This window comes from Rutidosis leptorrhynchoides, chromosome 8 (assembly GCF_046630445.1).
Source record: "Rutidosis leptorrhynchoides isolate AG116_Rl617_1_P2 chromosome 8, CSIRO_AGI_Rlap_v1, whole genome shotgun sequence".
Lineage (NCBI taxonomy): Eukaryota > Viridiplantae > Streptophyta > Magnoliopsida > Asterales > Asteraceae > Rutidosis > Rutidosis leptorrhynchoides.
In genome coordinates this window covers 280,953,090-281,025,178 of record NC_092340.1, presented here as the reverse complement: position 1 = coordinate 281,025,178, position 72,089 = coordinate 280,953,090, and the positions used below count along the sequence as shown (strand labels likewise).

The 72,089-nt window shown below is 36.7% G+C and overlaps 2 protein-coding genes across 2 annotated transcripts; both read right to left on the bottom strand.

The window, feature by feature from the left end:
* Positions 1-33,761: 33,761 nt before the first annotated feature.
* LOC139864250 (uncharacterized) lies at positions 33,762-34,346 on the bottom strand. The gene has a single exon (XM_071852828.1). The coding sequence runs from the start codon at positions 34,344-34,346 to the stop codon at positions 33,762-33,764; it is 585 nt and encodes a 194-aa protein (XP_071708929.1).
* Positions 34,347-34,427: 81 nt separating this feature from the next.
* On the bottom strand, positions 34,428-40,038 carry LOC139864249 (uncharacterized). The gene is made up of 7 exons (XM_071852827.1): positions 39,690-40,038; positions 39,380-39,445; positions 37,841-39,217; positions 35,287-36,912; positions 35,221-35,235; positions 34,897-35,064; positions 34,428-34,852 (listed from the first exon to the last, which is right to left on the bottom strand). Exons 1-7 carry the CDS (start codon positions 40,036-40,038, stop codon positions 34,428-34,430), a joined length of 4,026 nt encoding a protein of 1,341 aa, XP_071708928.1.
* Between the last annotated feature and the right edge of the window lie 32,051 nt (positions 40,039-72,089).

The following is a 72,089-nucleotide window of genomic DNA, read 5'->3' as shown; positions in this document are numbered from 1 at the left end:
AATTTTTATTTTTACTTTGTTTTTAAAATTAATATATAAATATTAAATTAATATTATAAACTTCTTTTTAAAATCAATATTTTTAAATTTGTAAATATTTGAAAAATTAATATTTTTAATATAAGTTTGTATATATAAAAATAAAGATATAATATAAGTTTGGTGTGAATTGTTAATTTTTAATAAAATGAATTTTTAATTTTATGCATTTTAAATTTAAGTTTGATGTGAATTTAAAAACAAAATTTACTTTATTTCGCTAAGTTAAAAATTTGATTTTTAAAATTCGTCGTGAGTTGAAAACTAGGTCGTTGAACCGAAATTGCTCTACCCAAGGGAGGGACGAGAACTTTTATTATCATTATTTTTAAGCTTATTGAATTAAAGTATGCCAAAAATATTTAAAAAACCCAAAAATCTTTACTTTTAAAACCGCGCTTAAAAATGACAAATTTTAAAATTTTGTCGAGGGACGGACTAGGACAACGATCCGAAACGCCCTCATCCTAAAAAGAAACAAAATTTTAATTTTTAATTAATTATATGTTTTATTAGTATAAGGTTTTTATATTAAAAAAAAAAGGAAAAAAGCACTGTACCCGAACCCTATGCGATCGCATGGGATTTGGCCTTCAGGACCATGCGATCGCATGGAGATTAAAAATTGGCCAGGAACAAATACCAGCGAGCTGTTCTGCTCTCTCCACTCCAACACACACACATATGAACATTCACACACAAACACCCCTAATTTTATCATTTTTTCACCAAATTTCACTAAATTTCTCGCTACAATCCGCTCTAAACATGAATTTGATAAGGAGTTTATCAAAAAGGGTAACAATTTCACCCCTAAATCTCTTTAAATTTAATTTTTAGTGTTCTTGAGCTATATTTTACCTAATTTGATTTTGTTAATTTCTAGTGTAATTAGTGTTAAATTGTTAGTATTTTATGCATGTATAACCTAGATTGATGCTATTTAACATGATTTGAAGCCAAAAACTTCAAAATTTTTAGAAATCTAGGGTTTGTGTTCTTAAGCAATTTAGGGCTTTTTGATATAAACAGGTTATGGCCGATTTTTGTCATAAATTATTGCTAAATTAAGTAGTGTAACATGTTTAGGTAGCTAAATGATCCAAACTTTGATCCTAAACATGATTTTTGAGAATTAAAGTGGACTTTTTAGGTATAAAATTCATGAACTTGATTAAATTGATGTAAATGCCATTTAAAACTTGTTTAATTGCTAGTAATGGTTGTTTTAACATGTTATTTGAGTTGAATGCTTATGAACTTTGTAAACATTTTCATTTATGCTTATTTGAAAAAGTGTATAATTGTTAAAATTGTGAAAATGCGTATAAGTTTAAGTTTGATTTAACATGTTATTGTAATTATGTTAATTTGTTATTTTGCTAACACTAATGCATATTTGGATGCACAAATTTTGTGTTTAATGTGTTTTGCAGAGATTTACTAATACTAAAACTGGAGGTTCATCATCATCATCTAGACGACCTGCTCCAGAACCTGAACCAGAAATGCAATATGAACCTGAACCGGAGCAACAACAGGAACCACAACAACAACCTGATCAACACGTACCTTATTATGATCCGCTACAATTTGTTGATGCCTTCATAGTATTTCCGATACATCCACCAGTAGAATATCCAACAATTCCTGAACACACGTTGCATCCTAATCTGAGATTCGATAGAAGCTGGAGGGATTGCCCGGCATATCAAAGTAACAAATTCAAACTGCTACCGAAAATGTAGAATTGCCAAGGGTAATCGATTGGGATCCTTTGGAAAGGGTCCAACTTGCTAACTCAGTTAGACAGCATTTGATCCAAAGGTATGGCAGCACTTCTTTTCACGATTGGGAACGTTTATTCACCATCCGTAGACCTTTATATAAGGAATGGTGTATAGAGCTTATGAGTACTATAGCATTAAATGCAGATGTAGATAGGTTAGATGATAGAAGTTTTCTTAGGTTTATACTTGGCCGTAGACCTTTATATAAGGAATGGTGTATAGAGCTTATGAGTACTATAGCATTAAATGCAGATGTAGATAGGTTAGATGATAGAAGTTTTCTTAGGTTTTGACGCGAATGCCGTTTGGAGGCGTATGTCAAACTATAATGTTTTTACACTGGGAGGAAAACACTCCTACTTACATATTAACAAAGCCGAGCTTCGTATAATTCATAGATTTCTGGCTAACTTGATTACACAGAGAGGTCACAACAAGGAGAAAATGACCTTACATGATTTATTTTACCTAAAGTGTATTCGAGACCCAAGAAGCTTTGTTAATATCCCTTACTGTGTTGGTTTTTATTTGTCTAAGATGGTGGAAGGAATACAGGAAGGGGGGATAATAGGAGAAGGTATTTTTGTTACTCTCATTGGAGAGTATTTAGGTGTAGATAAAGATCAAGGAGGTCCACTTTTGGAATGTAGGGAACATGTTGAGTATTTAGGATTGAAGGTCTATCAGGGTGCTAAGGTATTAAAGAGCAGACGCAACCAGCCAGTACCCTATGAAGGTAGTCATCCTCAGGTAGAGAGAGTTTCAGATGAGGAAATGGAGGAAGCGGATGACATTAGGGATGTCATTAGGGAGGCTATGACTGACGTCTACCAGCGTGTAGACGAGGTAGATATGACAAACGGGGAGAGATTTAGTCGGATGGAGCAGTGGCAAGCCCGGAATGATTACGAGCATTCCAGGCAACGACAGCATGATAGATGGGACTATCATCAGCGTCAGATTATGAGCCGGCTGTCACCTCAGGATCACTACGTCCCAACCCGACCGCTTACTATCCTCCATACCAGCCTGAGATGAGACTACCATATACTCTCTACGACCCTAATCAGGCCTACCAGTACACCTATCACCAACCATGGAACCCGGACGACAACATGAACTGGAACCCCTATCCAGATTGATATAGTCCCAGTTGGTGATTTCTATGATTTTTATCTTTTTATGATTTTATTTATTTATTTATGTTTAAACATATGATATTGTGATACATTAATGTATTGTTTAATATTTTTATTATTTGGTACTAATATTTCATATTTGATTTGAAAGTGGGATTTTAAGTCCCATTTCAAATTACCATGCATGTTTATATTTGTATGTATGTATATTGTCAATTGTACACAACAGGGTAAAGCAGCGCATTTTCAAAGACTAGCATTAAGTTCAGCAAAAGCTACTAATTTTGATGACAAAACGAAAAACAAATGTGATGTAACAACAAGACGGAATGAACAAATGATATGCACCATTTATCATTCAACAAACAAACGCCAATATGTTTGGAAACTTTGGTAAAATTTAATTATTTTTCTACGCTAATCACCCTCAATAATTTAAATTATTACTGATTTCTTGCAAATGAGGGCATTGCAAGATCTTAAGTGTGGGAAGGGGTTAAATTCTTTCGGATTTTTAAAATTTTAACTTAAACACTTGGTTACCATTAAAAATACTAGTAAAGCAGTAGTTGAATTAGAATCTAGTGCTCTCTGATAATAAAGAACAGCCCTAGTCTTATATACTGACTACCAATTCTAGTAAAAAATTTTAAAATTTTCAATTAAATGAATTCAAAATCATGTTTATACATATTTATGAACGATAAAACTAGGTGTTAACACCGAAATTATTGTTACCTCGGAAAGGACATAAATTGAGAAACAAACTAAAATGTTAGAATTCATTTAAAATAGAATAGAAGACAATAAAAAGGAAAATAAAAGCCAAGTGTGAGAAAAATTTACCAAGTTATTTAAAAACATATATCACATATTTTTGTACAAATAATTGAAGATACTTTTGTTTTGGACCAAATTAACCGTTTTACCCGGTAAATTGTAAGATATTTGAAAGAAAGATGGATCTACATGATGAATCAAGTCTATCATGAAAAGGAAGTAAAGTCTTCCGAAAAAGACACGCGCTTCTTGATTTAGGTCAGGAAGTTGTCGTCCAGACCAGTTGTAGAGTCTACGAAAAACCTTGAAAAGTTTTCTCGAAAATCAGCTGGAAATCCACGGACCTCGGTATCAAACAGGGTTGCCAAGTGGTCAGACTTATCCTAACCATGAGAGGATCTGTCTCGTAAAATAGGGAGGACGTTGTGCAAATTAGCTTGATAAGACTAATGAATCAGACCCCCAGAAAAGGATAATTTCCTTAAAGATTAAAAATCAGCTTTTAAGCCTGATATTACTCAATCCTAGAGATTGACCTTAAAGATTGAGAATTACAAATTCATGGAATTCGATGATATCTAAACTCGAGCTTGAACGAGAAAATATTTTGATCAAAATTACAAACCGATTTGTTTTCTGAAAACCCATTTTTAATGCGTTCATTACCATTGAACGTAAAATCCTAGGAATTCACCTGAAATTCATCAGGTCACCTGAACCAAATCGGGTGTCAACCGTAAGAACGGTGGTTGCATAGCATGGTCGAAGACAGGACCTTGTGCCAGACCGAAAAACTATAGGGTGATCTTTACTATTGCTCCTACAAAGGATAGTAATTGCATCCAACACGTTATAGACCATAATTAAAAGCATGTCAGGGGACATTGCCTTAACAGTTGCTTGTTCAACGCTTTCCTTTACAACCGGACGGTAGTTTATCGAAAGGTAATATACGGAGCAAGTATACTGGACGTGTTGCTTTCCCAATACAAGGTTAGCAAGTGGGTGACACAAAACCGCAAGTTTTGAGCTAAAAATTTTCAAATATGAAACCCACCAAACCCACAAAAACAATTTCGTAAACACCGGTGAAGGGTTATTCCGGAAAACTTATCTAGGGTAAAAGCTAGATTTAATTTTCAAAAAGATCAAATGTTTTCATAAAGATCCAATTTCCTAAAGGATCTAAATTTTTATAGTTATGTGGGACTGTAAACCACATCGTTACTATCATTGTTTATACCACCGTATAGAAATCACTGATGTACAAAGTGTGAAGAATAAAGAATTGATTCTAGTATGTTTTTATTTCAAGACTATATTGCTTGAGGACAAGCAACACTCAAGTGTGGGAATACTTGATAATGCTAAAAACGAACATATATTTCATAGCATTATCCCTCAAGAAAGACAAGCTTTTAGTTGCAATTGTTCTATTTACAAGTGATATTCGTTTAAATAATAAAAGGTGAAGACAAAAGACAGATTCGATGATTTGAAGACGCAAACGACCAAAAAGCTCAAAAGTACAAAATACAATCAAAGTGGTTCCAATTATTGATAAGAAACGTCTCAAAATTACAAGAGTACAAGACGCTAAATGCAAAATACAAGATATTAAATTGTACGCAAGGACGTTCGAAAATCCGGAACCGGGACCAAAGTCAACTCTCAACGCTCGACGCAACGGACTAAAAATTACAAGTCAACTATGCACATAAATATAATATAATATTTAAATAATTCTTAAAATTATTTATATATTATATTTATTTATTAATCCGTCGGCAAAGAAAGAAACAAAGTTTTGTGAGCTGGAAAAAGTGGCCATGCGATCGCATGGCCTGGAAGTACATTTTCCATGCGATCGCATGGTGTACAGTGGAGGGCCACATTCCTATAAAAAGCGCAGTTTTGATCGAATATCATCACCATCCTTTCCATCTATCTCTCTCAAATGTATAATATATATATATATATATATATATATATATATATATATATATATATATATATATATATATATATATATATATATATATATATTATAATTATAATTATAATTATAATTTTAAATTCTAATAATAAGGGTATGTTAGCGAATGTTGTAAGGGTGTAAGTTGAAATTCTGTCCGTGTAACGCTACGTTATTTTTAATCATTGTAAGTTATGTTCAACCTTTTTAATTTAATGTCTCGTAGCTAAGTTATTATTATGCTTATTTAATGCCGAAGTAATCGTGATGTTGGGCTAAATATTAAAATTGGGTAATTGGGCTTTGTACCATAATTGGGGTTTGGATAAAAGAACGACACTTGTAGAAATTAGACTATGGGCTATTAATGGGTTTTATGTTAGCTAAATGATACATCGTTGATTTAATATATAGACTTATAATTTGACGTATTTATATATAACCACATACGCTTGACTGGGTACGGTGGGCGGGATATCTATAAATACCAATAATTGTTCATTTTACCGGACACGGGACTGGATTAATAGTTAATAGACTTGTTGAAATAGGGGTGGATTACATTCAAGGGTAATTGGTGTAATTGTTAACAAAGTAGTAAAACCTTGGACTACACGCAGTCGATAAACTGGTGCATTCATTAAACAAAGTATTAAGACCTTGTTACAATTCGAATCCCCAATTAGTTGGAATATTTGACTTCGGAAAAAAGAATAATTTGACGAAGACTTCCGCATTTTATGATAATGACTGATGGACTATTATGGACAAATCCGTATGGACATAAAATAATCCAGGACAAAGGACAATTAACCCATGGGAATAAACTAAAGTCAACACGTCAAACATCATGATTACGGAAGTTTAAATAAGCATAATTCCTTTATTTCATATTTAATTTCCTTTATTACATATTTAATTGCACTTTTAATTATCGCACTTTTATTTATTGTCAATTTTATTTTATCGCAATTTTATTTATCGCAATTTTATTATCGTTATTTACTTTACGGTTTAAATTAAGTCTTTTATATATTTAATATTTTACATTAGGTTTTAACTGCGACTAAAGTTTTAAAAATCGACAAACCGGTCATTAAACGGTAAAAACCCCTTTTTATAATAATAATATTACTTATATATTTTTGTATTTTTACAATTATAAGTTAAAAATATAGCGTTAAGCTTGGCTAGAGATCCCTGTGGAACGAACCGGACTTACTAAAAACTACACTACTGTACGATTAGGTACACTGCCTATAAGTGTTGTAGCAAGGTTTAGGTATATCCACTCTATAAATAAATAAATAACTTGTGTAAAATTGTATCGTATTTAATAGTATTTCCTTGTAAAAATTAATAGTATTTTATACACCACCTCGCGCACATCATGGCTCATCACGAGTATCAACAACATGGGCAAGAAAAGTCATGCCACCACTAACAAGAAAATGACGTGCCCATGCAAAGGTGCATATCGGCACAAGTCTCCTTCACTTATCACCATGAATAATTAACTCTCCCCCACTTGGGGTCTTCACTCGAATATATTTTTCATGGTATGCAATATCGGCTCTATTATGATCGGGCCAATCCATACCAACCACGATATCAAAATCACCCAAAGTCATCGGGATAAGATCGATTTTAAAGTTTTCGGCACCAAAAACGACATCACAATTTTTACACACATCAACCACTAGCACCATCTTGTCGTCCGCTATTTCGACTTCTACCGGACGACTTAACTTAGCTAACGGTCTATTAAGTCTAGGCACAAATTTTGGAGACACAAACGACAAATTTGCACCGCTATCAAATAGGATAATTGCCGAATTAGAGTTAACCATAAAAGTACCTGAGACAACTTCGTTAGATTGCTTGGCTTCCTCATTGGTCATCAAATAATTGCGACCCCTAGCCATACCCGCCGCCTTCTCCAACCTCTTAACATTATCATTGCGCAAGTCGGGACATTCCGGCCTCTTGTGCCCTTCTTTACCACAAGTAAAACAAGTGATTTTGTTTGCGAAGGATAAACTCGGACATTCATGAGCCATGTGACCCTTTTGTCCACAATTGTAGCACGAATAAGAAAAATCCCCGGAAGCACCCTTCTTCCCACCACTAACATTACCGGAACCCTTCTTGTTCTTTTTGTTTGAAAAGTTCGAATGGCTCGAACCTTCATTCTTTCTCTTGCCAAAAGTAAAGCCACTCTTCCTTAACACGAGCGCCTCGAAGCCTTTGGCCATATCAAACAACTCATCAAAAGTCTTTACCACCATTACACTAATCTTCTCTTAATAGTTGTCATTTAAAATTCGATAGAAGTCTTCCTTCAACATTTTATCATTGCCGACGTACTCCGGGCAAAATTGGGTCTTGGACAAAAACACGGATTTGAGAGTGTTCAAATCCATTGACCCTTACCTCAAGGAACGTAACTCGTCCTTAAGCCTAGTAAGATCAGCCAAAGTTCGGTATTCTTTGAAAAATTCGGACTTGAATTCATCCCAAGTGAATTCCATGCATTGCTCTTCACCATAAACTTGGAGCTTTGAGTCCCACCACAACTTAGCATCGCCCCTCAACATACCACACCCGTATCTTGTCTTCTTCTCGGGAGGACATTCACAAGTATTAAAGGCCCCATCCATGTCGGAGATCCAACGGGCACTCTTTAGAGGTCTCGTTCACCTTCAAAGGTGGGAGGTTGAGAATCCTTGAAGTTCTTATAGAGAAAGTCCCGTCTTCTCACATTATCTTCGTGAAGAACGGCCTTAACTTGCTCCTTTACTACATTGACTAGTTGTTCGTCAATCGTATCTAAAAACATTTTCTTAACATCCTCGAGGAACTCCACCTTTTGACGTTTAAAGATGGCCTCAACTTTGGCCGTGAACTCAACGTCCTCACTCGTACTTTCGTCATTGGTGTCGTTTCCATTTCTCATCTTCATTCTATAAAATGGAAAAGATTAAACAACGAAACGAAAGGACTTAACACATATGTATACACATATACACCACACTACCCCATCTTGCTTAACATTCGTCGTACATCGCTTGTTTGACACGAGTTGAACCCATAACAATGGTAGCTAATCATTGTTACGCGAGCACGTCGCATTAACTTGCTAGTACAACGCCTAACTCGCTTGATGATTGCTAACACAACACAAAACAATTAGCGCAAGGTTAGTTCACATAAACCTAATCACTAATCAACACCCGGTCTGACCCGTCTCCTACAAGTCCCGCATAAAAATGCATACACAATTAAATCTAAGTCTAGGCACCTATCTCAAGTCGCCTAAATCCCTTAGACCATGCTCTGATACCACTTGGAACGACCCAACCCTCGTTATAACAAAACACGACCCAAAAAAAAAAATTCTAGACCTGCACAACTGGACGGCATCCAGATTCCTGGACGGTGTCCAGTACTGAAGGCCTGGAAGGTGTCCAGCCTTTTTGGACGGCATCCAAATGGGCTAAAAATTTCTGATCAGTTTTCCATTAAGCTAGAACGAAAAACCCGCTTCCCGACACTTTCCAACGAAACCAATTTTCACAACATATCAAAATAAGTAAAACTAAAAGATTTCCAACATCGAAACGAGTTTTACAAAACGGGCCCACAATGGCCGTTTTACGAGTTTCGTACAAATCATGAGTTTCGACCACATTAGTTTAATTTCCAAACGACACTATGAGCATGGTGTTTGGGGGTTAAACTACCCAAATCTTGATCAAACTCCAAAAGCTATCAAACCAAAAAGCGTCCCCTAAACCACGAGCGGGACCTCTAGTCCAATCGAATGCCCTTACTCTTATCAACGCTGGAGCCTATAAAAAGATAAACAACGAGAGGGTAAGCAAAACGCTTAGTGAATGCAATAGTTATACACATACATATATAATATACCTACTTGCAACCACTTACACACATACCGCATACATGCTAGCAATACAATTAGCTTACAATTTCAAGTATAAAGCTAGTAACCTCCAATACCGCAAGCTAGCAACAACAAAGGCATATATATATATATATATATATATATATATATATATATATATATATATATACATACATACATATAACACATTAACCATGGTTAACCAATTGAATAAGGGAACGGTGTTTAAAGACCGTCGGAGTTCATAACGACCATTAGTGCACTTAACACGTCGTACACTAACCCCACGGGTGGCATCTTAACACGTCGATACTTCAACCTAGGTGGCGTCTTAACACGTCGACACTTCACCCCGAGTGGTGTCTTAACACTTCGACACTTTACTCTTCATTTTATTTGAGGTGGCATCTTAACACGTCGATACTTCACCTCGAGTGGTGCCTTAACACATCGGCACTTCACCCGTTAATCTCTTGGAGTGGCATCTTAGCACATCGATACTTCACTCCGGGTGGTGTCTTAACACATCGACACTTCACCCCGGATGGCGTCTTAACACATCGACACTTCACCCGTCATATTACTTTGAGTGGTGTCTTAGCACATCGACACTTCACTCGTCATGTGAAATGTGGTGTCTTAGCACATCGACACTTCACATCTCACGCTACAACAAATAAGTACATTATATACCTACGCATATAATTATTCCACTCACCTCAAAGTCTTTTGTGAAGGATAACCGAGCTTGCAAACTTCAATGTAATGTTCCTATTACATTATGCACATAATCAATCACAAGATCAAGTTGGTCAACCAACTCACTCACCATTCTAGTGTCGTTTTAGCCCATGGTGTAATTTCGACCCATTTGCACACTTAACCCTAATATTGGGTCAACTTCGCCAAAAACCCTAACCCTAGCCATTTATGGTCTTAACACACATATAATCACAATGTTAACTCATTTTCACACTCACAAGACAACTTAGGTCATCAAAGACCCGTTTTACCCATTCGAGGTTTCCACACCCCTTTCGGGTCACCACATGCCCAAATAGCACCCATTTACATAACATCTAGGTGTGCTAGTGGTTAACTAACCAATTTAAGACTCATAAACTCATTTATCAATTCAAAACCCTAGGTTAGTCATCCTTTAAGTCTTCATGACTCAAACTTACCCAAAATCCCCAAATCACTAACAAATGAGTTTTATACACATCACTAACCCAAACCCTAACCCTTAAACAATTATTAGTAAGGAAATCAAGGTTAAGACTTACCACTACGATCAAAATGTAGCTAGTGGGGAGATGAACAACTTCAATGCTCGAGCTCTAACCTGAAATAAGCTTCTTCTACTTCGATTTGAGCTTTCTCACACTTGAATCACATTCTCTCTCTAGAATTGAAGTGGATGAAGTTTGGTGGTTGTAAATGGAGTAAATGAGGCTCCACAAACTGATCTAGGACCTTAAAGTCGTCCACAATGTGAAATTACCAAGTTACCCCTTTTAAATATCAAAAACACAAAAGCAGGCTCGTCAGGCAATCTGGACGGCGTCCAGCCCTTGAATCTAGGATGGTATCCCACCCTATTGGACGGTGTCCAACATAACAGGGAAAAACTGGTTTTTACATTTGTACATGAGATGGTATGCTAATTCTATTGCTAGCGTGTATGCGGTATATGTGTAAGTGATTGCGAGTAGGTATATTATATATATATGGGTATAATTATTGCATTCACTAAGCTTTGCTTACCCTCTCGTTGTTTATCTTTTTATAGGCTCCGGCGGAGACAAGGGTATGGGCATTCGTATGGATTAGAGATCCCGCTTTGTTTGTAGGGAACGCTTTTGAATGTTATACCTTTTAGAGTTTGACCGAGATTTGGGTAGTTTAACCCCCAAACACCATGCTCATAGTGTCGTTTGGAATTTAAACTCTTATGGTCGGACTTGTATGTTTTGAACGAAACTCGTAAAACGGACGATGTGGGCCCCGTTTTGTAAAACTATTTTTATGATTGAATCGTATGAGTTTTTCATATTAGAACATGTTGTGAAAAGCGTTTCGTCTAAAAATGTCGGGAAGTGGGAGATCTTTATTTGAAAATGGACAAAACCGGACAGAAGCTGTTGGGGCTTGTGTGCGCTGCGCACCTTAAGGTGTGCGCGCCGCGCACTCTCCTGTTATAAATAAAATAAAATTTTTTGTTTCACGTAATCGGTTGGTTATTGGTTTAGGTTGTTACAAGTGGTATCAGAGCATGGTCTAAGGGATTTAGGCGACTTGAGATAGGTGCCTAGACTTAGATTTATTTGTGTATGCGCTTTATGCGGGACTTGTAGAAGACGGGTCGGACCGGGAGTTGATTAGTGCTTAGGTTTATGTGAACTAACCTTGCGCTAATTGTTTTGTGTTGTGTTAGCAATCATCAAGCGAGATAGACGTTGTACTAGCAAGTTAATGCGACGTGCTCGCGTAACAATGATTAGCTACCATTGTTACGGGTTCAAATTGTGTCAAATAAGCGATGTACGACGATTGTTGAGAAAGATGGGGTAGTGTGGTGTATACACATATATACATATTTGTTAAGTCCTTTCATTTCGTTGCTTAATCTTTTTCGTTTTATAGTATGAAGACGAGAAACGGACCCGAGAACAATGAAGGGGGTACGAGCGAGGATGTCGAGTTTACGGCCAAGGTTGAGGCCATTATGCAAAGGCGTCATGCGGCCTTCTTAGAGGATGTTAAGAAGATGTTCTTGGATTCGATTGATGAACAAGTAGTCAATCTAGTCAAGGAACAAGTTAAGATTGTTCTTAGTGAGGATAACGCGGGAAGGCAAGATTTTCACTATAAAAACTTCAAAGATGCTCAACCTCCCATCTTTGAAGGTGAACGAGACCCACTCAAGAGTGCTCAATGGATCTCCGATATGGAGGAGGCTTTTCGTACTAGTGAGTGCCCCTCTCGATAAAAAGACGAGGTTTGGTAGTAGCATGATGAGGGGTGATGCCAAGTTGTGGTGGGACGCGAAAATCCGACTTTATGGTGAAGAACAAAGTATGAGTTTGACGTGGGACGAGTTTAAAGAAGAATTTTTCAAGGAGTACCGAACTTCTGCCGATCTTTCAAAGCTTAAGGACGAGTTACGTACTTTAAGGCAAGGGTCAATGGATTTGAACACTCTCAAGTCCACTTTCTTATCAAAGACCCAATTTTTCTCGGAGTATGACGGGAATGATCATATGTTGAAAGAAGATTTCTACCGAACCTTGAATGATAACTATCAAGAAAGGATTAGTAGGAATTCGGCGAAGACTTTTGATGAATTGTTTGATATCGCTAAGGGTTTTGAGTCGCTTGCTCCAAGAAAGAGTGACTTCACCTTTGGCAAACGAAAATTTGAAGCTACTAGCCACTCGAACAAGAAGAGCAAGAGTGTGACCGAGAGCGTCGTTAGTGTGAAAAAGGGGGCTTCTAAGAGTTTTGGGCCCACGTGCTACAATTGTAGTCGACAAAGGCACTTGGCCCGTGATTGTACGAACTCATCTTTCAACAAAATCGTTTGTTTTAATTGTAATAAAGAAGGGCACAAGAGGCCGGAGTGTCCCGATATGCGCAACAATAATGTTAAACGGCTAGAGAAGGCAGCGGGTACGGCTAGGGGTCATAATTATTTGATGACCAATGAGGAAGCTAAGCAATCTAACGAAGTTGTCTCAAGTACTTTCATGGTTAATTCTAATCCGGCAAGGATACTCTTTGATAGTGGTGCTAACTTGTCGTTTGTGTCACCAAAATTTGTGCCTAAACTAAATAAACCATTAGCTAAGTTAAGTCGTCCAATAGAAGTTGAAATAGCGGATGACAAGACGGTGCTAGTGGTTGATGTGTGTAAAGATTGTAGTGTTGTGTTTGGTGCCGAAAACTTTAAAATCGATCTCGTTCCGATGACTTTGGGAGATTTTGATATCGTGGTTGGTATAGATTGGCTCGATCATAATAGAGCCGATATTGCATGCCATGAAAAATCTATTCGGGTGAAAACCCCAAGTGGGGGAGAGTTAATTATTCATGGCGATTTGCGAAGAAGACTTGTGCCGATATGCACTTTTGTACGGGCACGTCGTTTCCTTGTTAGTGGTGGCATGGCTTTTCTGGCCCATGTTGTTGATACTCGAGATGAGCCACCATCCATTCGTGAAATTCCGGTGGTAGGTGAATTTGAAGACGTTTTTCCGGATGAGTTACCGGGTGTTCCGGTGGAAAGACAAGTTGAATTTCGCATTTAGTTGGTTCCGGGGGCTACCCCCATTGGTAAAACTCCTTATCGTTTAGCACCAACGGAAATGCAAGAGTTGTTAAATCAAACCCAAGAGTTTCTTGAGAAGGGTTTCATTCGACCGAGTGCTTCACCATGGGGCGCTCCGGTTTTATTTGTGAAGAAGAAGGATGGTAGTATGCGGATGTGAATCGATTATCGGGAGTTGAATAAAGTGACGATCAAGAATTGTTATCCATTGCCTCGGATTGAAGATTTGTTTGACCAACTCCAAGGTGCAACGTATTTCTCTAAAATCGACCTATGGTCCGGCTATCACCAAATGCGGGTCCGCGAGGAAGATATTGAGAAAACGGCTTTTCGAATGCGTTATGGACATTTTGAGTTTGTAGTTATGCCTTTTGGTCTTACGAATGCACCGGCGGCATTCATGGATCTTATGAACCGAGTGTGCCAACCTATGTTGGACAAGTCGGTAATTGTGTTCATTGACGACATACTTGTTTATTCGAAGAGTATGAAGGAACATGAACATCATTTGCGGGGTGTGTTGAAGACGTTGCGGAAGGAGAAGTTGTATGCTAAATTCTCCAAATGTGAATTTTGGCTAAGGGAAGTTCAATTCCTTGGTCATATTGTGAACAAGGACGGTATTCAAGTAGATCCGGGGAAGATAGAGACGGTGAAGAGTTGGGGACGACCGATTACGCCCACAGAAATTCGAAGTTTTCTCGAATTGGTAAGCTATTATCGTCGGTTTATCCAAGACTTTTCTAAGATTGCTTCTCCATTGACAAAATTGACAAGGAAGAACGCTAGATTTAATTGGGAAAACGAGCAAGAAATTGCTTTTCAATTGTTAAAAGAGAAGTCATGTCAAGCTCCGGTGTTAGTGTTGCTGGAAGGTGTAGAAGACATGACAGTTTATTGTGACGCGTCTTTAAATAGGATTGGTTGTGTTCTAATGCAAAGAGGTAAAGTCATCGCTTATGCCTCTCGACAATTAAAGGAACACGAGACGAGATATCCGACTCATGATCTTGAGTTGGCGGCGGTTGTACATGCGTTGAAAATTTGGCGTCACTACTTGTACGGTGTCAAATGTACGATTTATTCGGATCATAAAAGTTTGAAACATCTTTTTAATCAACGAGATTTGAATTATCGTCAACGTAGATGGATAGATGTGGTGAAAGATTACGATTGTGAGATACTTTATCATCCGGGCAAGGCGAATGTGGTCGCGGATGCGTTAAGTCAAAAGAGTCAACATCCGACGTTACGATTGGGATTGTTACGTATGACTATTATAACGATTTCCTTGTAAAGCTTGGTGAGATTCAAATTGAGGCTTTTGTTAACAATAAGCATGAGGAACGAATCGTAAACGGAGTTCATTACTTTAGTCCCGCATGGTTTGTTGTCTTTTCAAGGAAGGGTATGGGTGCCTAGAATGGGAGATTTTCGAAGAGTGCTACTTGATGAGGCACATAAGACAAAGTATTCCATTCATCCGGGCACGACGAAAATGTATCATGACTTGAAGAAGGATTATTGGTGGCCGGACATGAAACGTGATGTTGTAAAGTATGTTGAACAATGTGTTACATGTTTGCAAGTTAAGGCCGAGCACCAAAAGCCGTATGGTAAGTTACAACCATTAGAAATCCCGAAGTGGAAATGGGAGCACATTACCATGGATTTCATTACAAAATTACCAAAGACGGCGAGAACCCAATTTGATTCGATTTGGGTGATAGTTGATCGATTGACGAAAAGTGCCTTATTTCTTCCCATTCAGGAAGCGATATCGTCGGAAACTTTGGCTAAGTTGTTTATCAAGGAGGTGATAGCGAGACACGGGGTTTCTATATCTATTATTTCAGATCGAGATACCCGTTTTACATCTCGATTTTGGGAAAAGTTTCATGAAGATATGGGCACGCAATTGAAATTGAGCACGGCGTATCATCCTCAAACGGATGGTCAAACCGAACGTACGAATCAAACTTTAGAGGATATGTTACGGGCGTGTATTATTGATTTTGGTGGTAGTTGGGATGAGCACTTACCTTTGGTGGAATTCTTGTTCAATAATAGTTACCATATTAGTATCGGGATGCCACCTTACGAGATGCTTTATGGGCGGAGGTGTCGAACTCTGATTTGTTGGGGTGAAGTGGGACAAAAGGAAATCGGGAGTACCGATTTGGTTTTAGAGACGAATAGCAAGATTGATATGATTCGGGCTCATTTGAAAAAGGCTCAAGATAGACAAAAGTCATATGCCGACAAACGTAGGCGAATGATCGAATTCCAAGAAGGTGACATGGTGATGCTTAAGGTTTCTCCATGGAAAGGTATTATTCAGTTTCAAAAAAGGGGAAAGTTAGCTCCTCGGTTTATTGGTCCTTTTAAAGTTTTAGCTCGTGTTGGCGAAGTTGCGTACCGTTTGGAATTACCCGAAGAGCTTGCGGGGATCCATAATACATTTCATGTTTCCCATCTCCGTAAGTGTCTTGCGGATGATTCTTCACGGGTGCCATTAGAAGAGATTGAGCTAAACAATAAGTTAGAATATGTTGAGGAGCCGATTGCCATGCTAGATGAGAAGGTCAAAAGGTTGAGAAATAAAGAAGTAAGAACTTTTAAAGTTCAATGGCGTCGGAGTAAAGGTTCCGAGTTTACTTGGGAGCCCGAAGAATTCGTGTTGGTTTATCTTCCCTCTTGTCATGCGGCTTGGATCGCGAGGACGCACTCCGATTCAAGTGGGGGAGAGTTGTAAGACCCTAATCATTTTTATATAGCAGTGTATATATGATACATAGAGGGTGGGTGTCTTTGTGTAATTAAACTGAAGTCAGAAACTGTCCAGCACTTAGTGCGCACCGCCCACACTAAAGGGAGCGCGCCGCGCACCCTTTACTGTAGCCGGATTATGCTCTTTTAATGAGATATTTTGATGGGCTTTTTGGTAATTTCACTTGGGGACGAGTTAAAAGCTACCAGATCAGTTTGGGGTGAGTCATAACTCCATTATCACCAACCTTATCCTTTTCCACTTCAATTTTAGAGAGAGTGAGATTCTTGTGTGAGAAAGTTCAAGCAAGGGAAGAAGGAGCTAGTTTTGGGTCTTAGCTCGAGTTATAAAGTTGTTCATCTCCTCTCTAGCTACGTTTTGGTTGTAGTGGTATGTTCTAACTTTGATTTCCTTACTTTGATTTTGTGTAAGGGTTAGGGTTTGGGTAAATGAAGAACACAAAACCCATATTTATTGATCTTGGGTGTTCTTGGGTAAGATTGAGTCATGTGGACTCAAGAATGACTAACCTAGGGTTTCAAAGTGTTAATTGGTGTCATGAGCCTTAATTGGTTAGTTAATTACTAGCACACCTAGTTATTTAGCAAATGGGTGTGTTGGTTTTAAAATGGTCAAAATGTTAATGATTGACCTAGTTGGGAAATATGGGTATGAAATACCCTTATTGTGTATTAGTTAGTGTTGTGGGATCTTAATCACTAGCTTTGAGTGATTTATGATGGTTTTGACCTTAATGAGATGGTTTTGGCGATAATGGGGCATTTAAAGCATTTAAGTCATTAAATGCACATAAGTAAATTGTTGGTATTTAATCCGACTAGTTTGTGTGTTGATTGAGTACTTATTGTATTAGGTACTTTGCCTTGAAGCTTACGGAAGTATAAAACATTCACCGAAGCGTTAAGGTGAGTGGAATGATTATATGCATATGTATATAATGTATTTATTTGTATGCTATGGTATGAACCAAAGAGCCGGTAGTGCCATAGTATGTGCTAGCGTCCTATGATGTGAACCAAAGAGCCGGTAGCGTCATAGTACGTGTGTTGTAGTGTGAACCAAAGAGCCGGTAGCATTACGGCACGAGTTGTTAGAGTGTGAACCAAAGAGCCGGTAGCACTTTAGCGCGAGTATGACTCGGGTTGTGATGTGAACCAAAGAGCCGGTAGCGTCATAACCGATGCGTATGGAGTGAACCAAAGAGCCGGTAGCACCATGACGCGAGTATGGTTAACCATGGTTGTGTTTTGTTTTGTAGCATATTGTATTATGTCGATTATATGTTATTGATTACGCTAGTTGCGATTTGTTGGAGATTATTAGCTTTGTACATGAGATGGTATGTGTAACAACCCTGATTTTTCCGTTACTTCCGTTAACCTTCCGTTAGTTTATTTAACGGCAATTATTTAACTTTTATGCGTTTACGTGTATTAAATGCGTACTTGATCTTCGGAGGGTTTTAATAATTGATATGGGTTGATATTAATTCAAATAAATATTTCGGATAATGAAATACGATAAAAACGATACGATTTTGATAAAAGCTTTTTGAGCAACGAAACGATCGGGTTTATTTTAATAATTAATTTTATTAATTATTAACTTTTTAAAAAATTTAATTTATTGGGTTTTTAATAAATTAGACAATTGGTTGCGTTTAACGATCGGGTTAGCGTTCCGGGCCTTCGGTACGACTAAACGGCACTTAAAATGGACCACGATTACACGAGATTGCAAAACGAGAGCCCGGGAACCCCATGTGGGCCCCATTCGGCCGACCCCCCCTCCCCACCCCCTTTATGTTTAATTTTTGATAAATTTAGGGACTTATGTGTTAATTATTTAAACTAGGGTTAATATAAATACAAGTATTAACACAAATTAGGTATAAACCCTCACTAGAAAAAAAAGGCAGTCGACTTCTCCCTGGCTCCCTCCCATCGTCGACCAACACCATCACCACCATACCTTCATCTTTCAAAATTAGCAAAAGTGTTATACAGGAATCGCGTTCATCTCCTCGTTCTCTATCCATTGGTATAAATAATTTTGTAATCTAAGGTATATTTACATGAACCCTAATTCTTAAAAATATGATTTTTATAAAGTTTCGTAGTTATGTTGTCAATTGCTCAAGTCTATACACGTACGTGTTAATTGTAATCGTTATTTTGATTGTTTGATGCGCTAGGGTTTAAAAACGAATTTGTATTTGTTTGATCAGAAAAATTAAGTTTTTCAAATGTTAATTATTATGTTATAATCAGATTCCTTGCAAAAAACTATTGAGTTTAGACTTTGGATTCGCTTGATTTCGTTTCCGTATGATTAAGTTATGTCGATTTGAATTATCGTTGTGTTTTTGTTGCTTGATCAGAAATCTGGTATTGATAGAAAATGAATTGGCATGTGAGACTTATACCACTGGAAATATAATTTAAAAACACTCAAGTTAGACTAGGATATCATGTCATTTGCTTATGTATAGCCCAAGATATGCTAGAATTAGTGTAAATGTAGTTTTATACAGCACTTGCATGAAAATAACCTTGTATGATAAAATGTGTTAACTTCTGTGATTAAAGCTTTGCATATTTGAAAATTAGTCAAAAATTAATTCATATTTCATGTGGATGTCATAGACTAATTGTATCTAGATCTTCGGATAATCGTATACGAATGTGACTAACTAAATGAGAATCGAATCTGTAATTGCACACGGTTTTGTACTCTGTGAATTTTGTGAATTGTTTGAGCATGTATGCTTCTGGAAAATGAAACTTAACATGATATGTGACTTATTGTTAGTTTATGTCAATCTCTGAAACCATATGCATTGGGCACAATAGAGCCATACTTTATGTGAACTCTGATTTGAGCTGAAAACTAAATGATCAATTTGCACGAATAAACTGTACAAATTGGCTAAACAAAAGTTGCTAGATTTTTGATATGTGTTACTTTGATTTGTCCTTGAACTATGGCCACTGGTCTTGTATCATTTGCATGTTCTTAATTCCGGTTATAGCCAAAATGAAATCAGTGCGCGGTCAGAAACTGACTTGGCAAACCCCAAATGTATCCCTTCTAATTCCTGACTTTTAATTGTCATATAAGTCCCTGGCTGGACTTTTTGGAATCGATTTTAAGTATATTTATGATCTGGAGTTTTTCATATTTACATGAATTTTGTACTATGAGATAATGTGCTAAGTATGCTACGTGTTCATAAATTTTGTGCATGACGATAAACTGAAATTGTGAAAATGATCATTCATGACCTAAAACGTATTGTTTGACTTAGGTTTGACATGTTGACCAATATTTGACATGAAACTACTGATGTTGACTTTAGTTGACTACTTTGATCAAGTTTGACTTTCGGTTTGACTTCGGTTGACTTTGTTTGACTTGCATGATATAGTTGACTTTTACTTTGAAACGCGTCGAGTCGAGCAATAAGACAACGTACACTATGAAACCACACTTATATAAGATACATATATTGACCAACCTACATACGTATACTTAGGTTACATTACTCGGGTCTAAACCGTACAAGTCATTTGTCTTTCATTCCGAGCTTATTCAAAGGTGAGTCTACAGTCCCACTTTTTACATATTTTCAGGGATGAGAATACACGCTGTTATATTTACATTTTCAATTACTTTTATATTGACATGAGTACTACACATATGCATAATGAGTTTGTTCAAAAAGCCTCTAGCTTGAATACTTTTAATACCATCGGTGTAAGCACAATTTAGATGGACGGATCCGTTAGGTTGACAACCTCACCAACTATAAAAGCAGTGGTGCATTTATTTTTAATATTAAATACATTTGAACAAGTGTATAACATTTTACGAGGTAAGGTCAGGTGTAGTGGTTTCTATACTCGGGTCATTGCTAGTATTCAGGTGCTCGGTTTATGCAAGCGATAGAATCTCGTGGTCAACGAAATCAAACTATTTTTCTGATAACTATTTTTTAGATACTGTTACATTACTTTAAACCTGTAGATTCACCAATATTATTTTATTGACCTGTTTTTGCGTGTTGTTATTCTCAGGTCCTTAAGAGGTATGCTTCCGCTGTGTTTGCTGCATGACTGGCCGTGGAGTCAGCATTTGATTTTAAAGAACATTATTTACCTTCGCATTTAAAACTTTTATACTGCTTAAATACTGTTGGCTTGTGGTTACGATCACAACAGTGTTTCTATTTTGGGATTATTGGCTTATGTTTTTGAAAGTTAATATTTTAAATAAAATTAAATGCGTGCTTTAAACGTCTCATATAGAGGGCGTAATTGTTAACTGTGGGACCAGAATTAATACGCCGTCAGATGGTAATTTGGCGGGGTGTTATAGTTGGTATCAGAGCTGGTTTAACTGCCTCCAAAGCACGACCGGTTAACGTTCCGAGGATTCGGTTTCGATTAACGGGAACGATTTTGTGCGGGTTAATCGTAGAGGGGGTTCTCACAGAGTTACCTGTGACAAAGCATTGGCTCTTACCCCTTGCGATCCCTTTGGAGAAGGGTTGGCCGGCTTGGCAGAGATACGGGCTGTAAAATCAGTGTCTGAGGTACGCTCAGTGGTCACCCTGTTCGTAGGAAAGGCACTGGGTGGGTTTCTACCCCAACTATAATGTTATTATAGTTGGTATCAGAGCTAATGGTTCGTAGGGAAACTAGGACTTGCATTAGTGTGTCTGATTTGGTCATTATGACGCCTTGATGAGTCTAGACTACGACCGGGACTTAGTCATTACATGAGTACTTTGTGACTAACATTATTTACTTGACTAATCTGTTTTGTTTGTGTTCTTGTACTATGAGTTAGATGTCACAGGATTCAGGAAGCAGTGACAGCGACTCCAGTGTGGCTGAGGTGATTGCTCCAGCCCCAACACCAGCACCTGCTCCGCATCGGATACCTAACCATCCCATGAACCTTTATGCATTGGATTTGGTTCATACTAACCGTAACAGGGATATTGTTGATCGTGTTAACGCCTTGATCGATATTTCTAGGACATATCCGCACCCCGATGATCTTGAGAGAATGGAGGAAAGAGTCACGGGTATAAATACTTATACGTACGAGGCTAAAGCGAGGTTCGTTGAGATGGCGAGATTGATAGCAGCCTTAACTGCCAGGGTTGCTGCGTTAGAGGCGGAACGTAATAGGCCGAGGAATGATGGACCTGCCTTCCGTACCCGATAGAAGAGGAAGTGAAGGGTCGTTGACCATGAGCTTCTTTTCCTTTTCCATCCGCCATACTTTCTTTATATAAGACTTACCGGGTGTTATAAACCGGGGTATTAGCACATTAAGTTTACTGTTTGGTTTACTACTTTGGAATTTGGTTTATCACTCTTGGATTTTATTTATATTAATGGTGGTTTATGCTATTAGTAACTATTATCTTCTATTACATGCGGTAATATTCTATATTTGGTAACTTTGTATGATCATAATACTTGTGTTATGTTATACTACTACTATTGCCATTAATGTTACTACTTAGTGTTACTATTACTACTATCACTACATGACACTAGTACCACTACTACTACCACTAGTGTTACTACTATCACTACTATCACTACTTACACTACTTCTCACTACTAGCGAATCTTTTCGTACTATTATTTACTAGTCTTCAACACTCGTTGCTAGTATATTTTTAATAACTCTGTTTTTCATTGATCTTACCTCGATGTATCATTTGTGTAGAAGGAGGCCATGTTTACTACTGAAATGCTAGAGGCTCAATTGGAAGAACTCGTTAACCAGCGTGTGACGGAAGCTCTTATAGCTGCAGGTTTTGATTGCACGATTGAGAAATACTGTCCCCGACGAGAGCGGATAAGATGGGAAAATGAACTTCTGAACCTAAGGGTCATTGGAAACGACATTGCTAGTTACACTAACCGATTCTGGGAGCTATCTTTGCTTTGCCCACATTTGGTCTCATCAGTGGAAAGAGAAATCGAGAGGTACATGTCGGGATTGCCGATGGAAGTGTTTGGTTTTGTCCTTTCCCATCAACCAAAGACAATACTCGGAGTCATCAACATGGCGATAAACAGGATAAAGCAAGTTAGCCAATCAGAAGGAAAATAGGTGCCTGTTACAGGAAATGAAGTTAATGGAAAAAGAAAATGAAGTGAGAACATTGTTGGGAGTCTCGCACAGAACCGAGGTGAGAAGCAAGAGATGCCCCGTAACTTTGAGAAGGGATCTTTATCCAACACGAATTACAAGGGAAAATTACCATTGTGTGGAAGATGCAGAAAGCACCATCGTGGGGAATGCAAAGTGCTGGTTTGCACCAAGTGTAAGAAGTTTGGTCATTTGTCAAAAGATTACAAGGTTAATCTCAACGGCAACATCAACAACAACAGCACTGCATGCAACGCGAACAATGCTAATGGTGGCAAGAACTGTTATGGTTGTGGACAGCCGGGTCATTTCAAGAAGGACTGTCCTAAGAACAACAATGGGAATGCTCGAGGAAGGGCGTTCAACATCAATTCTGCGGAAGCTCGTGATGATTCAAAGCTAGTCACGGGTACGTTTTCACTTGATGATCAACTTGTTTATGTTTTGTTTGAAACTGGTGCCGATAGAAGTTTTATATCTAAGGATATTTGTCACAATGTTAAGAAACCTGTTTCTCCCCTAGATAACGTGTATTCCATAGAACTAGGGAATGGTAACTTGATGAGAGCTGATAAGATTTATCGTGATTGTACTTTGATGTTAGAAAGTAAGCCCTTTAGCATTAATGTGATACCTATTAAACTGGGAAGTTTTGACCTTGTGGTTGGAATGGACTGGTTAGCTGATAACAAAGCCGAGGTGGTCTGTGACCTAAAGGCTATTCGTATTCCTATTACTGACGGTGAACCTATGATGATTTATGGTGAAAAGAATGGCTCACAATTACATCTCATTAACTGCTTGAAAGTCCAGAAGTATGTGAGAAAGGGATGTATCGCATTCTTGGCTCATGTAAGCCAAATTGTACCAGAAGAAAGGAGACCCGAAGACGTTCCTATAGTTAAGGAATTTCTTGAAGTTTTTTCGAAGGAATTACCTTGTCTCCCACCGCATCGAGAAATTGAGTTTCAGATAGACTTAGTGCCAGGAGCGGCATCGGTGGCTCGCACCCCCAGAGCTTCAAGAGTTGTCTAGTCAATTACAAGAGTTGTTAGACAAGGGATTTATTCGACCGAGTTCTTCGCCTTGGGGAGCTTCGGTCCTGTTTGTTAAGAAGAAGGATGGGTCGATGAGATTGTGTATCGACTACAGAGAATTGAACAAGCTGACAGTCAAGAATCGATATCCGCTACCGAGGATTGATGACTTATTTGATCAGTTGCAGGGATCCAGTTATTATTCGAAGATTGATTTGAGATATGGGTATCATCAATTGAGAGTCAAAGAAGCTGATGTCCCGAAGACAACGTTTAGAACACGTTATGGACATTATGAGTTTACAGTGATGTCGTTTGGTTTGACGAATGCACCAGCAGTGTTCATGGACCTCATGAACCGTGTGTGTAAGCCATACCTAGATAAATTCGTCATTGTGTTCATTGATGATATATTGGTGTACTCCAAGAACAGAGAAGAGCACGAACAACATCTACGCTTGATATTGACTATGCTTAGAGAAGAGCAGTTGTATGCAAAGTTCTCTAAGTGTGACTTTTGGTTACCAGAGGTACAATTTCTTGGCCATGTTGTAGGGGCCAATGGAATACATGTCGATCCAGCAAAGATTGAGTCGGTTAAGAATTGGGAAACTCCAAAGACGCCAACGCAGATTAGGCAAATTATGGGTCTAGCTGGTTACTACCGGAGATTCATTGAAGGATTCTCTAAGATCGCCCGACCATTAACCGTATTGACTCATAAGGGCAAGAAGTTTGAGTGGTCAGAACCGCAAGAGACTGCATTTCAGTTGTTGAAGGAGAAGTTAACAACTGCATCAGTATTGTCTCTACTCGAGGGAAGTGAAGATTTTGTTGTTTATTGTGATGCTTCACATTAAGGAATGGGTTGCGTACTTATGCAACGAAACAAAGTTATTGCTTATGGATCGCGTCAGTTAAAGATTTACGAGCAGAACTACACTATGCACGACCTTGAGTTAGGAGCTGTTGTCTTTACACTTAAAATGTGGAGACACTACCTGTTTGGAACTAAGTTCACTATCTTCACTGACCATAAGAGTTTACAGCACATATTCGATCAGAATCAGCTCAACATGAGACAACGATGTTGGATGGAACTACTTAACGATTATAACTGCGAACTTCAATACCATCCGGGCAAGGCGAATGTTGTGGCAGATGCCTTAAGCAGAAAGGAGCGAGAGAAACCTCTTAGGGTTAAAGCGCTTAACATAGTTGTCCGTACGAATCTCACATCACAAATCTGCGAAGCACAACAAGAAGCCATGAAACAGGAGAATGTTGATGTTGAATTTCTCAAAGGGATGGATAAGAAGTTTGACATCAAGGAGGACGGAAAACGGTACTTTACTAACCGAATTTGGATACCAAAGTTTGGTGGATTGAGAGAACTAGTGTTGGAGGAAGCACACAAGTCGAGATACTCAATTCATCTGGGATCAGATAAGATGTACCAAGACTTGAAGGCATTTTATTGGTGGCCGAATTTGAAAGCTGACATTGCTACCTATGTCGGGAAGTGCTTGACTTGCGCTAAAGGCAAGGCTGAGCATCAGAAGCCATCAGGATTACTGATTCAACCAGAGATTCCCCAGTGAAAGTGGGAAGGAATTTCCATGGACTTAATTACTAAACTGCCGAGAACGGCAGGAGGTCACGATACCATTTGGATTATCGTGGATCATCTCACTAAGTCCGCACACTTCTTACCGATAAGGGAAACTGATAAAATGGAGAAGCTGGCTCAGATCTACATTAAGGAAGTCGTCTCTAGGCATGGAGTGCCTATATACATTATATCCAACCGCGATAGTAGATTTACTTCCAGGTTTTGGAAATCGTTACAGAAAGCAATGGGAACCCGTCTAGATATGAGTACAGCATATCACCCCCAGACGGATGGCCAGAGCGAATGAACTATTCAGACTTTTGAGGACATGTTGAGAGCATGTGTCATTGATTTCGGAAACGGATGGGATAAGTATTTACCACTAGCTGAGTTCTCATACAATAACAGCTACCATGCGAGTATTAAAGCTGCACCTTTCGAGGCATTGTATGGAAGGAAGTGCAGATCTCCTGTTTGTTGGAGCGATTTGGGAGATAGTCAGTTGACAGGTCCTGAGATTATTCAGGAGACAACTGAGAAGGTTCTACAGATTCAGGAATGATTGAGAATGGCTCGAAGTCGTCAAAAGAGTTACGTCGATGTTAGACGGAAAGACATAGAGTTCCAAGTTGGTGACAAGGTTATGCTTAAGGTATCACCTTGGAAGGGTGTTGTACGATTTGGAAAACGAGGTAAACTGAGTCCTAGATATGTTGGATCATTTGAGATAACTGAAAGAGTTGGACCAGTAGCTCACAGATTGGAACTGCCACAAGCACTCAGCGGTATTCATGACGTTTTCCATGTATCCAATCTAAAGAAGTGCCTAGCCGATGATAATTTGATTATTCTTTTAGAGGAACTACGTATCGACGATAAATTTCATTTCATTGAGGAACCTGTTGAAATCTTAGGCCGTGAGGTCAAGCAGTTGAAGCAAAGCATAATTCCTATCGTTAAAGTTCGGTGGAATGCGAGAAGAGGACCAGAGTTCACGTGGGAGCGTGAAGACCAGATGAGGCTGAAGTATCCGCAATTGTTTCCCGAGGAAACCACTTCAGCGGACGATCACTAAAATTTTGGGACGAAATTTCTAATAACAGGTGGGTAATGTAACAACCCTAATTTTTCCGTTACTTCCGTTAACCTTCCGTTAGTTTATTTAATGGCGATTATTTAACTTTTATGCGTTTACGTGTATTAAATGCGTACTTGATCTTCGGAGGGTTTTAATAATTGATATGGGTTGATATTAATTCAAATAAATATTTCGGATAATGAAATACAATAAAAATGATACGATTTTGATAAAAGTTTTTTGAGCAACGAAACGATCGGGTTTATTTTAATAATTAATTTTATTAATTATTAACTTTTTAAAATATTTAATTTATTGGGTTTTTAATAAATTAGACAATTGGTTGCGTTTAACGATCGGGGTAGCGTTCCCGGCCTTCGGTACGACTAAACGGCACTTAAAACGGACCACGATTACACGAGATTGCAAAACGAGATCCCGGGAACCCCATGTGGGCCCCATTCGACCGAACCCCCCTCCCCACCCCCTTTATGTTTAATTTTTGATAAATTTAGGGACTTCTGTGTTAATTGTTTAAACTAGGGTTAATATAAATACAAGTATTAACACAAATTAGGTATAAACCCTCACTAGAAAAAAAAGGCAGTCGACTTCTCCCTGGCTCCCGCCCATCTTCGACCAACACCATCACCACCATACCTTCATCTTTCAAAATTAGCAAAAGTGTTATACAGGAATCGCGTTCATCTCCTCGTTCTCTATCCATTGGTATAAACAATTTTGTGATCTAATGTATATTTACATGAACCCTAATTCTTAAAAATCTAATTTTTATAAAGTTTCATAGTTATGTTGTCAATTGCTCAAGTCTATACGCGTACGTGTTAATTGTAATCGTTATTTTGATTGTTTGATGCGCTAGGGTTTAAAAACGAATTTGTATTTGTTTGATCAGAAAAATTAAGTTTTTAAAATGTTAATTATTATGTTATAATCATATTCCTTGCGAAAAACTATTGAGTTTAGGCTTTGGATTCGCTTGATTTCGTTTCCGTATGATTAAGTTATGTCGATTTGAATTATCGTTGTGTTTTTGTTGCTTGATCAGAAATCTGGTATTGATAGAAAAAGAATTGACATGTGAGACTTATACCACTGGAAATATAATTTAAAAACACTCAAGTTAGACTAGGATATCATGTCATTTGCTTATGTATAGCCCGAGATATGCTAGAATTAGTATAAATGTAGTTTTATACAGCACTTGCATGAAAATAACCTTGTATGATAAAATGTGTTAACTTCTGTGATTAAAGCTTTGCATATTTGAAAAGTAGACAAAAATTAATTCATATTTCATGTGGATATCATAGGCTAATTGTATCTAGATCTTCGGATAATCGTATGCGAATGTGACTAACTAAATGAGAATCGAATCTGTAATTGCACACGGTTTTGTACTCTGTGAATTTTGTGAATTGTTTGAGCATGTATGCTTCTGGAAAATGAAACTTAACATGATATGTGACTTATTGTTAGTTTATGTCAATCTCTGAAACCTTATACATTGGGCACAATAGAGCCATACTTTATGTGAATTCTGATTTGAGCTGAAAACTGAATGATCAACTTGCACGAATAAGCTGTACAAATTGGCTAAACAAAAGTTGCTAGATTTTTGATATGTGTTACTTTGATTTGTCCTTGAACTATGGCCAATGGTCTTGTATCAATTGCATGTTCTTAATTCTGGTTATAGCCAAAATAAAATCAGTGTGCGGTCAGAAACTGACTTGGCAAACCCCAAATGTATCCCTTCTGATTCCTGACTTTTAATTGTCATATGAGTCCCTGGCCGGACTTTTTGGAATCGATTTTAAGTATATTTATGATCTGGAGTTTTCCATATTTACATGAATTTTGTACTATGAGATAATGTGCTAAGTATGCTACGTGTTCATAAATTTTGTGCATGACGATAAACTGAAATTGTGAAAATGATCATTCATGACCTAAAACGTATTGTTTGACTTAGGTTTGACATGTTGACCAATATTTGACATGAAACTACTGATGTTGACTTTAGTTGACTACTTTGACCAAGTTTGACTTTCGGTTTGACTTCGGTTGACTTTGTTTGACTTGCATGATATAGTTGACTTTTACTTTGAAACGCGTCGAGTCGAGCAATAAGACAACGTACACTATGAAATCACACTTATATAAGATACATATATTGACCAACCTACATACGTATACTTAGGTTACATTACTCGGGTCTAAACCGTACAAGTCATTTGTCTTTCATTCCGAGCTTATTCAAAGGTGAGTCTACAGTCCCGCTTTTTACATATTTTCAGGGATGAGAATACACGCTGTTATATTTACATTTTCAATTACTTTTATATTGACATGAGTACTACACATATGCATAATGAGTTTGTTCAAAAAGCCTCTAGCTTGAATACTTTTAATACCATCGGTGTAAGCATAATTTAGATGGACGGATCCGTTAGGTTGACAACCTCACCCACTATAAAAGCAGGGGTGCATTTATTTTGAACATTAAATATATTTGAACAAGTGTATAACATTTTACGAGGTAAGGTCGGGTGTAGTGGTTTCTATACTCGGGTCATTGCTAGTATTCAGGTGCTCGGTTTATGCAAGCGATAGAATCTCGTGGTCAAGGATATCAAACTATTGTTCTGATAACTGTTTTTCAGATACTGTTACATTACTTTAAACCTGTAGATTCACCAACATTATTTGTTGACCTGTTTTTGCGTATTGTTATTCTCAGGTCCTTAAGAGGTATGCTTCCGCTGTGTTTGCTGCATGACTGGCCGTGGAGTCAGCATTTGATTTTAAAGAACATTATTTACCTTCGCATTTAAAACTTTTATACTGCTTAAATACTGTTGGCTTGTGCTTACGATCACAACAGTGTTTCTATTTTGGGATTATTGGCTTATGTTTTTGAAAGTTAATATTTTAAATAAAATTAAATGCGATTGCTTTAAACGTCTCATATAGAGGGCGTAACTGTTAACTGTGGGACCGGAATTAACACGCCGTCAGATGGTAATTTGGCGGGGTGTTATAGTATGCTAATTGTATTGCTAGCGTGTATGCGGTATATGTGTAAGTGATTGCGAGTAGGTATATTATATATATATATATATATATATATATATATATATATATATATATATATATATATATATATATATATATATATATATATATATATATATATATATATGGGTATAATTATTGCATTCACTAAGCTTTGCTTACCCTCTCGTTGTTTATCTTTTTATAGGCTCCGGCGGAGACAAGGGTAAGGGCATTCGTATGGATTAGAGATCCCGCTTTGTTTGTAGGAAACGATTTTGGATGTTATAGCTTTTGGAGTTTGACCAAAATTTGGGTAGTTAAACCCCCAAACACCATGCTCATAGTGTCGTTTGGAGTTTAAACTCTTATGGTCGAACTTGTATGTTTTGAACGAAACTCGTAAAACGGTCGATGTGGGCCCCGTTTTGTAAAACTCATTTTATGATTGAATCGTATAAGTTTTTCATATTAGAACATGTTGTGAAAAGCGTTTCGTTTAAAAATGTCGGGAAGTGAGAGCTCTTTATTTGAAAATGGACAAAACCGGACCGAAGCTGTTGGGGCTTGTGCGCGCCGCGCACTCTCCTGTTATAAAAAAAAAAATCTGTTTCTCGTAATCGGTTGGTTATTGGTTTGGGTTGTTACATTATATATGTTGTATATGCGCGTTGTGTTGACACCAACCGAGGCCAGGCAAGGTTGGGAATCCACCGAGGCTAGGCAAGGTCGGGTTCGTATGAGGTTAACCAAGGCTAGGTAAGGTTGAGTCCAAGTCCTACAGTCTGTATAGTATAGCATAGAAGGACGCATGTGTTGCGTTTGGACAGTTATGCATGGATTCGGTAGGAAGGACTATCGGTAGATCCTAGTCCGATCAGCTAGGATTGTGTGCCCGTACAAGTCGCCGATCCTTATATTGTCTTTACTTGTATGCTTGTTGGTTGTAAGCATGTTAGCTGAGTGTTGTATGATGGATTGCTTAAGCTTAGTCTGTAGATACATTCCATTCACTTAGCGGTGCGTTAATCCCCCACATTCCTTCCCCTGCAGGTTTAGGTACTGCTGATGGGATCGGGCCGTGATGTAGAAAACATGTTTGACTTGTAACTCTGATGTGGACAAATTGTAACCATGTTTGTAATAACGAAACACCGTTTGTGAAAGTTAAACTTAATTAAGTAAAACTTCTGTTGTGTTATAAAAAAATGGACGGCGTTACATAAGTGATAGTATTTTGAGTATGAATGGAAACGGAAACGGAGGCATGAGTTTGATTGAGTTGTTGATTGGTGGATGTTGGTTGTACGGAGAGCATATTGCAGGTTATTTAGTTGCTTTTATATTATTTTTTATTTTACACTTGTTATGCTCTTCTTTTAATGCTTCATTAGTGCTTGTTGAATGCGTGGTCAACAAATATTAAGCAAAAAAGAAATGAAATGTATGTCAAATGTACAATCAATTAAAACATAGCATCGGTAATGAATCATGCATGGAATTCACGAAATGGTTGGTAAGCTAATATCAGCGTGACTTTGACTTGATGACGCCATCAACGCCAAAAAAGCAGAACTTTTGACGAGATATTAGCGCATTCATTGAGAATGCTATTATAAGGAACAAGTTACAATACATAATATAATATAATATGATTAATAGTTGAAATGATTTTAAAGTTTTAGAATAATCTCGAATTAGAAAAATATTGTTTGACAATCATTAATCATGTTGAATGAAAAGAATATAATTTCCTTATAATACTCAAAGGCACCCAACTTTTAGTCATATGGTGCCAAAAAAAACATCAAAAATACATCAACAACAAAAAAGCAAATCACCCCAAGCCTTATCCAACTTACAACTCCAACCCTCAAAATAGAGGTCTCAAATGTAAACTTATAATTTTATTAATGAAAGTAAAACTAACTCCACCAAAATTTTAGCGGATCATATATTTCCGCTCGTCGCGAGTTAAATTTCTACAGCGTTACCGTTCAAGTCGAAATAATTTTACGAACACAACGCAATTAACTACACGTGAAACGGACGTTTTTTAAAAAACGCTAAATATTTTGGTATATATTTCATATATACACACAAGTACAATAAACAACCAAAACCAACTACATCATGTTGATAATATCGTCCCCTTTTTTACGCGATTTTCCTGGCATTAAAACGCGCAGGCCATTAGGTATACTATGTACTAACTACGTGTATCCAAAGACACTCGTAGCAATGTATTTTTAATTCTGTAATGAATATGCAACCCGAAAGCCCCGTCGCATTGTGCGGGTCGGTATTTTTCTAGTTATTTAACAAAAATATAAATATATTGTGAAAAGCAAAAGGTTATTTTATTATTTATTATATTAATATTTATTATTTGAAAAGCATACTATCACATATACATATTTTGAATATAATTTTATTATTTCTATTTAAAAATATTTTGAATATGATTTTAAAGGGAAATGAAGAAAAAAGATGTCATAAATGGTTAATAGAGAAATATTCAAATGAATCCAACTTTTAAGTGGTGATTCAAAGGACTAATCAGAGTGCGATATTTGACGCGACAATCACATGCGATTGAAAAAAATCAAAATTGTTTTATTTCAATTTTTTTTTTCAATACATGTGATTGGATTTGACATGCAGTAAATCACATGTGATTCTGCATGCGAATCACAAAATTTGATTTTTTTTTTAAAAAGAATTGAATATTTTTTTAAAATCACATGTGATTGAATTTGACAGGCAGAATCACCTGTGATTGGATTTTACAATCAAATGTGATTGAATTTAGCATGTTAAATTTTTAAGAATTTTTTTTTAAAAATAAAAATAAATAAATTTAAAAAAAAAAATTGAATTTTTTTTATATCACATGTGATTGTCACGCCACATGTCGCGCTCTGATTAAACATTTCAAAGGATTACAATTCATGGTTAATAAAATATTTCTAATCTGAAAGATTAAACATTTTACTAGATTTTTATAATATGCATTCAAAGAGTGTGTTGAAATATTAAACATTTTAACAATTATTATTAACTAGTACGCAATGCCCGTGCGTTGCACGTACAAATTTAGGGTTTGTGTACGACACCTGCGTTTTGTGGACGTTGTAACAACCATTTGTAGTAAGACTAAATGTAACAATTCAGGCAGATGAAAGTGCATACCAAACTTTGTAATACATAATTGCTATGAATACCAAAGTTACCGAAGAAATTCAATGTTATATAAATACAGTACGGCTACATCATTTGATGATCAAAAATGTTGTAACTATAGTATACAGGAAATGTTACAATTTAGTGGAATTAAATGTGTAACGAAAATGCTAAACACACCACTTATATTAAACCAAAACTTTTGCTGGAAACAAATAGCTGCAAAATCTCCGATGCGGTCGTTGGTGCAGGTCCTGTAGGTTAGTTAGAGACATGAACGTCTGTTGTTGGCAGTTTGAAAATAGCAAGCTTAAGCGTTGTGATGATGGGCAACGTTTCAAATATATATCATCGACTATACTAACGATCCAACTAAATGTTGTGTGGGAAGTACAGTCAGGTAAAAGGCCAAAATAGGGTGGCAAATACGTATCACGTAATAAAGCATACTACAGCCTGAGTTCTATCATACTCGCACTAATCTGTTAACGAACGGGCTAGGTTGAATCAAGATTCATAGTCTGTGTTTCCAATACTTAAGATAAATAGGTTTCGGTTATGAGCTTTTGAAACACTGTAATTAATTGTAAATATCATGAGAGTAGGAATGTAGCAGAAAACATAAAAGATGTATAAATGTTTGAAATTACCTTAAATTTCCAGAGCATCTCTAGATGGCGTAGGTCGTTAACCTGGGTTGTCTAAGACAGAAATGAAAAATTATAATCAGATATTTGTAGTACACATAATTTTGGTAGTCCACAGTTAAAATTGAATATATAAGTTAATAAAGATATGTATTAGAAATGATTCCTTGAGTGTTACCGTTACAAAGTTTGGTTGAGGTTGAAGAACGTTTCTTTGTAAACAACATTTTTTGTGTGTCCCTTCAATCGCTCATCACTATCATCGATCATGACTATTTTAAGACCATTTGGGGTTGTGACACGTGAGAAGGCGACATATAGTTGTCCGTGGCTAAATACTGGTTTAGGGAGGTACAGACCGACCAAATTAAGTGACTGTCCCTGGCTTTTGTTAATTGTCATAGCGTAACACGGTCTAACAGGGAATTGGATTCGTTGCATAACAAATGGCCACTTTGCTTGTGCTGAGGTGAGGACAATTCTGTGGATTATTACCGTTGAACCTATATACGATCCCGTAATGATGCGAGCCCGGAGTACAAACTTTTGAAATGCTGTTATGATCAGTCGCATACCATTACATAGCCCGCCACTGGGATGTAGATTTCGCAACAACATTATTGGCTGGCCTATTTTTAACTTTAATTTGTGAGGAGGTACACCAGGAAAATCGAGCTTGTTTAAATATTCCACCGGGTATGATTGTTGTTGTTCGATGCTGTCGGTGGAGCCTTTGCAAATTTCGTCCGAGCTTTTGAATGTCATCGTTTCACCTTGTAGTTTTTTAAACATGTGCTTGTTAATCGCATCTGTGTTATCATTTCTGGGGGTCAATATTGCCCTTTCTCACAAATAGTCTTCATCGTCCTGCCTTGAAGCGAAATCTGGGAAAACGGTATCAACAATTGTTTCAATTGGGTTTATTCCGTGTTTTACAATGAATTCCTCGGGAATCTTTATCCATGATGGTTCATCGTCTCCATCTTTAGACGATGCAGGCACGTTACCATCTCCCACGTCTAAGACCCATTTATTGAATGCCCGTTTTCGATTATCAATTTGGCCATCAACACTGTATTCGTTCACCCTCATAATGCGTGATAGGGTATGTAGGTGACAGAATTTCCACAATTCAGATCTATTGATGCACGCGTGAACTATCTCTTGCCTTTTACCTTTTGGAATAACAGGGAGGATTTGTCTGAAGTCCCCACCCAACAATATTGGCATACCACCAAATAACTTTTGTCTATTTGCCTCATTTTTAGAACCTAAAATATCTCTCAGAGTCTTATCCAATGCTTCAAAGGCGTACCTTGAGTCATAGGTGCTTCATCCCAGATTATTAGTCTCGCTTCGTGCATTAGCGCTGCCAAATGCGTTTTTTGTTTTATACCGCAGGTGCTATTCTCCATCAGTTCGAGTGGGATAACAAATCGACTGTGTGCAGTCCACCCACCGGGTAGTAATAATGAAGCGATTCCTGCATTTTCAAGGCGTTACATTTTGTTAATTTAGTTTAAACAACACAGCTACGTAGTATGTGCATGATGTTTGGCGTAGCAAAATATGATATAATAGTACAGTATGTCAGATTGTGTTAGACATACTGATGCCTTATATTTTAAAAAAAACGTGCCACAAATAATGGCTTCTGGAAAAAAATAAAAAAATAAAATTTAAGTAAAAAAAAAAAAAAACATACCTGATGATGCAACTGCTAGCGCAATCATTTTCTCAGATCTGAGTTTTGTTAGAATAGTATTGTATAAAAAAGTCTTCCCAGTCCCACCTGGGCCATATAAGAAATACAGCCCGCCTTCCTGATTTGTGATCGCTTTGATTAGCCGGTCATATAGTGCGAGTTGTTCAGGGTTAAGAGACCTGAACAGGTTGTCATGCAAGTTCTTCATTTCCTTTATGTTGTAATTTAACTCTTCTCGGATCAAGCGATTGTCCAATTGGGTTAGCAGAGATGCGTCAGGCTGTGGCAGAGATGGGAAATCAGAGAGTGACTTCCCGTGTTTATGTAAAACTCCCTGTATTTCTACCAAACAGTAATTTTTAATCTGAGAATCGGTTAGGGTCAAATCTGGGAAGTTGAAGATTTTTCTTTTTTTATGAAGAATGTCGTCGGCTAAATCTTCCCAGTGTTGTTCCCATAGTCTCAGTAGGTTTGTTATGTTGCAAAAGAGTAGCATGGTTACGAATAAATCGCGAAGTTGTGCACCCGATGCCCAGATTTTTGCTTCAGAAATAGCTTCTGTCCATTCCCTATCATCGTGGAGTAAACCGTACGCGAAGCAAGCGTCTTTGAAAGTGTGGTGTAACGTACCATCAACCGTACGGAGTTCTTCAAATGAACGTGGTCCCTTTACAATGTTTAACAACATTCTTAGATAGTAACGCTCACCGGACGCCGGATTTGAATAGACAATACGACCAATTGAGGGTCTTAGCTTTCTGGGGGCCCATTCTTTTGCATCATTATTCCAGACATACTCTTTAGGGATTTTTGCGTATGTAAGGTTCCGCGCTTTCGGATCTTGTTTATTAAGCTCAAACCATTGTGTGAACATGGTTTCTTTGATGCTTGGCCGTTGTAGGAGGGCCGGAAGATGTTGTGAATCACGTAGAGTGACCGACTGCTGGTTTGGTAGATGATATGATAGCTTAATCACGGACGGCTTAGAGAAGTGGATGTCGTAAGAAAATAATCTCCATACAGCTTCGCACGGAGATAAATATCGGCAATCCAAATAATTCTTGTTTTCATCGACGTCAATAATTTTTTCAGGAATGGCTGATGAGTTTTGTGCGGGTAATATGTTTTCTTGTATGACAGTTGTAGCTCGGTCCGGCCCTTTATTTAAGTATTTGAATAGATACTTAATCGCTCGAGATCTATTACACCACTCGACATTGATATGTGCGTTGTATCTGATCAACAGATATCTATTGTAGGGCACGACAAAACTATTGTCTAGTGTTGTTTTACCTTTTTTAACATTGACACCGTTGTTGCGTCGTCTGTAGTTAGCGTACCCGTCTTCATCGATTGTGGTTTCGGAATAATATGGCTTAGGGAAATGTTTTGAGCATTGGTTATCAATCATACATGGGCCATCTTTGTGTTGACGACCGCATGGGCCGTGTAACATGAACTCGGTGACAGCCTTGTAGCCATCGGGATCGTGTTCCTCGCTAGGAATTTCGGCCGATATGAGATCATTGATGTCTTCTGGTGTCTTGCATTTGTATGCACAGGTTAGCCAAATTAAGATATGGACATGCGGCAACCCGCGTTTTTGGAATTCAATAATATATATACCTGCCAGTAAACAATTCACGCAATTCACGGGTAAGTATAGGAGGACATGCATTATTACAAAGTGTGCACATACATATTACAATAGGTATAACTTTTAAAATTTTTAAAAAAAATTTTACATATAGAATGTTGGCAAGTGTTACTATTAATATAGACTTTTAAATATTCTAAGTTTCCTGCGTTATAGTGAAAAAAATTGTGCTTAGGACTATTAATATACAAACATCTGAAAGAGATTTTAACTCAGGGCTAATGATATGAGCCTTTATTAGCAAAATGAATAATGGGGGAAAACCAACGCAATCAAATTCATAAACCTATTATCCATAACCCCACTATTTATCTCATATATTTCCGCGTCTTCGGTTACTGATCTATGGGATTATTTATTTGTAATGACAGAAGTTATGCGCAGCCCTATAGATGTTCAGGTGTTAAAATAATTTTTAAATAAATCAGTATGATTCAAGGTTTATGAGACCACTGGCATTTTGAATAATACATATAATATATATACCTGCAAGTAGGCAAAGCGCGGGACATTTTCCTGATGTCGTACTGCAGGTTATATGTAGGTGGTTTGGTGGTGAAAAAATTGGAAAAAGCAGAAGGTACATGTTTCTGTAATGCAACTACATTAAGTACTCTTCTTTAATTAGGGCATGTATTTATATTTATATGTTAACATATATACAGTGAATTGCATATACCTGGGAAATGATTGTATTCTATAATAAAATAAATTTGATCCTGATGTAGCCCATTTTGAGGTTTGTACTTATAGCATTTATTATTTACGGGAGAAACAGTGGGCAAACTGCTCCAGCATTGCAGTTAAATAGGTAAAGGAGTTGAAGGGTGGGGCATACCTGTAATGAGTTATGCACATGTTGATAATAAAATTTGGGAAATGATGTGTATATAGTACCTGCTTCGCATGTCCCGAATATGTTTCCTTTCATTATATCATTCATGAGGCTGTCTAGTTTTTGCTTGAAGACTCTCGCTACAATTTCAGGACGGTCCGGTGCTCGCTGGCCTTCGATAAAGGATAGCATACCTTCTATTTCTGGCCATTTTGGGTTAGAAGTGAAGGTAATGAATAAGTCCGGGTTATCGAATTCACGACACAAAGCCATAGCATCTTGGTAGTTTTGAAGCATGTAGCGTGGACTGCCTGTGTGTGAGGATGGTAAAATTATTAGTTTTCCAATTGAAGCGGCTTTGGTGTCGCCCCTTGTTACAGCATCGCATACGTTGTTGTATAGATTGGTGCGCAGTTCATTTTGGTGATTTCTCAAATACTTAAGCCTTTGTTCTTCGACTGCTGTATAAGCGTCAACCAAGTATTGTTGGAATAACCGCCCACCCCTAAGTAGGGTCGTACCTTCATTCTCACGTTGCTGAATTCTGTAGCAGTAAAATTCTCGCATGGTGATGTAACCCCGTGAAGTTTTCCTTCTTCCACTGTTACAATGGTAGGGTATGTTTTCATGATAGCCAGTTTCACCGTATGGGAAGAGTAGTGGGTACTGTAACGCCATATATAATTGATGGAGCTCAGAGATTCTTTGGGGTGCGCAGTTCCGTTGTTGTACAATAATATCACGTGAAGAATTACAGTGACCAAAGTCGCTAGTGATAAGAGCTGCCACCTCACCAACGCTTGGTGCGTTATACTGACGGGAGTTTGATATTTTTGCAAGCAATCGAAGTGCGCAGTCAGCGGATGTATTGTTACTGGCCCAATCACGTGCCATACGAAATGCCTGTGCGACCGCACTAAATTCATCTAGCATGGTAATCAAGCTATTAGTTAAGGTTTCATCTACTGTCTCTCTCGAATCACCTCCTAAAAAAGCCGACATGCGGTTTGCAGCCTCATTCTGTGTGTCATAAAAATATAGCTGTGCATACCTTGGTGATCGTCCGTCCTCCGGTAAGAGTGAACCAATCTTATGATATGTTTGCCCGCTTATTCTAAATGTGTATGGGCCGCGGCCCCGGTTGATGGTGTGGTCAATCCGTGCTCCGAAAGATGTAAATGAAAACATGCTGTTATATACCCTTATTTGCTCTCGAAATCTTGCGGTTGTGGTGTCAGTATAATCAAGTAATCTCATCAAAAGAGGAGGTGGGGACTTGAGTTTTGGCAGGAGTATTTTCCCATTTTGGCAGCAAATTGAAAAAGTTGGTTTTTTGGTATGTTTTGGTTTATTGTGTCTTTCGTCGTACCACATAGTTGCGTTGAAAGTCGGACACTTGATTGTTGGAGGTCCTTGATTATGATATTCGACGTTGATAGCTGCCCAAGTCAGAATAGGTAAGCGTTAATATGACGTACATAATTCCTGAACAAACTAACTTTTTTTCAAATCTTTGGCAACATGACAATGTAGATGCATCGTTGTAATCCCGTTTATAAATAATTAGCGGTTAGTCAATAGGGGATGTTGGTAGTTGTTACCTGAAGAGTTGGTTGCGCGCCTTTGGATGGTCTTTTTGCAACGATCTGAGACGGGCCGTATCGGGTCTGTGCAATTAAAACTGTGTGTTAAAACACTGTGACAATGTACATGAAAGATACATTATTTAACATGTTACTTACTTCTGGTGCCAACTTCATCACGACAAATTACAGGTGCATGTGTATCGCCTGTGGAGATAATTTCGTTTTCAGTCGGGTGGATAAGTTGAAATGAGTGTTAATGCAAATACATTTACAGGTACGTTATCGATTGATGTGGTAGGACAGTGATGTCGTAAAATGTAGTTACCGAATGATAGTGGAGAACCTGGACCAATTAGTTTAAGTCCGACAAATTGCTGTGTTCCAGTGCTATCTGGTGAATTTGCTGAATGAATCATTATTGAATGCCCTAGGATGTTTGTGAAACCGGGGAGCTCTGTATTGAAAGCTGTTCCTGCATAATAGTGTCTCCCGAAACTAAATGTGTGGCATGTTAAATCTACGTTTACAAAATAAGGCTGAGGGATTAAAGCCGAACCTGAGATGTTGGTGCAGGCGTCATTTAACATGAGCCCATGGTATGTTTGTGGTTTCCCATAACGTGTGAGGGTTGTTGATGAGTAGATTGATATAGGGCCATATAGGAATTTTGACATGCATATGGTGCTCCTTCCCACTGCAATTTAAGCAAAGAAAGCTGAATGCCATGGATTGTTAGTAAATATATTCAATACTTGATATTGAAGGTCATACCTGGGAGATATTCGTAGAAGTGGCTGGTTTTTGACTTGTAGACATTGAAGCTTGAGGAGATACAACTTGCTCAAACTACATTTATAGTGGCATATAAATTGTGTGGGTTGAAGAGCAAAGGGTGCTGAAGTGGAAGTTCAAAGGGGGTGATAATTAATATTGGTATTTAATAGATATATACAAACATAGATAGATTCATATAACATGTACATATATCTGTATATATACATACATACAAATGTGTACATATATATATATACATATATATATATATATATATATATATATATATATATATATATATATATATATATATATATATATATATATATATATATATATATATATATATATATACATACATACATATATATATATACATACATATATCTGTATAAATACTTTCATACATACGTATGTATAGATGCTTACATATACATACATAAATATGTAAATATGTATATATAGGTATACATATACATACAGACATAAATACTTATACATATAGGTAAAAATCGTTAGGCACGACTGTACGTTGGGTCAATCTGAAAGATTCGATATCAGTTTGTACTTTATATGTAATTAGGTTTGTAAGTCAAACAATATCAGTGCAAAGTTTTGTTTAGAAAAGGAATATAGGCCAAAGTCGGGCAAAGTATATTTTCACGCCATAAAACTTTTTAAAGGGATTTGTTTACCAAATCAAGATATGAAGTATAATGCTGGAAACGAAACGGAACTTTTAGTAGTACCTTTTGGGTGATCTACATATAATCGGCAGCCTGAAATTCACCGAATGAATCTGTTTTGCTCCTTATTAGCCTTGTTTTATTACCTCGTTTTTGTACAACCTGGTGCACAAATGTGAAATATTGCATCACAGCACTGGACAAACATATTTTTGGAGTGAAGAAATAAATAGAATGTGTTATGAACATTTGGAAAAAAAAAATAAAAACAGTCATTACCAATCTTAAAAACGTAGTGACAAACATAAGTCTAGTAACAAATATTATTATTCTACATGATGTAATTCAAAGATCTCCACACAAAAAAAAAAAAAAAAAAAAAAAAAAAAAATTAAAAAAATTAAAAAAATTTAAGCAACACCCAAATTTAAAAAAAAAAATTAATTAATAAAATTTATTCGACATCGGGATCTACATCTACATACAGAGTAGTATTTAAGGTCCGCGTGAAATGAAACTTATACAAATAGAGGAAAAAAACAGCCTACATACATGTTAACCCTAACGATGATTCAATGTTTTTTACCCTTTCCATCTCATGACATAATAGATTTTCTCTACTTCCTGCATAATTTGCATCCCTGCTACTGGTTTGTAAGCAAGTCGTAAATTTCCCCACAGAATCAAGAATGGCGCAAAGGTTACTTGGTAACAATGCCTAATAATACATGTAAAGTAAACCACCAAATTAGTAGACATTGATGCATCAGTAGCGTCAACAAAGATAACAAATGAGAACCAAATAGTTTGGCAGGAAACAAAAATAGGGATATTTACCTACAAGTAAATGCGTATGACGAACTGACAAAAGATGATGTATACCAAACCCAAAGCTTCAACAAAAAGTACCAAGGATATAAATGATAACTGATTCAGTGCTTACAAAATTATCAACATGATCAAAATAATAAACATTAAACATTTTAGAATCATAAGTGGATGTGCCGGGACACAAAGGTATCCGTAAGCCCAAAACCAGGGGCTATATTATTGCAGACAGTATCAAAAACCAAAAACACACCAAAATTCAAATTGTTCGGGAATGCATAATCAAAAACAAAAGCCCTAATATTGGGCAACAAAGAGAACTCAACATAACTATAATTAAGTAGTTTGAGTTATTTATCTTTACGCCTGGAAAACATCATATGCATCAGATGCCTCAGCCGTATCGCCCTTCTCTTCATCTCCTTTTTCGTTATCCTCCTCTGAATCACTGGTTACAATGAACCTATATAATTTGAAAATGTTGCAGCTAATAAGTAGGATAACATTGGGAACGGCCAGGAATATATATATTAAGTTAAAGTAGATAATAGCTTACTTGCGCCGGTTCGTGCGTTCTAAATCTTTATTCGGAGTCGGCACGGCAATGTTTCTCTTTTTACCTGCTGTTGTGGAGCCTGACCTGGTGATATCTTTACCTGGGTTGGTAATGATTGTTGGTGCAATCGGCTCGTCTGCTGGTGCGGGTGGTGGAGTTTCGGGAACCACCTCGTCCGTGTAGACTTTTATGCAGTTGAAGCTTTCAAACATACCGTGGTTGTAATATGAGTTTGCCTTCAACAATAGTACCTGCTTGGTGTGAATGAGGTTGGCCAGCCCGTTGGGCAATACAGTCCTGCATGTAGCCTATATACACATATGAAGAGGTAAGTTAGGTAGTCGTAGGTACCAAGTCGACACAATTTAAAAGCGTATTCTAACCTTCTCTAGCTCAAGTAAGAGAGCTGGTGCCGTTGTGTTCGTTAATTGCTCCCCCAACTCATCAAACACCACCACTACAGTCTCAGCGGTCCCCGTCCTTGACATCAAATTCAATCCTGAACCTGCCAAGTTATAATCTTAGGCCTAAATTACAATTCTGCCTGTGGTTGAGCAGAGGAACGCATGCGTGTCCTTTTTTTTTCTTTTTTTTGTCTTCAATAAATAATTGATTACTTTAAATAATTATAGATGATAAGTACTGTCCGGGTTCCTGTTTCTTTTTTTTTTTTTGGTTGTTCAATAAATAACATAATTTATATACTATAAGGTGTGTGGTAAGTGGTGTGGTTAAAAACCTAACCTTAGTAATGAACATGGGTAAGTAACCTAATTAATGAAAAATGGAGTCTACTTTTATAGAAGGTTTATAGATAGATAATAAATACCGAGTTATGGGCTCTGGCACATTATCTTTGCAAGACTCGCAGTAAAAGCCCCGACGTTTTCTTGTCGTCCCCTTTTTGGACTTGCAAACGCTACACGTAGTATAGTACCATCCATTCTGCAGTCGGATTCCGGCAAGCTCCAATTCGAGTTTGAAAATATCTAACTGCAGATTTTAGCGGTAATAGGAGTAGTTGCAGGTTAGATGGTTGGGTTAGTTGATAATACATAGAGTTTTAAATAATGGATTAAATGCACCAGATGTTACAATGTTGTTTTTTTATCTTCGATCCAGGTACAGCAGGTCAGCCAGGGTTCCTTCCTTTGTCAGCGAGAAATGGCGTACTGGGGAACGACGCTCGTCGTCTTGTGGTAGCTCAATTCCACTGGGAAAAGCATGCCATTTACAATCTGTTACCAGCCAGATACGTATGATATAATTGTGTTTGTATTATGTAAGTGGGTGGCGTACCTCATTTTCTCGATAAAGCTATGCAGTGTCGGTATGCTGCTGTCATCAAGGATGATAGTTGCTGAGGTGCTCGAAACTGCAAGAACGTCTGCAAAACGAAGTATTAACAGGTTGGTTACTGGTTGCCCAAACGTACACGCCTAGGGACCTAAAAAAGTTGTAGCTTACCCAGGTAGTTTTTTCGGACAGTAATTGATGTCAGAATGATGCATCGCAACAATGGCGATGCAGGCTGCATTTCGAGCAAAGCGGTACCGAGGCTCCCCCAAAGTGTCACAGGGATCTTATGCCCCCTGTTAAGAAACGTGGAAAAAGCTTAATTTATTAACCAATATATATACGCGTGGTGAAAATCATTCCCGAAATGACGTTAATTGTGGAGCATACCTTTCGTTGGCAAGTTCAAATTCCAGTGTTGGTGAACCATTCTCTGTGGCTTGACCGATCCTAAGTTCGTAACACGCCCCACCACGTCTACATCATATGTTTATAATTCACTGTGTCAGTTAAACAAAGTTTCTGGAGATTAAGTAGTCAACATAAAGGAATAAAATTATACCAACTAAGTATTTGCGCTCTGTAGGGACCAAATCTTCGAGCTCGATGCAATCAAACGGGTGTCGGATAAAACCATCTGTTGCAGCGATTGTTTGCCTTTCAGAGTATGTTGCACCTTACAATTGGATCATGACATTGTTGGCCCTAAGGATACGGTACTCATCTCGGTTCGCTATCACCTCAAAGTCCTTAAGTAAGTAGACAGATCCTTCCTTGAGCCGGGTGATGAAATGGTGGGCGATGTTATGTTTAGCGGTTAATTGGATCACGTTACCCTGTTGTTAATGTCAAACGAAACATTGTGAGACACTATGATACGTAACATGCAGGCATTTGGTAGATGAAATAAAATGAGTTTAGAGCAAATCCCATACACATGCATCCAGAAACACTACTACTACTATTCAGATATATAAACAATGTTGTATGGTACATGTAAGTAGCTGCAAGTGTAAACTGAATGATCTCAAAATGAGTTTCAAATTTTTGTAAAATTATATGAGTTCAAACTAACTTACATACATATCCATATGTGGGCAAAAGTATCATTATTCAAATACGTAAACAACCTAATAGAAAAACATCAGGTATTTGGGAGGAATTCCATTTTTTTGTGAAAATAGAATGTTGAAAAATATTCTACAAACAAAAACCACAATAGTATACATCATGAGGAGATACAATAATAGAACTAAGCTGAAGTTTCAACATAGATTAAATAAATTAAATTAGATGTTCAACATGGCATTGCTACACTTAAAAAGTAAAACGATATAAACAACCAACAACATTGACTATTTTATACACAAATGAATGATATCACAAAAAATTCTTTAAAACACAGAAGTGTATGATTAGGTGTGAAAAATAATGGCAATATTTAAAAATAATGGTACATTTAAGCATCTGCAACTGTAAACTGAATGACCTCAAAAGGAGTTTCAAAATTTTGTAAAATTATATGACTTCAAACCAACTTACATACATAGCCATATGTGGACAAAATTATCATTATTCAAATACGCAAACAATCTAATACAAAAACATCAGGTATTTGGGAGGAATTCCATTTTTTTGTGAAAATAAAATGTTTAAGAATATTCTACAAACAAAAACCACATACTATACATCATAAGCAGATGTTCAACATGTCTAAATTTTATTCTACAAACAATCTAAATTAGATGTTCAACATGGCATTGCTACACATAAAAAGTAAAACGATATAAACAACCAACAACATTGACTATTTTATACACAAATGAATGATATCACAAAAAATTCTTTAAAACACATAAGTGTATGATGTGATGTGAAAAATAATCTCAAAATTTAAAGATAATGGTATACCTTTTCATCAGAGGCGATGAAATCTGAACTCAAAAACTTCCCGTATGGTGTGTGCGTGTCCCACATTCTGCATATCATAACCTTGACCACAGCTTGCTTGCCAACCTCAAGTTCATTGAGGAACACGTAACTCATGTTTGCAACTGGATTGGATGATTGTGAAGTTTGGGCCATTGGAATACTTGGTGTAATTTGGAGAGTGATGCATAACCATAATCCAGATACCAACAATATATAGGGGCCTAAAAACCTGTAAATTCAATTCATTCATAGAGTTACAAAGATGGATTAAATGGTATTCAATTAAAACTGTAACTGAATCGTTGATGCGACTCTTGAAACTCCTTAAGTTCATTCGACTATCCAATTAAACACAATTAATAAATATTGACAGATTTTGGGTGTCCATTGAATTCGATTGTAACATAACTTACTATTTTAAGATCCAAATTAATGAAACTAACCGTTTGGTTGTGGATTGGAATGTCAAAGACCATCAATTCCAAACGATGGGCCATTATGCGACAGCAACTGTGGGGAATCGAAGATCTGATGTTGAGCAGGAGGACCGATTGTGATTAAACGCCTGTTGGTTGGACGCCGGATTCTGCATGTGGGTGGTTGTCGATAAGCGGTGGAGATGACAAACATGAAATACGACATCGGTTGTTTGGTCCCATTAGTTTTATGTTTCACATAGGTTAAGGTTACATCATATAACCCCTTGCGAGATGATGATCTCAACAGGGGTGGTTAAACATCAGACCCACCATCAGCGGGTAGTCCGGTCCTTGATGGCTCGCGATATAGGGTAGGATTTATGTTCAAGGAACGTCACCTGTGTATCAAGGATGTCTAGTGCAATGCTATGAGTCCGGTAGCACGGGTGAGAGTGGCGCGGTATAGATAACGCGCCTGATCCGTACGAATATACTAAAAATAGTATGTGTGTAGTTTCCTTAAAAGAACCAGCCCCCTACCTTGTGATTCGAGTCTGTTATTTATAGCTACAGTACTGTTCGTTCATTGGAGCCACGTGTTCTACGTTACTTTTGCCTGTACTGCCTGGTAACCTAGTGGAGGGGACCAGGGTACAGAGGCCGGGGATAAGTACAAGACACGTCATCTTCTTCCAGCGCACCATCATCCAACTAGCGCCCATAGCGCACATTTACTTGCGCCAAGAGCGCAATAGCGCGGAGGGTATGCGCATGATGAAAGTGTGATGCGCAACACGAGCCAATCGGGTATGCGTATCATTAACATCAATGCTCATGTGAGTTAACCCAGCTTAGTTGACACTATTCACCTTAAGGGTAAATTTTGTCAAACTCTTGTTGTATTACATAATTGAGTAGATCAATTCCAACGCCTCTTTTCTTATTGTTACAACCTTAAGGCGTGTAAATTGAAGCCTCATAACGGGTGTACGTTTTTGTCCCTAAAAAAATCACATCTTAGGCAAATAGCAAAGTGGCATCTTGTAACTGATGTTCTTACTATAAAAATAATTGATTGTAAGTTAGATGAATAAGAGGAAACATGTTATGAGTATAATAGTTTATGTAAACTCTTTAAATTATACTGTTTTTTATTTATTTTTAACTGCGATTTTTCATTAGCGGATCATATATTGGTAAACATCATTATATGAAAAATCCCTTATAAAGATTATGTAAGTTTGACAATTCTCAATGAATAATTGTGTTTTAGATATATAAAAAAACGGATAAATGTTTTAGTTTTAAATTAACAATTTTGAGAAAAAGTAATTCTTTCAGTTTTTTTACAAAAACTAGATTTTAAATTCATTTATTGGTATCGAAAACCACTCACCGATCATTTTCCACGCACGTTGAAAAGACCTTTACTCATTTATGAAAACGACATTTTTTACAACAATCCCATCCGGGATCTCAAACAATCCCCATCAATGACCCTGTTCTACACACAACCTATGCAAAATCACTCGATCCCCACCAGGGATCTGATGTTATGCGAGGTGTATACGAAATAGTTATATTTTTATTGCGAAATACTATTAAATACGATACAATTTTACACAAGTTATTTATTTATTTATAGAGTGGATATACCTAAACCTTGCTACAACACTATAGGCAGTGTACCTAATCGTAAAGTAGTGTAGTTTTTAGTAAGTCCGGTTCGTTCCACAGGGAGCTAGCCAAGTTTAACGCTATATTTTTAAACTATATTTGTATATATATAATATATATATATATATATATACATACATATATATATATACATACATATATATATATATATACATACATATATATATATATATATATATATATATAAGAGTATTATTATTATTATTATTATTATTATTATTATAAAGGGGGGGTTTTTACCGTTTAATGACCGGTTTGTCGATTTTATGTTTTAAGTCGCAATTAAAACCTAATGTAAAATATTAAATATAAATATAACTTAATTTAAAGCGTAAATAAATGACGATAAATAAAAATGCGATAATTAAAAGTGCGGTAAAGTAAATGACGATAAATAAAATTGCGATAATTAAAAAGTATGATAATTAAAAGTGCGATAAGATATAAAATAAAGGAATTATGCTTATTTAAACTTTGGTAATCATGATGTTTGACATGTTGATTTTAGTTTATTACCATGGATTAATTGTCCTTTGTCCTGGATTATTCAATATGTCCATACGGTTTTTGTCCATAACAGTCCATCAGGCATAAATATAAAGTGCGAGTGTCCTCGTTAAATTATCCTTATATCCGAAGTCAAATATTCCAACTAATTGGGGACTTAAACTGTAATAAGGTTTAATACATTGTTAATGATTACACTAGGATATTGACTGCGTGTAACCCAAGGTTTTAATACTTTGTTAACAATTACGCCAAGTGTCCTTGTACATAATTCACCCCTGTTTTAATGAGTCCATTGACTATTAATCCATTCCCATGTCCGGTCAAATGAACGATTATTAGTATTTATAAATATTCCGCCCATCGTGTCCGATCGAGTGTATGTGGTTATTTATAGATACGTCAAATTGTAAATATCTATATTAAATTAACGAATTATCATTCAGTTAAACAAATATAAAGCCCATTAATAGTCCATAGTCCAATTTCCACAAGTGTCGGTCTTTTGTTTAAACCCCAATTATGGTACAAAGCCCAATAACCCCGTCTTTAATATTTATTTCAACATCATGATTACTTCGGCTTAAATAAGCATAATAATAACTTAGCTACAAGACATTAATTTAAAAAGGTTGAACATAACTTACAATGAGTATTAATCGCGTAGTGTTACACGGACAGAATTTTGACTTACAAACTTACAACATTCGCTACCATAACCTTATTATTATTAATCTTAAATTAAAATTAAAATTATAAAATAAATATAAATATATATTGAAAGTGAGAGAGATTGAATATTGTGTAAATAAATCGGCCAGAATTCGTGAGCTTTATAGGACTTGGCCTGCTACAGGAAGCCATGCGACTGCATGGTTTTTGTGTGTCCAGGCCATGCGATCGTATGGCCAACTGGATCAGACAACATCCTCTTGTTTGCTAGTTTGCTGATGGTTTTTAATATATAATATAATATATATATAATTTTAAGAATTATTTATATATTATATTATATTCATGTGCATAGTTGACTTGTCATTTTAGCTCCGTTGCATCGCGCATTGATAGTTGGCTCAGGTCCCGGTTCCGGATTTTCGAACGTCCTTGCGTACTATTTAATATCTTGTACTTTGCGTTTTGCGGCTTGTACTCTTGTAACTTTTAGACGTTTCTCATCAATAAATTGAACCACTTTGATTGTACTCTATACTTTTTAGCTTTTTGGTCGTTTGCGTCTTCAAATCCTCAAATCTGTCTTTTGTCTTCACCTTTTAATATTTAAATAAATATCACTTGTAAATAGAACAATTGCAACCAAAAGCTTGTCTTTCTTGAAGGATAATGCTATGAAATATATGTTCATTTTCAGCATTATCAAATATTCCCACACTTGAGCGTTGCTTGTCCTCAAGCAATATAGAACTTGAATATAACTTTACTAGAATCACTTCTTTATTCTTCACACTTTATACATCAGTGATTTTTATACGGCGGTATGAACAATGATAGTAACGTTGTGGTTTACAGTCCCATATGACTATAAAAATTTAGATCCTTTAAGAAATTGGATCTTTATGAAAACATTTGATCTTTTGAAATTTCAATCTAGCTTTTACTCTAGATTAGTTTTCTGGAATAACCCTTCACCTGTGTTTGCAAAATATTTTTGTGGGTTTCAGATTTGAAAATTTTAGCTCAAAACTTATGGTTTTGTGTCACCCACTTGCTAACCTTGTATTGGGACAGCAACACGTCCAGTATACTTGCTCCGTATATTACCTTTTGGTAAACTACCGTCCAGTTGTAAAGGAAAGCGTTGAACAAGCAACTGTTAAGGCAATGTCCCGTGACATGCTTTTGATTATGGTTTATATCGTGTCGGATGCAATTACTATCCTTTGTAGGAACAATAGTAAAGATTACCCTAAAGTTTTTCGGTCTGGTACAAGGTCCTGTCTTCGACCATGCTATGCAACCACCGTTCTTACGGTTGACACCCAATTTGGTTCAGGTGACCTAATGAATTCTGGTGAATTCTTAGGATTTTACGTTCAATGGTAATGAACACATTGAAAATAGGGTTTTCAGAAAACAAATCGGTTTGTAATTTGATCAAAATATTTTCTCGTTCAAGCTCGAGTTTAGATAACATCGAATTCCATGAGTTTGTAATTCTCAATCTTTAAGGTCAATCTCAAGGATTGAGTAATATCAGGCTTAAAAGCTGATTTTTAATCTTTAAGGAGATTATCCTTTCTGGAGATCTGATTCATTAGTCTTATAAGCTAATTTGCACAGTGCCCCCCATTGTACGAGATAGATCCTCTCATGGTTAGGATAAGTCTGACCACTTGGCAACCCTGTTTGATGCTGAGGTCCGTGGATTTCCAGCTGATTTTCGAGAAAACTTTTCAAGGTTTTTCGTAGACTCTACAACTGATCTGGACGACAACTTCCTGACCTAAATCAAAAAGCGCGTGTCTTTTTCTCGGAAGACTTTACTTCCTTTTAAATTCCATTTATATTACAATAAACTGGGTAAAACTGATTAATATCGTCCAAAACAAAAGTATCTTCAATTATTTGTACAAAAATATGTGATATATGTTCTAAATAACTTGGTAAATTTTTCCCACACTTGGCTTTTATTTTTCTTTCTTTGCCTTTTTATTCTCCTATATTCCATTTTAAATGAATTCTAACATTTTGGGTTATTTTTCAATTTATGTCCTTTACGAGGTAACAATAATTTCGGTGTTAACACCTAGTTTTATCGTTCATAAATATGTATAAACATGATTTTGAATTCATTTATTTGAAAAAAAATTTAAAAATTTTACTAGAAGTGGGTAGTCAGTATATAAGACTAGGGCTGTTCTTTATTATCAGAGAGCACTAGATTCTAATACAACTACTGAGTTACTAGTATTTTTAATGGTAACCAAGTGTTTAAATTAAAATTTTAAAAATCCGAAAGAATTTAACCCATTCCCACACTTAAGATCTTGCGATGCCCTCATTTGCAAGAAATCAGTAACAATTTAAATTATTGAGGGTGATTAGCGTAGAAAAATGATTAAATTTTACCAAAGTTTCTAAACATATTGTTGTTTGTGTTGAATGATAAATGGTGCACATCATTTGTTCATTCCGTCTGTTGTTACATCACACTTGTTTTTTGTTTTATCGTCAAAATTAATAGCTTTTGTTGAACTTAATGTCAGTCTTTGAAAATGCGCTGTTTTACCCTGTTGTGTACATGAGATAAAATAAATACAATACAAATATAAACATGCATGGTAATTTAAAATGGGACTTAATATCCCACTTTCAAATTACAAAATTGAAATATTAATACAAAATAATAAAAATATTAAACATTACATTAAAGTATCAAAATGTTAGATGTTTAGCATAAATAGATAAAAATAATAAAAGAGAAGACATCACCAATGGAACACTATTGATTAGGATAGGGGTTCCAGTTCATATCATCGTTTTGGTTCCATGGTTGATGATAGGTGTTTTGGTAGGCTTGGTTTAGGTCGTACATGTCAAAGGGTGGTCGCATATCGGGCTGATGCGGTGGATAGTAAGCAGGCCGAGTCGGGATGTAGTTATTTGGTACCTGATATGAGAGCTGGCTTATGATTTGGTGCTGATGAACTTGCCAGCTATCGTGTTGGCATCGCCTCGAAGTCTCATACTCATTCGCGGCTTGCCACTGCTCATACCGATGATGCCTTTCCTCATTAGTCATTTCTACCTCATCTATACGCTGGAAAACGTCAGTAAAACTATCCCTAATGACATCCCTGATGTCATCCGCTTCATCCATCTCTTCATCCGAACCTGATAATGCTAAAAACGAACATATATTTCATAGCATTATCCTTCAAGAAAGACAAGCTTTTAGTTGCAATTGTTCTAATTTCAAGTAATTATCGTTTAAATAATAAAAGGTGAAGACAAAAGACAGATTCGACGATTTTAAGACGCAAATGACCAAAAAGCTAAAAAGTACAAAGTACAATTCAAGTGGTTCAATTTATTGATGAGAAACGTCTCAAAATTACAAAAGTAAAAGCCGCAAAATGCAAAGTACAAGATATTAAATTATACGAAAAGGCGTTCGAAAATCCGGAACCGAGACATGAACCAACTTTCAACGTTCGACGCAACGGAGCTGAAAGTACAAGTCAACTATGCACAAGAATATAATATAATATTTAAATAATTCATAATAAGAATAATAATAAATAATAAAAAGTTGTTAATTGAGCACAGTTAAGGGGTCATAAGTAAAAATTTCAAATTCATTCATCATTTGCCTATAAAACGAGACTACGGAGTAATGAAAGATATACTTTTTCTATTTTCTAAATCTCTTACTCTCTCAATATATTTATATTAATATTATAATTTTAATATTAAAGTTTAATAATAATAAGGTTATGTTAGCGAATGTTTTAAGTTTGTAAGTCGAAACTCTGTCCGTGTAACACTACGCTATTAATACTCATTGTAAGTTATGTTTAAATTATTTTTATTAATGTCTCATAGCTAAGTTATTATTATGCTTATTTAAGCCAAAGTAATCGTGATGTTAGACTAAATATTAAAGACGGGATAATTGGGTTTTGGACCATAATTGGGGTTTGGACAAAAGATCGACACTTATGGAAATTAGACTATGGGCTATTAATGGGCTTTATATTAACTAAACGTTACCTCATTAATTTAATATAAATTTTAAGATTTGACGTATCTATATATAACCACATACGCTTAATCGGGTACGATGAGCGGGATATTTATAAGTACGAATTATTGTTCATTTGACCGGACACGGGGATGATTTAATAGTGACTAGACTCATTAAAACAGGGGTGGATTACATTCAAGCGTAATTGGTGTAATTGTTAACAAAGTATTAAAACCTTGGATTACACACAGTCGATAACCTGGTGTATTCATTAAACAAAGTATTAAGACCTTGTTACAGTTCGAATCCCCAATTAGTTGGAATATTTGACTTCGGGTATAAGGATAATTTGACGAAGACCCTCGCACTTTATAATTATGACCGATGGACTATTATGGACAAAACCGTATGGACATATCGAATAACCCAGGACAAAGGACAATTAACCCATGGTAATAAATTAAAATCAACACGTCGAACATCATGATTACGGAAGTTTAAATAAGCATGATTCCTTTATTTTATATCTCATCGTACTTTTATTTACTGTCATTTTATTTATCGCACTTTTAATTTATTGTACTTTTAATTATCGTCATTTACTTTACACTTTAAATTAAGTTATATTTTGCATTAGGTTTTAATTGTGACTTAAGTTTTAAAATCGACAAACCGGTCATTAAACGGTAAAAACCCCCAAAGTTACCTATAATTACTATATATCACTAAATCTAGTTTAACTACTTAATTAACTAATTTGACCTAGTAAGACACCCAATAATAGTGTCCACGGATCGACCTCCCGGACTTTACTTAGCTATATTATTACACGATAGGTATACTTGCCTTTTGTGTTTTAGTTTAATTTATGTGATTTCCTGTAGTAAATAAATATAAAACTGATAGCCGTTTCACACACACCCTCTAGAACACATCAGAACCCCTCTCTTCATGTGAATGATGGCTCTGATATGGGAATGCCTGATTGCGTCTCCTAGTCAATACCTTTGCACCTTGATAGACTTGTAAACCTAAAGTCTCGTCTTGTTCCCTACATACCATCATCGGACCCCCTTGATCCCTATCTACATCTAAATACTCTCCAATGAGACTAACAAAAATACCTCCTCCTATTATTCCCCCGTCCTGTATTCCTTCCACTATCTTAGACAAATAAAAACCAACACAGTAGGGGATATTAACAAAGCTTCTTATGTTTCGAATGCACTTAAGGTAAAATAAATCGTGTAGAGTCATTTTCTCCTTGTTGTTACCTCTTTGTGTAATCGAATTTGCTAAGAATCTATGTATTATACGAAGCTTGACTTTGTTAATATCTAAATAGGAGTGTCTTCCACTCCGTGTAAACACATTAAAATTTGACATACGCCTCCAGACGGCGTCAGAATCAAAATTTCTATCTACCCTCTCACCATGATAAATCAAATTTGTACAATCAGGTAGTAGTAATTCAGTGGGAGTGTAAATCTGTAGCGCCATGGCCATGTCCAGCATGGACATCCTGTACATCCTACGGCCAAGTAAAAATCTAAGAAAACTCTTATCGTCTAACCTATCTACATCCTTATTAAAATCTATAGAACTCATAAGCTCAACACACCACTTTTATATATAGGCCTACGAGTGGTAAATAAATGTTCCCAATCGGGAAAAGAAGAGCTGCCATACCTTTGGATTAGATGCTGCCTAACTGGGTTAGCTAGGTGGTCCCTTTCCAAAGGTTCCCAATCGATTACCCTTGGAACTTTTACATTTTTGGTCCAAAGCTTAAATTTGTTACTTTGGTACGTCGGGTAATCTCTCCAACTTCTTTCAATCCTTAAATTGGGATGCAACTGTTCTTCATGAATTGTTGGGTGTTCTACTATATGGTGAGCGGGAAATACAACGTAGGCAATAAAAAATTGTGGGTCCGGCTCATAGTATGGCATATGTTGATCAGGTTGTTGTTGTTGTTGTTCCTATTGTTGCTCCGGTTCGTGATATTGCATCTCTGGCTATGGTTCCAGATCAGGTTGCCTAGATGATGATGATGCACCATTAGTATCGGTATTTCTCTGCAAAACACATTAAACACAAAATTTGTGCATCCAAATATGCATTAGTGTTAGCAAAATAACAAATTAAAACAATTACAATAACATGTTTAATCCATATTAAACTTTATACTCATTTTCATATTTTTATTAAATCTACACTTTTTTAAATAAGCATATATGAAAATGTTTACAAAGTTCATAAGCATTCAACTCAAATAACATGTTAAAGTAACCATTACTAGCAATTAAACAAGTTTCAAATGGCATTTACATCAATTTAATCAAGTTCATGAATTTTAGACTTAAAAAGTCCACTTTAATTCTCAAAAATCATGTTTAGGATCAATGTTTGGATCATTTAGCTACCTAAACATGTTACACTACTTAATTTAGCAATAATTCATGACAAAAATTGGCCATAACCTGTTTATATCAAAAAGCCCCAAATTGCTCAATTTAGTGGTGCGCCGAAGGAAGATCCAAACGAACATCTTCGTACCTTTAACAGGATTTGTACTTTATTCAAAATCATAGAAGTTAAGGATGAACAGATCTATCTCATGTTATTTCCCTGGACTTTAAAGGGAGAAGCCAAAGATTGGTTGGAATCATTACCTGAAGGGGCGATTGATACATGGGATGTTTTAGTTGAAAAATTTCTTAAACAATTCTTTCCGGCATCTAAAGCCGTGAGACTTCAAGGAGAAATAGTTACGTTCGCACAAAAGTCAAATGAAACTCTTTATGAGGCGTGGACAAGATTTGAAAAGTTATTAAGAGGATGTCCGCAACATGGTTTAGACACTTGTCAAATAGTACAAATATTCTACCAAGGATGTGACATCACTACAAGAAAAGACATCGATATAGCAGCTGGTGGTTCCATTATGAAGAAAACCGCAACTGACGCTTACAAAATTATTGATAACACTGCTTCCCACGTAAATGAGTGGCATCAAGAAAAAGATATCGTTAGATCATCTAAAGCAGCTAGAGCCGATTCTAGCCATGACTTTGATTCCATTTCTGCAAAGATAGATGCTGTCGAGAGACGAATGGAAAAGATGATTAAAGATGTTCACTCAATACGAATTAGTTGTGAGCAGTGTAGAGGACCACATTTGACAAAAGATTGTTTCAGGATTGAACTAACAATGGAACAAAGAGAGAATGTTTCATACATAAACCAAAGGCCTGTAAATAATTATCAGAATAATTATCAACCGCTAAGACCAATCTACAATCAAAACCAGAATTATAACTTAAATGTTCCATACAACAACCAACAAGGTCCTAGCAATCAACAATTATCCAATAATACTTACAATCAGCAAAGACCTATTTTTCAAAACAAACCACCACAAACCGATGATAAAAAGCCAAATTTAGAAGATATGATGTCAAAGCTAGTTGAATCTCAAACGCAATTTTTCACATCTCAGAAACAAACCAATGAACAAAATGCTCAAGCATTTAGAAATCAACAAGCTTCGATTCAAAATTTAGAACAAGAATTAAGCAACCTAGCAAGGTTAATAGGTGAAAGAAAACCGGGAAGTTTTCCTAGTGATACAAATGCTAACCCACGGAATGAAACAGCTAAAGCCATTATCACAAGAAGTGGTATTACACTTAAACCACCTGAAATGCCTGTAATCTCTGATGAAGCTATTCCTACTCCAAAAGAACCACAATCTGAGCAAGATAAGGAAACAGAACCGGTACTTGAAAAGGTTAATGAAGATAACACAATTAAGGCTAAACCTTATGTTAAACCATACCAACCACCACTTCCTTACCCAAGTAAAATGAAAAAAGAGAGACTTGAAGCCGAGCAATCCAAATTCTTGGATATGTTTAAACAGATAAATGTTAATCTTCCTTTCATTGATGTGATTTCAGGAATGCCTAGATATGCTAAATTTCTGAAAGATCTAATCACAAATAGAAAGAAAATGGAAGAACTCTCGGCTGTTACTATGAATGCTAATTGCTCTGCAGTACTATTGAATAAGATACCAGAAAAATTATCTGATCCAGGAAGTTTCACGATTCCATGTTTTTTGGGTAGTCTTAGTTCAATAGAAGCATTGGCAGATTTAGGTGCTAGTATAAATTTAATTCCGTATTCACTATACGTTAAACTAGACCTTGGAGAATTGAAACCAACACGAATAAGCATACAACTAGCCGATCGATCAGTAAAATATCCTAGAGGGATAATGGAGAACATGCTAGTTAAAGTTGGTACTTTAGTATTTCCAGTAGATTTTGTTATTCTGGACATGGAAGAAGATTCTCGAGTTCCTCTCATATTAGGAAGACCATTCTTAAACACGGCTAAAGCAATAATAGACGTGTTTGGTAAGAAACTGACCCTAAGTATAGAGGATGAGAGTGTCACCTTTTCAGTTGATAGAGCCATGCAACAACTGCAATCTGCAGATGATACATGTTATTATATTCAAACTATAGATTCACATGCAGAATTGTTAGAAGAATTTCCAGAATTACAAGGAACATGAGAATGTTCTTTAGGAGAAGGAACTGAACCAATTGATGAAACTGAAATGTTAGCTACACTTATGGCTAATGGATATGAAACAACAACAGAAGAAATTCAAATGCTAAAAGAAGAAGACAGATATCGATATAAATCATCGATAGAAGAACCACCGACATTAGAGTTAAAGCCACTTCCAAACCATTTGGAATATGCTTATTTACATGGTGAATCTGACTTACCTGTAATAATATCGTCTTCTCTTACTGAAAATGAAAAATCTCAACTCATTTCCGTGCTAAAAGCTCATAAACCAGCTATTGCATAGAAAATTCATGATATTAAAGGAATAAGTCCTTCGTATTGCACACATAAAATCCTTATGGAAGAAGGTCATAAAACATATGTGCAACGCCAAAGAAGACTAAATCCTAATATGCAAAATGTTGTTAAGAAAGAAATTATTAAACTGCTAGATGCAGGTTTAATTTATCCAATCTCTGATAGTCCATGGGTAAGCCCAGTTCAATACGTACCTAAGAAGGGTGGCATGACTGTAACATCCTCAATCGGGCCTAGATGTAAGATTACTAGATTGCCCTTAAGTTTGTATTGCTTTATTATATGCTTTTATTTTTTTATTTAATATTTACTATTAAAAAATAATGTGATTAGGACCAGTTTGTGACAAGGGTCACAGAATAGATTTGTTTATTTAATTTGGACTTCGTTTTGGTTGCTAAATGAGGTACGAAAGATATCAGATAACTGGTGAATACCCGTGAGTTACACAGTATGGGATTTAATTCCAAATAATAGACTGATGTCTATCCCCTTCTTGCATTTTCTAGACTTTTCCTAAAAACAACCCGTTCTTCATCTTCTCACCTACATCAAACCCTAATTTCTAATCCTTGTTTTAGAGCTCGAATCATTTATATCATTGTGTTCCTTGTGATTTACTGAATATAACAAGGTAAGAATCATAGCTTTTCATACTTTAATCTTCAAGAAAATGGAGTTTTTGTGTTAGTTTTCATAAAAGTGTAAATTTGGGTCAAAATGGGTTGATTTGGTGTTGTTAGTGTCAAATTCTTGTGGGTTTATGTTTCTTGATGTATAGTGTCTTCGATTTGGTCAGTTTTGAGGTCGAAATCGAGCTTTAGAGCAAGAATTGGATGAATTTGGGTGAAACCCGTCACTTTGTTCTTCAGCTTCTGCAGACAGACACAGTCGGCCGAGTGTCTCGAGACAGTCGACCGACCGACTCGACCATCGACCGAGTGTGTAAGACCTACGGCCGAGTGTGTCTGTGATGGACCATCGACCGAGTGACTTGTCAATCGGCCGAGTGTGTCTAGACAGTAGGCCGACTGTCTCTGACAGTCGACCGAGTGTCTTGGGCAGTGAAAATTTTACCAAGTGTTGATTTCTAGCCGTTATGCTGCCCGTTTCTATTTTGATGATTTTGATGATTTTGATGATTTTGATGTAAATTTCAAAAGTGCACAAGTGTTAAACAGAAAAATTTTAGCGGACATATTTTTCTGACAAAATTTATATATTGTGTTATTTGGTGTTATTGGACAATAACTAACTTGATTTGCCTTATGTTCAGGTGAAAAAGATAAGGAAGCCACTCAGTAGTAGATTATCTGAGCTGGTTGCTGGTAATTGGTGAGTGGGACTAATTGGAGAATATAGTATATAGAAGCATGTTATATTATGATTGCCATGCTTGTTAGATATACTTATTGTTGTGGTTAGTTAGTTCTTGTGATGACTGCATGTTAGTTGATGCTTGTCTGCTAGAACCCAGTGCGTCCCTATTGTGTGGTAGCCTCGGTAGGAGAGATCAACCTGCGGGTTGGGTTCCTTTGTGGTAGCCTAGACAGCCGTGGTGTATATATATGTGAATGACGCGTCCGTCGCGTGTGGATTATGTATATACATACGGTGGTGGAGGAACTTCTGGTAAGCCCCAGTCCGATCAGCTGGTGGTTAATGGTTTGGCCGAGCCGCCAGAGTCTCTGTAGACGGCACTTGGGTGATGTTTGTGTGTTAGACTATGTGACATGATCAGTATAACTGTTCTGTATACTATTGCCTGTGGTTAGTCGTACTCACTTAGCTTCGTGCTAATTCCCCTCCCTCTCCTCCCTGCAGGTTATTAGCTTTTGTAGAGATTATGCTTTTGGGGAGAAGACGGGCATGTCGAGGTTATGTTTGACAATGAAGAAACTCTGATGTGTCTTTTCCGGTAAAACTAATTTTGGTTGTAATGTTACGTGACACTAGTTATGTAATTAAATATGTTTTTATTATTGTAATGGTTTAATTAATGATAATGCTTCCGCCACGTATTAAAAAAAAAAAATCAGAGGTGTCCCAAGTTGGTATCAGAGCTGAGTTTGGCAGCATGTGCATTGTGATCAACATGTCATGTTCCTAAACTTAGAAGGGTCATGTCAAACATAACATGCTGGGGACGGGTTAAATGAGTATTAGGACAGGATATGTGTTAGTTGTTAGTACTAACAGAATTTATACTAAGCTTTGGTGTGAGTGTTGTGGTAGTGCAGTAATGGCAGATAATCAAGCAATCGCTACTGGCCCTACTGTCCCTGGAACTGGTACTTTTAGAGCCCCTGACGAAGATGGACATGTGTCTTCAAAAGAAGAAACTTCTCAAGAAGTAATAGAACTTCAAAGTCAGTTACTAGAAGCTCAGGAGAAAATTAAGGAATTGGAACAAGAACGGGCGCAATGGAACACTAATACCACTGCGTTAAACACAACTTTTTCTCCTAACTTTTATAATCAAGCCGGTGGCAGTTCCCAATCGCAGTTTCCACAAAATACCTATCAAAACTATCAAATGCCATTTCCGTTTAACCAGACTTTTCCTAATCAAATGATGTACCCATTTCAAGTCCCTGAGACAAGAAGGAAGTGTACCTATAAACAGTTTATGGACTGCAAACCCCCTGAGTACAGTGGTCACACAAACCCTACAGCGACGCTCAATTGGTTAAGAGAAGTGGAACGAGCATTAGAAGCATGTTTCTGTGAGCCTGAATCTATGGTACTGTTTACATGTAGACTTCTTAAGGGTGCAGCAATGGAATGGTGGGATTCTATTACTTCATATTTACCCAAAGAACAGATCAGTCAAATTACCTGGGAACAATTTGCTGCTAAAGTTCGTGAGCAGTATTGTTCTGAGTATGAGATGGAAAGATTGAAAACTGAGTTTCTGAGTATGAAGATGACAGAAAGTATGACGATTAATGAGGTTTTCAGAGATTTCACATCTAAGCTAAGGTTCGTTCAACAGTGGGTACCAACTGAGAAAGATAAGATTCAACATTTTATGCGGGTGATTAAGCCGGAGTACAGAACCATTGCGAGATTTGCAACAACCTTGGCACAGGCTCATGAGATGGCAAAAGTTACTGAAGGTGATATAATGGCAGCGAAAAGAGAAAGTTCAAAGGGTGGATCTTTTTGGGGGAAAATCAGAAAGTCAATCAGGTGGACAGTCGACTCAGCAGTCGAGTAAGCAATCTGGTTTTCGTGGTAAGAAGTCAGGTGGGTTTAAACAGAAAAGTAAGTCTGGTATGAGTGGATCAGGTTCTAGCCAGTCTGGATGGTGCAATGTTTATAAGTCAACCCATGTCGGTCCGTGTTCTCCAATGACCAGAAGGTGTTTGAAATGTGGAGTGTTAGGTCAGGAATCAACAGCTTATTCTTTTAAGTCAAATGTTTGTTGGAGTTGCCATCAAGAGGGGCATAGATCTGCAAATTGTCCATCTGCGTCGAGAGCCGGTTCTGGGGCAGGGTCAGGGGCGAGGTCGGTTACTTCTGGGGAATCTTCTGCTTCTACTGCCGGGCAGAAGAGAAAGAATCCTCCAACAGCAGAGCCAAGGGCATTTCAGATGACGGTAGATGCTGCAACTGCTACCGATGATGTCATTACCAGTATGTTCTTGGTTAATTCCTTGCCAGCTCGTGTGTTATTTGATTCAGGAGCAAATCGTTCTTTTATGTCCTTAGGCTTCTGTGATAAGTTGAAGTTGCCTGTTAGGATGTTAGATGAGCCTTTGGGAGTAGAAGTAGCTGATGGTAAAATGGTTCCATGCACATCATCTGTGTCTGGAATTACCATCGAAATCGATGGCCATTCCTTCCCATTAACCTGTTTGTTGATGCCTATACCTAACTTTGATGTAGTCATAGGCATGAATTGGTTAAGAGCTAATAGGGCTAATATTAAGTGTGATAAGAAGATGATTTCTTTCCGTTTGGCCAACGGATCCCGAGTGATAGCTAGTGGAGAGCGCAGTGGATTTAACTTCCCTATGGTTTCCCTAATGAAAGCTCAGAAGGCAATAACGAAAGGGTGTGATTCATTCTTAGCCTACGTGATTGATGTTAAGAAAGAGAAGAAGCAGGTGACCGATATTCCCGTTGTGTCAGAATTTCCAGAAGTATTTTCAGATGATTTACCAGGGTTACCTCCAGTACGTGAAGTAGAGTATAAAATTGATTTGGTTCCCGGTGCTACGCCAGTTGCAAAAGCTCCTTACAGATTAGCTCCATCAGAAATCCGAGAAATGATGTCTCAAATTCAGGAACTGTTAGATAAGAGGTTTATCCGACCAAGTTCTTCACCGTAGGGTGCTCCTGTTTTGTTTGTGAAAAAGAAAGATGGGTCGCTTCGTATGTGTATAGATTACCGTGACTTAAATAAGAGAACAATCAAAAATAAGTATCCGTTACCAAGAATAGATGATTTATTTGATCAGTTACAGGGTGCTTCCTACTTTTCAAAGATTGATTTACGTTCAGGGTATCATCAGGTACGTGTTGCAGAGGATGATATACCGAAAACAGCGTTCAGAACTAGATATGGTCATTATGAATTTTTAGTTATGCCATTCGGGTTAACAAACGCGCCAGCAGTCTTTATGGATTTAATGAACAGAGTGTGTCGTCAATATCTTGACAAGTTTGTGATTGTCTTCATAGATGATATCTTGATATATTCAAAAACCGAGAAAGATCATGCTACGCATCTGAGGTTAGTGTTAGAGCTCCTGAAACATGAACAGTTGTACGCCAAGTTTTCTAAGTGTGAATTTTGGCTGCGAGAAGTACAGTTTCTGGGTCTTGTGATTTGTGAACAGGGTATTAAAGTAGACCAGTCTAAGATAGAAGCTGCAATGAATTGGAACTCGCCAAAAATGCCGACAGAAATTAAGAGTTTTCTGGGTTTAGCAGGTTATTACCGCAGATTTATTAAATACTTCTCCAAAATAGCAGGTCCATTGAATAAGTTAACTAGAAAAGATGTAGCCTTTCGATGGACTGATGAACAAGAAAAGGCTTTTCAGACTCTCAAACAGTTGTTATGTCAAGCGCCGGTTTTAGCTATACCAGAGGGAACAGAAGATTTTGTGGTCTACTGCGATGCGTCATGTGCAGGTCTGGGTTGCGTTTTGATGCAGAGAAATAAAGTTATAGCGTATGCTTTACGACATTTGAAGAATCATGAACGAAACTACCCTACTCACGATTTAGAGTTAACTGCAGTTGTGTTTGCTTTGAAGCTTTGGAGACATTATTTGTATGGTACACATTGTGAAATCTATACCGATCATAAGAGTCTTCAATATATCTTTTCGCAGAAAGAATTAAATATGCGTCAACGTCGATGTTTAGAATTGATTAAAGACTACGATTGTGAGATTAAGTATCATCCGGGTAAAGCAAATGTGGTCGCAGATGCTCTGAGTCGCAAGAAAACAGTCGAAAATGTTAGATTTATGAGAATTGAAATAGTTTCAGACTTAATTGATCGATTGAAAACCGTTCAGTTAGTAGCTTTGAATGACGAAAACTTAAAGACTGAGCAAATGACCAAAAGAAAATTTGACCTATGCAATGATTCTAGAGGATTAAAGACCTATAATGACCGTATTTGGGTGCCTATGCTTGGAGATTTGAGAGATTTAATCCTTACAGAGGCACATAAATCTAGATTGTCAGTGCATCCGGGTAGTACAAAGATGTATAGGGACTTGAAAACGTTGTATTGGTGGCCGACAATGAAGACAGATGTTGCAGGTTTCGTTGAGAAATGTCATATTTGTGCGCAAGTTAAAGCAGAACATCAGAAACCGTATGGATCTCTACGACAGCTAGAAATTCCTCAGTGGAAATGGGATCATATAACGATGGATTTTTTAACGAAGTTACCCCGAACCCAGAAAGGTCATGACATGATCTGGGTGATAGTGGATCGTTTAACAAAGAGTGCTCACTTTTTAGCTACTCGTGAAACCGCTTCGTTGAGTGATTTGGCAAAGTTGTACTTGAAAGAGATCGTTAGTCGACATGGTGTACCGTTGTCAATAGTTTTCGATAGGGATACTAGGTTTGTATCTAACTTCTGGAACAGTTTACAACAGAATCTGGGTACGCGTGTGAATTTAAGTACAGCATATCATCCATAAACAGACGGTCAGAGTGAACGAACGATTCAAACATTAGAAGACATGTTGAGAGCGTGTGTCTTAGAATATGGTGGTTCTTGGGATTCACATCTTCCATTGATAGAGTTTGCTTACAACAATTCGTATCATTCGAGTATCGGAATGCCGCCGTATGAAATGTTGTATGGTCGCAAATGCAGAACTCCTACATGTTGGTTAGAAGCAGGTGAGAAACAATTTGCAGGTCCTGAAAGTGTTCAGATAACCGCAGAAAAGGTCGAAATTGCACGTGAGAAATTGAAAGCAGCCAGAGATCGACAAAAGATGTATGCTGATCCGCGCAGACATCCAGTGACATTTAATGTAGGTGACCGCGTATACTTAAAAGTTTCACCGTGGAAGGGAGTGATCCGATTTGGTAAACGTGGTAAACTAGCACCGAGATTTATTGGGCCATTCCCTATCAAAGAAATTTTGAATGATCAAACTGTTGTTTTAGATCTACCATCAGAGTTAGCAGGAATTCACAACATGTTCAATGTGTGTTATTTAAGGAAGTGTAAAGTAGGCGATGAAAGTCAGATTCTTCCATTGAAGGATTTGAAAGTTGATTTAACTAAGAAGTTAGTAGAAGAGCCGGTTAGAATAGTGGACAAGAAAGTCACAAAGTTAAGAAAGAAACAAATTCCTATGGTGTTAGTGGAATGGCGACACAGTTTAGGTTCTAACCTGACGTGGGAAACCGAGGAGTTAATGAGAGCGAGCTATCCTCATTTGTTTGACCTTGACCAGATTCCGAGGACGGAATCTTCTTAAGGGGGGTAGATTTGTAACATCCTCAATCGGGCCTAGATGTAAGATTACTAGATTGCCCTTAAGTTTGTATTGCGTTATTATATGCTTTTATTTTTTTATTTAATATTTACTATTAAAAAATAATGTGATTAGGACCAGTTTGTGACAAGGGTCACAGAACAGATTTGTTTATTTAATTTGGACTTCGTTTGGGTTGCCAAATGAGGTACGAAAGATATCAGATAACTGGTGAATACCCGTGAGTTACACAGTATGGGATTTAATTCCAAATAATAGACTGATGTCTATCCCCTTCTTGCATTTTCTAGACTTTTCCGAAAAACAACCCGTTCTTCATCTTCTCACCTACATCAAACCCTAATTTCTAATCCTTGTTTTAGAGCTCGAATCGTTTATATCATTGTGTTCCTTGTGATTTACTGAATATAACAAGGTAAGAATCATAGCTTTTCATACTTTAATCTTCAAGAAAATGGAGTTTTTGTGTTAGTTTTCATAAAAGTGTAAATTTGGGTCAAAATGGGTTGATTTGGTGTTGTTAGTGTCAAATTCTTGTGGGTTTATGTTTCTTGATGTATAGTGTCTTCGATTTGGTCAGTTTTGAGATCGAAATCGAGCTTTAGAGCAAGAATTGAATGAATTTGGGTGAAACCCGTCACTTTGTTCTTCAGCTTCTGCAGACAGACACAGTCGGCCGAGTGTCTCGAGACAGTCGACCGACCGACTCGACCATCGACCGAGTGTGTAAGACCCACGGCCGAGTGTGTCTGTGATGGACCATCGACCGAGTGACTTGTCAATCGGCTGAGTGTGTCTAGACAGTCGGCCGACTGTCTCTGACAGTCGACCGAGTGTCTTGGGCTGTGAAAATTTTACCAAGTGTTGATTTCTAGCCGTTATGCTGCCCGTTTGTATTTTGATGATTTTGATGTAAATTTCAAAAGTGCACAAGTGTTAAACAGAAAAATTTTAGCGGACATATTTTTCTGACAAAATTTATATATTGTGTTATTTGGTGTTATTGGACAATAACTAACTTGATTTGCCTTATGTTCAGGTGAAAAAGATAAGGAAGCCGCTCAGTAGTAGATTATCTGAGCTGGTTGCTGGTAATTGGTGAGTGGGACTAATTGGAGAATATAGTATATAGAAGCATGTTATATTATGATTGCCATGCTTGTTAGATATACTTATTGTTGTGGTTAGTTAGTTCTTGTGATGACTGCATGTTAGTTGATGCTTGTCTGCTGGAACCCAGTGCGTCCCTATTGTGTGGTAGCCTCGGTAGGAGAGATCAACCTGCGGGTTGGGTTCCTTTGTGGTAGCCTAGACAGCCGTGGTGTATATATATGTGAATGAGGCGTTCGTCACGTGTGGATTATGTATATACATACGGTGGTGGAGGAACTTCTGGTAAGCCCCAGTCCGATCAGCTGGTGGTTAATGGTTTGGCCGAGCCGCCAGAGTCTCTGTAGACGGCACTTGGGTGATGTTTGTGTGTTAGACTATGTGACATGATCAGTATAACTGTTCTGTATACTATTGCCTGTGGTTAGTCGTACTCACTTAGCTTCGTGCTAATTCCCCTCCCTCTCCTCCCTGTAGGTTATTAGCTTTTGTAGAGATTATGCTTTTGGGGAGAAGACGGGCATGGCGAGGTTATGTTTGACAATGAAGAAACTCTGATGTGTCTTTTCCGGTAAAACTAATTTTGGTTGTAATGTTACGTGACACTAGTAATGTAATTAAATATGTTTTTATTATTGTAATGGTTTAATTAATGATAATGCTTCCGCCACGTATTAAAAAAAAAAACAGAGGTGTCCCAATGACTGTCATCACAAATGAGAAAAATGAGGTTATTCCTACTAGGACTGTAAGAGGATGGCGTGTTTGTATTGATTGTAGAAAATTAAATGACGCCACCAGAAAAGATCACTTTTCCTTACCTTTCATTGATCAAATGTTGGAAAGATTAGCCGGAAATAGTTACTATTGTTTTCTTGACGGTTTTTCCGGATATTTTCAAATTCCAATAGCACCCGAAGATCAAGAGAAAACCACATTCACATGCCCTTATGGTACTTTTGCTTATAAACGCATGCCATTTGGACTTTGCAACCTTTCAAAGGTGCATGATGGTAATTTTTCACGACATGATAGAAGAATGCATGGAAGTTTTCATGGATGACTTTTCAGTCTTCGGTGATACTTTTGAAACATGTCTAGTGAATCTTGAACGAATGCTTATTAGATGCGAACAATCAAATCTAGTTCTTAATTGGGAGAAATGCCATTTCATGGTCAATGAAGGCATCGTTCTTGGTCATAAAATTTCAAAGGAAGGAATTGAAGTAGATAGAGCTAAAGTAGATGTAATTGCTAAACTTCCACATCCCACCAATGTTAGAGGAGTTAGGAGTTTTCTAGGGCATCCCGGTTTTTACCGACGTTTCATAAAAGATTTTTCTAAAATTGCCACTCCTATGAATAAACTCCTAGAAAAGGATGCTCCATTCATATTTTCAGATGAATGCATCAAATCTTTTAATATTCTTAAAGAAAAACTCACTAATGCGCCGATCATGATAACTCCAAATTGGAATCTACCATTTGAACTCATGTGCGATGCAAGTGATTTTGCAATGGGAGCCGTTTTAGGACAAAGGATTGAAAAACAATTTCAACCTATTTATTATGCTAGTAAGACATTACAAGGAGCACAAATGAATTATACAACTACTGAAAAAGAACTCCTTGCTATTGTCTTTGCTTTTGACAAATTTCGTTCATATCTCGTTCTAGCTAAAACGGTGGTCTATACCGACCATTCTGCTCTTAGATACCTATTTTCAAAACAAGATGCCAAGCCACGATTAATCCGTTGGATCTTACTCTCACAAGAGTTCGATATTGAATTCCGAGACAAAAAGGGAGCAGAAAATCTCGCCGCTGATCATCTTTCTCGTCTTGAAAATCCTGAATTAGAAGTTCTAAATGAATCAGCCATACAAGATAACTTTCCTGATGAATATCTATTGAAGATAGATTATAATGAAATTCCATGGTTTGCAGACTATGCAAACTACTTAGTATGTGGATTCCTTGAAAAAGGGTTGTCATACCAAAAACGAAAGAAATTCTTTAGTGATATAAAACACTATTTCTGGGAAGATCCACATTTGTTTAAAAGTTGTCCCAATGAAATAATACGCCGATGTGTATTCGGAGATGAAGCCAGTCAAATCTTAAACCATTGTCACACAGGACCAACAAGAGGGCATTATGGGCCTCAACTTACAGCAAGAAAAGTTTACGATGCTGGATTCTATTGACCTACAATTTTCAAAGACGCACACCTTTTTTGCAAATCCTGTGATGCTTGTCAAAGGGCCGGAAAAATAAGTCAACGTGATGAAATGCCACAAAATGTCATTCAAGTATGTGAAGTATTTGACGTTTGGGGTATTGACTTTATAGGTCCATTTCCAAAATCTCATAATAATCTCTACATTCTCGTTGCCATTGATTATGTATCTAAATGGGCAGAAGCACAAGCTCTCCCAACTAACGATGCACGAGTTGTAGTCAACTTTTTAAAACGTCTTTTTGCAAGGTTTGGAACACCGAAAGCTTTAATAAGTGATCGGGGTACTCATTTTTGTAATAATCAACTTGAGAAAGTTCTGAAAAGATATGGAGTAACTCATAAAATCTCCACTACTTATCATCCACAAACAAGTGGAAAAGTTGAAAATACCAACCGAGCATTAAAACGTATTCTAGAGAAAACCGTAGGATCAAATCCGAAGGAATGGTCCATGAAATTGGAGGATGCACTTTGGGCTTTTAGAACAGCCTACAAAACTCCAATTGGAACTACACCTTTTAAACTCGTTTACGGAAAAGCATGTCACCTTCCAGTAGAAATTGAGCACAAAGCATTTTGGGCTTAGAAAACATGTAATCTTGATTTACATGAAGCCGGACGTTTAAGGTTAAGTCAACTAAATGAATTAGAAGAATTAAGACATGAAGCATATGAAAATTCATTAATCTATAAAGAAAGAACGAAGAAATGACATGATAAAAGAATTAGAAGTTCAAAAGAATTTAAAGAAGGAGACCGAGTTCTTCTTTTCAATTCACGATTCAAGCTATTTCCTGAAAAATTGAAATCAAGATGGTCTGGACCATTTATAGTCAAAAGAGTTTTCCCATACGGAACAATAGAGTTAATAAATTCAAATGGGATTGAATTTAAAGTTAATGGTCACAGATTTAAACATTACATACATGGACCGATGGAAGTTGACAATGAAGTCAATCACAATTTCAACACCACATCTAACTAAGTGTGGGGAGAATCGAATCTTTTTAGGGTAATAAGAATTTCTGTTAGAGTTAAATGTTCTGTTTTCGTGTAGTTCTTGAGAATGGAATCCGTATGGTCTTTCCCCAGCAGACCCTAAAGAACTAGTCTTCTCCCCCCATTCTGAATTTTTATTTTTTTTAGGTTTTACGAGATGAAGAATTCCTGTGAACTAAACCATGGTCCAATGCTACACGCTTTGATCACTAAACGTAATAATGACACACTCCCGAGTGACCTGGTATCAGTAATAAGAGCCAAATTGGACGGAGTAAGAAAGGAACTCATAAACGATCATAATAAGTTACATTTTGGTAAAGGAAAATCAAAATCCGCAGCGAAAAGAAGAGCACGACACCTTGAAAGATGTCACAAATGCGTAAAATGGTCACACGAAGGGAAATGTTCGAACAATCAGACACATTCCAATACCGAGTTCGTTACTTTATGCAGAGAAGGACCGTACATATGTTTAGAAGAAAATTTATTGAAAATTCGTGGATACGCTTACGTAGCTATGGAAAACCAATTCGTACGACTCTCTTATGAGTCAGCTAAAGCGGGTCACTGAGAATTCCATCTAGCAGGTAAGTATGTACAGTTTTTATTTTTATTTTTACCGCTTTTAACCTTTTGATAATAAACGCTGAATCGTTCGCTATAAAGTATTAAATTGCTATTCAATAAAATTAGGTGTTAAAACCGAAATTATTGATATCATACAAAAATTTATTACATCACTGCGAAATTTACCGTTTATTCATAAGGTATAAATATCTTTAATCAATCAATCTAAAATATTTCAAAAATTCATCAAGAGTAAAACTAGGTAATATAGCCGAAATTACTTTACCCAAAAGAGGGGCGTATATTTTTGATAATATTTGATTGATTAAAGTGGGATAAAAGACCAAAAAGATTTTTAATTTTATTTTATTTTTACCATATTTTTAAAATAAATATTGTAAATTTTGAAAATCAATATATTTAAGTTTGTAAATATTTTAAAAACTAATATTTTTAAAATAAGTTTGTAAAACTAAAATATGAAAATATTAATAATATTAATATGAATTTTTAATTTTATGCATTTTAAATTTAAGTTTGGTGTGAATTTAAAAACAAAATTTACTTTATCTCATTAAGTTAAAAATATGATTTCTAAAATTCGTCGTGAGTTGAAGACTAGGTCGTTGAACAGAAATTGCTTTACCCAAGGGAGGGACGAGAAATTTTATTATCATTATTTTTAATCTTATTGAATTAAAGTATACCAAAAACATTAAAAAAAAAACCCAAAATCTTTGCTTTTAAAACAATCGCTTTAAAATGACAAATTTTAAAATTTTGTCGAGGGACGGACTAGGTAAACGTACCGAAACAACCTCCTCCTAAATAAAAAGGAAAACAAAATTTTAAATTACTCAATTATTTGTTTTATTAAGTTAAGGTTTTTATAAATAAAAAAAAATGTATATATATGTTTGTAGTTTATCTTATGTACAAAACAGGGTAAAACAGCGCACTTTCAAAGACTGACATTAAGTTCATCAAAAGCTGCTAATTTTAACAATAAGACGTAAAATATCAAATGTGATATAAAACAGTATGTTTGCAAACTCGGTATTCTTAATCATTTTTCTACACTAATCACCCTCATGAATTTATATTTTTACTAATTTCTTGCAAATGAGGGCATTGCAAGATCTCAAGTGTGGGGAAGGGTTATAAATTTTCTCGGGTTTACGCTTGGTTTAATTGCCAAATTTTGTGAAAATTTGAAAAAATTTCAACTAAATAAATTCAAAATCATGTTTATACATATTTATGAACGATAAAACTAGGTGATACTACCGAAATTATTGTTACCTTGGAAAGGACATAAATTGAGAAACAACCCAAAACGCTTGAATTCATTTAAAATGGAATAGAGGAGAATAAAAAGGCAAAGAAAGAAAGAAATAAATAAAAGCTGAGTGTGGGAAGAATTCACCAAGTTCTTTAAAACATATATCACATATCTGTACAAGCTTATTGAAAGTACTTTTGTTTTGGACTAAACTAATCAGTTTTACCCGATTTATTGTAATACTTTTGAAAGAAAGATGGATCTACACGATGAATCAATTCCATCATTATAAGGAAGTAAAGTCTTCCGAAAAAGACACGCGCTTCTTGATTTAGGTCAAGAAGTTGTCGTCCAGACCAGCTGTAGGTTGACGAAAAATCTAGAAAAGTCATCTCTAAAATCAGCAGAAAATCCATGGACCTCAGCATCAAACAGGGTCGCCATGTGGTCAGACTTATCCTAACCATGAGAGGATCTGTCTCGTAAAATGGGGAGGGCGCCGTGCAAATTAGCTTGATAAGACTAATGAATCAGACCCCCAGTAAGGATAATCTCCTTAAAGATTAAAAATCAGCTTTTAAGCCTGATATTACTCAATCCTTGAGATTAACTTTAAAGATTGAGAATTATAAACTCATGGAATTCGATGATATCTAAACTCGAACTTGAACGAGAAAATATTTTGATCAAATTACAAACCGATTTGTTTTCTGAAAACCTATTTTCAATGCATTCATTACTATTGAACGTAAAATCCTAGAAATTCACCTGGAATTCATTAGGTCACCTGAACCAAATCGGGTGTCAACCGTAAGAACGGTGGTTGCATAGCATGGTCGAAGACAGGACCTTGTGCCAGACCGAAAAACTATAGGGTGATCTTTACTATTGCTCCTACAAAGGATAGTAATTGCATCCGACACGATATAGACCATAATCAAAAGCATGTCATTAGACATTGCCTTAACAGTTGCTTGTTCATCGCTTTCATTTACAACCGGAATGTAGTTTACTGAAAGGTAATATACGGAACAAGTAAAGTGGACGTGTTGCTTTCCTAATACAAGGTTAGCAAGTGGGTGACACAAAACCATAAGTTTTGAGCTAAAATTTTCAAATCTAAAACCCACACAACCCACAAAAACATTTTGCAACACCGGTGAAGGGTTATTCCGGAAAACTTATCTAGGGTAAAAACTAGATTGAATTTTCAAAAGATCAAATGTT

Bases quoted from the DNA above. Each gene is read 5' to 3' on its own strand.
- LOC139864249 (XM_071852827.1), bottom strand. From the start codon at position 40,038: ATGTCAAAATTCCTATATGGCCCTATATCAATCTACTCATCAACAACC. The intron at 39,446-39,689 runs GTAACTACATTT...TTAATTGCACAG, and splicing joins AGGTTCTCCACTATCATTCG to ACCCGATACGGCCCGTCTCA. The intron at 39,218-39,379 runs GTAACAACTACC...TGACTTGGGCAG, and splicing joins GCGCGCAACCAACTCTTCAG to CTATCAACGTCGAATATCAT.
- LOC139864250 (XM_071852828.1), bottom strand. From the start codon at position 34,346: ATGACATTCAAAAGCTCGGACGAAATTTGCAAAGGCTCCACCGACAGC.